Raw genomic sequence first — 72,089 nt, 5'->3', positions numbered from 1 at the left:
CTGCTGAGTCTGGGGGTCTGGGGGCCCTACTTCTTGGAGGCCATGTGGACCATGAGGTCCACCACCCTGTTGCTCTAGTCAAATTCATTGTGGTGCCAGGAAATGAGCTTGACAAAGTGGTCATTGAGGGCAATGCTAGCCTTAGCATCAAAGGTAGAAGAGTGAGTGTTGCTGTTGAAGTTGCAGGAGACAACCTGGTCCTCAGTGTAGCCTAGAATGCCCTTGAGGGGGGCCCTCTGATGCCTGCTTCACCACCTTCTTGATCTCATCATGCTTGGCAGGTTTCTCCAGGCGGCAGGTCAGATCCACAACAGACACTTTGGAAGTGGGGATGCAGAAGGCCATGCCAGTGAGCTTCCCGTTGTGCTCAGGGATGACCTTGCCCATAGCCTTGGCAGTGCCAGTAGAAGCAGGGATGATGTTCTGGGCAGCCCCTCAGCCATCAGGCCACAGCTTCCCAGAGGGGCCATCCATGGTCTTCTGGGTGGCAGTGATGGCGTGGACTGTGGTCATGAGTCCCTCCACAATGCCAAAGGGGTCATGGATGACCTTGGCCAGGGGGGCCAAGCAGCTGGTGGTGCAGGAGGCGTTGCTGGCAATCTTGAGGGTGTTATACTTCTCGTGGTTCATGCCCATCACAAACGTGGGCATGGGCAGAAGGCACAGAGATGATGACCCTCTTGGTGCCGCCCTTCAAGTGAGCCCCAGCCTTCTCCATGGTAGTGAAGACCCCAGTAGACTCTACCATGTATTCAACACCAGCATCACCTCACTTGATTTTGGTGGGATCTTGCTCCTGGAAGATGATGATGGCCTTTCCATTGATGATGAGCATCCCGTTCACCACCTTGACTGTGCTGTGGAAATTGCCGTGGGTGGAATCATACTGGAACATGTAGACCATGTAGTGAAGGTCAAAGAAGGGATCATTGATGGCAACAATGTCCACTTTGCCAGAATTAAAAGCAGCCCTGGTGACCAGGTGCCAGATGTGGCCGAATCCGTTCACTCTGGCCTTCACCATCTTGTCTCAGGGATGTGGCTGGCACAGCATGGAAGTTGCGGCTATCTGTTGAATGGGCAGGAGCAGAGAAATAGAGAATATTTTAAAATTGCAAGCTGGGCTCCAAACCGATTGAATCAGAATCTCTAGGGGTGGAGCCCATTTTTTCAACCTCTGCAGGTAATTAAAATGTACAGTCAGGATTAAGAAGCACTTCTGTTGGAAAGGCACCATCAAGAAAAGGAAAATATCAAAATCTCTCTCTTGACTGAAGCATGTTAAGATAACACCAAACTAACAAAAATCCCTGGACTTATCTCAGTCTTGAGCAGGTGAGGCCATCAACACATGCTGAAGAGTAGGAAATCTTGTTCTGTCCTAAGGAAGTACAAATGATCGAAACCAGAATTCTTGTCCTTTCTTTTATGACACTGCTATTTACAAGAAGCATTCATACATCAAGCACTTATAATTTCAGAAGTAGTAAATGATCTCTAAGAGTCAGAGCAAGACAGTAATGTAAACATGTAGAGGCAAGACAAAAGAAATTGCCCCACGGCTTTTGTTGTTCAGTCACTCAGTCCTGTCCAACTCTTTGCAACCCCATGGGCTGCTGCACACCAGGCTTCCCTGTTCTTCACCATCTCCCGGAGCTTGGTCAAACTCATGTCCATTGCGTCAGTGATGCCATCCAACCATCTCGTCCCCTGTCATCCTCATGACCTTATGAGAGGCTAATGGATGTGCAGACAGACATCAATATCTGTCAATGGGGATTTTATACAGCAACAGTCACCATTAATGATGTCACATTAGGAAAATCAGGAAGCTGAGAATTTTTTAAAATGTTCTACCCTATAGTCTTTTCATATTTATTAATCTTAACATAAGTAAGATTGTTTAAATAATCTTGTTTAATATTTAACATTGTGTAAAATATTAAGGATGCAAGACAATTTCTTTCTCTTTGTTTCTTGCTTCCTTTTTCTCTTCTTTTTTAAAAAATCCACCTTCTCACTTTTACCTTTACATTCCCTGGAAAACTAATAAAACTAATAAAGTTTCTGTTAAGGCCCAGGGATAGTCATTAACCAGGTGACATTTAAGTTCACCTCATAACTTCCCACTGAAACGATGCTAGTCATGATATTAAGTTGGTGCAAAAATAATTGCGGTTTTGCATTGTTGACATTTGCTGTTTGATATTGAGTTACATTCTTAAATAAATGTGGCTATATTATATATCATTTTAATGTGCATTTCTCATTTTATGTTTTTTTGTTAGCAGCTTATTACTTGCTTATTACCTGCTGTTTATTTTACATTTATTTTTGATTAGGGAAATGATGTTAGACAAAAAAGTAAATTTGAGAGATTTTCTTACCTGAGTTCAAAATGGATCTTAAAGAAGCAGAGACAACTCACAATATCAACGATACATTTGGCCCAGGAACTGCTAACAAACATATACTGCAGTGGTGGTTCAAGAAGTTTTCAAAGGAGACAAGAGCTTGCTGGCCATTGGAAGCTGACAATGACCAATTGAGAAGATTACTGAAGCTGATCCTCTTATGAGAAGTTGCCAAAGAACTCAATGTCGGCACTTCTGTGGCTGTGCAGCATTTGAAGCAAATTGGAAAGGTGAAAAAGCTCGATAAGTGGATACCTTATGAGCTGACTGAAAATCAAAAAAATCATTGTTTTGAAGTTTCATCTTCTCTATCTATCAGATTATGATGTGCGATGAAAAGGGGATTTTCTCCACAACTGGAGACAACCAGCTCAGTGTTTGGACTGAGAAGTTCCAAAGCGCTTCCCAAAGCCACACTTGCACTAAAAAAAGCCATGGTCACTGTTTGGTGATCTGCTGCCCGTTTGATCCACTACAGCTTTCTGAATCCCAGCAAAACCATTACATCTGAGAAGTATGCTCAGCAAATTGATGAGATGCACTGAAAACTGCAACGCCTGAAGCCAACATGGGTCAACAGAATGGGCCCAATTCTTCTTATGACAACACCCAACCGCATGTCACACAACCAGCACTTCAAAAGTTGAATGAATTGGGCTACAACGTTTTGCCTCATCCAGTATATTCACTTGACCTCTCACCAACCAACTACCAGTTCTTCAACATCTTGACACCTTTGTGCAAGGAAAACACTTCCACAACCAACAGCATGCAGAAAATGCTTTCCAAGAGTTCATCAAATCTGAGGTATGGATTTTTATGATACAGGAATAAACAAATTTATTTCTTATTGGCAAAAAGTGGTAATTGTAATGGTTCCTATTTTGTTTAATAAAGATGTATTTGAGCCTAGTTATGATTTAAAATTCATGGTCTGAAACCGCAATTACTTTATCACCAACCTTAATAGTATTAGTTGCTAATACCTCTTAGACACCAAAGGTTGAAGAAAGCAGCACCACTTACAGCCAGACCATTCATCAACATTTTCACCTTTGATCACCAAATAAGTTAATATTGACAGTTATGCCCTCCCTAGTTTCCAGAGACAGATAACCAAATTAATGGTCTCTGGTTCTTTCTTCATTTTCAGAAAGTGAAGTTTTACCTATACCGAGAAATATAAGGAGATGCTGGAAGCACTAGTCAAAAAAATTTCATAAAACTGAAAAGCAGAGAGAACTTAAGCCACACAGCTAAGCGCCAATCCCCTCAACTGGCCTCCCAGTGTTCTAATTATTTCCATCTTTCTTAAAATGTTATGCACTTAAAATAGATGAAATAATGAGGAACGAGCATCCACTAAGGATGTCTTTATTCTATTGCAAAGTGGAAGTTTATTGCTTATTGAATTGTTTCCCCATGGGCCCAGTCAGAAGAGTAGAAATCTAAGTCCTCTCGGCTCAACCACCATATCTTGCTTGAGGTAACGGAGTAGAAATCAAAATATTTCTCTAGCCAGTTTCTGCTGCTCAATACAATATTACTTCTGATTACTGATGGGTTTTAAATCAAAACATATTCACCAGTGAAACTATAAATATAGCTGAGTATAAATTTTGCTTTTCTTTTATTCCCTCTATTTTCCATGGGGCAGTTCTCATCCTTTGACTGAGACCTTTACTTTTTTCATCGAAGCTAACAGGCTAAATAAGCATGAACAGGATTTTAATAAATCAGTCATACAAAACACTCTTTCTAATGAACAGGAAGTCACTGTGCAACTGAGAGGTTTTAATTATAAGAAATGAGACAATGGAAACAGGAAACATGCCAAGTAAAATTTCTAATAGTTGTGCTTTAAGAAAGTGAGAGTTATACCTCTATCCACAACATATATGACCCTAAATGTTGTCTATAAGATAAATGTCTTTCTTATATTGAAAATGTCATTGACATTTCAATTTTGAGACAGTCTGCTACACTTAATTTTAGTCCCACAACCTGTTAAAAAAATGCACTTCATACATCAGAAACTAATAAAAGTCATTTTTAGAGGAATAAGAAACAGTAAAGCTCAAAATAAAGTATAAAATTTCAATTACAGTAGCTCAACATAATAATATAACTGAACTAAACTCTGAGCTCTATTTCAGTGCTCCTTTACAGGACAGTCTGCAACTCTTCAAATTCCTCAAAGACGTGTATCCTGCAACCCTCTGAAAGGTGTGAGATTGAGAAATTGAGTGATTTGGTCTGAAAGATAAATAGGCAAACACAGAACATATGACAGAACATACCAAATTATTCATTTCTTTGAAGAGTGAGCACTAACCAGAACAGATGGTTGAGGTGACCCTAAATTTCTCAAAACCCTACAATGCGTTCATTCATCAGTTCTCTGATTCATAAATTTCATAGTAGCAAGTTCTGGAACATGGTGTCCTTATGCACAGGTGTGCCAAATCTAATCAAGCCAAATGGATGGCACTCTGTTCATTTCCCCAGTGCCCAAACTGGAGTGATTTCCATTTCTAAATTGATGTCTGCATCTAGCAAACAGCCTCCTATCGTGTGAACACAGCTAATGGAGTTGGGGATCTACTTTAGGTTGAAAAGAGTCTAAGATTATGGTCCAAACAGAAGAAGAAATAATAAATGAAAAACAGGTTCATTTTCTTCAACAGAAGGTCCATACTTGGAACCCTTTAAATTAGAGTGTAATCTCTACCTCCTTGGGCATATGGGAAGTTTGGTTGGTCAGCGGAATCTTCATGCTTTAAGGCCATGCTTGCCAGACCTTGCTTTCTAATACTTTTTTCCTTCTCTTTGATCCTCTCATTGCCTCCTTCCTAAATCTTGAACATGTCTGAGTCCTCCTCATCAATTGAAACACATAAATAAATTACCCACTTATGTATATTTTTCCATATCTTTATTTCTTCTCCAAATTTCTCAAACAAATGGGTGTATTTACTATCACTTTCTCAAACTCCATTCAGTCATCAGCTCACTGTTGCCTGTTTTCTGGCCCCAACATACCACTGGAATTGCCCTCATTAAAGTCAATAATAGCCTCCAAATTTCGAAATCCATTGGTTGTCCCTGAGCTCATGGTGGTAACCTCTCTGTGGTATTGTCCGCCATTGACCATTTTCTTCTTCACAAACTATACTCCCTTCACTTCTGCACTTTCCAATCTCTTAGATTCCTTCCTACCTTTGTGGTCATACCTCCTTTGTGACCTTCATTAACTGGCTTTGATTCATGATAAATGCATCTGTTCATGTTATCAAAATCCTTTGGCGGTTGTCCACCTCATACAGAATGAAGTCTAGACTTCTTAGCATGGAATTCAAAGCTTTTTGAGGTCAGCCCCTATGCAGCCTGTAACAACCTGCACTGCTTCAGCTATATGCACCTCTTTGTTCTGCATGTGGGCTCAGTTGCTTCAGGTGTGTCTGACTCTTTGTGACCCCATGGATTGTAGCCCACCAGGCTTCTCTGTCCATAGGGATTCTCCAGGCAAGAATACTAGAGTGGGTTGCCATGCCCTCCTCCAGGACATCTTCCCGACCCAGGGGTCGAGCCCATGCCCCCTGAGTCTCCTACATTGGCAGGCAGGTTCTTTATCACTAGTACCACCCGGGAAACCCAGGTGAACCTCTTTACCATCTCCCAAATATGTCATGCTATTTCACACTTCTGTACCTTGGTGAAAAATGTCCTTTACTCCACCCCCATCCTCCACTGAGGAATTCCATCTCATCTTTTGAGACTCTGGAAAAAGTTGGGGAATTCTGGAAAGGCTTCCCTGCCCTCAAATAGAGGCAGCACTCCGTCCTGGGTCCCTGGCATCTGTGACGTCTTCACTGTGAACTCTGCAATTTGCTTCCTCACCTGTGAGGGCAATGAGTGCTTGCTCATCTCTGTATCCAGAGTTTGCACAGTGCCTGGTACCTAGTAGGTGCTACCACGTGAGTAAGATGCAAGAGCCATCACACTTCTTTTATTTCTCTGAAGTGAATTTAATTCGCTTTGAGCTCTTTACTCCCTCCACAGGGAATTTAATCTCAGTCATTAGATTCTTCCCAAGGTCAGGGGTAGGTCCCTGATGATTTGTACCATACAGGGTTTGTAAGGAGGGCCCTCCTGTCTATATTCATTACTATATCCAAGCTTATTTTCTAAGTCTATATGTAACTTCTGAGGCCTGTGGTTCTCAAGGCCACAGCCTATAATATTTGGTTGTTTTTACTCTCTCTCTCTCTCTCTCTCCCCTCCTGCCCTTCAGCAGTCCTTGCAACGGGTGCTGTAGGAGAGCAGGATCCAGGCATTTACATTTCATGAACACACTCAGAAATCTTGTTCTCTTTTTCCTTTTTGGGGAATTCCTTGACCTCCAGTCTGGATGTGTATGCTCAGAAACCCAAAATTGCTCTCCCAAAGAAAGATATTTCCACTTAGCAGCCCTCCTCACTTAGCCTAAACATCCTCATTCCTTCCCTGAGGATGGAGGCCTAAAATCTCTGGGATCTTCTCATCTATGGCTCAGGGACACCGCCCCCATGGTTGAGTTAATTAAAGCTGCTGACTTGGATTGCTGACATGGGCATTTGCAGCAGCTGCGTTAACCCACTTTCTCTCATGGTTGATTTTAATCTCTTTAAATTTTGCCCAGCCAGTGAGAAAACTGAAAGCATAATTGAGAGGGTGTGGGAGATAGAAGTCGCAGGTCACAGCTGAGTGGTATCTCAATCCTCTGGGACCAAGCAAATTCATGCATAATCCTTTCAGGAAAACAAGTATTACTGAAGAGGAGAAAGCTGCCAATGTAACTGTGTTCCAAGAATAAACAGTGTTTATTTTTCTTGATTTTTTCCCTCAGTGTTTGCTTTTCTCTCTTTGATCCCCTTGAAGCCCTCTGGAAATGCCTACCCAGGAATTTTTCTCCCTTCTGAGGCTGGAGAGAAGGAGCCACAAGCACTCTCTTGAGATTGAAGTTCAAATGGAGACATAAATAGGGGCTCCCCAGCAATGCTGGAGTCATGAGGCCTGAGGAAGACTAGGAGTCAAACATATTAGCGACTTCACTACAGATGTGCCCCAGTGGTTCCAAAAGTGCTGTCACGAGGCCCAGAAGCTGTTTAAAAGGGAGTAATAATGGAAAGGGTCTATGACCAAGTCCACTGAGAGTCATGGGAGTTTGAAAACAAAAAGAAAAAGCAGATCTCAAGTGGGTTAATGTTTAGCTTTAGTCCTAAGCACTAGTAAATGTCTGCAGGCAGATAAGCTGACTAGAGTATGCCCTCACCATAAGTTCATGGTTCAAATACTCTAGAAACCACAGTCCCTAATTACATAATTTCCCCCTATTTTTCCATACACTTTCATTTCAAAGGAGTTATAGGCAGGATGATACCAGTGAAAGATAAAGACCTTGGCCTCAAAGAGATTTACATTTGGTTCTAGTTTTTCCACTTACCAGTTGTGAAATAAAACGAATTAAGTACTGATTTCCTTGTCAGAGGGGAATAAAAATAGTCATTTTATAGAACGACCGTCAAGAACATATGAAATGATATGTATAAACATAGCATTGTGCTTGGCTCTGTGTTTAACAAATATCAAGTCCCTTCCACCATTGCCCCCTCCCCCCCAATGTGTGTTAGTCACTCAGTCATGTCCAACTCTTTGTGACCTCATGGTCTGTAACCCGCCAGGCTCCTCTGTCCGTGGAACTGTCCAGGCAAGAATACTGGAGTTGGTTGCCATGCCACTCTGCAGGGGATCTTCCCAACCCAGGGACTGAACCCAGGTTTCTTGCATTGGCAGGTGGATTCTTTACCGTCTGAGCCACAAGAGAAGGTCCCACAATATAGCACTCAAATTAGAAAATACTAAGCACTGATCAACGCTGAAAGCCATGACATATAAATCCCATTCAATGAGAAGTAAGTGAAAGTTGCTCAATCATGTCCGACACTTGGCGACCCCATGGACTATATAGTCCATTGAATTCTCCAGGCCAGAACACTGGAATAGGTAGCCATTCCCTTCTCCAGAGGATCTTCCCAATCCAGGGATCAAACCCAGGTCTCCCACATTGCAGGTGGATTCTTTACCAGCTGAGCCACAAGGGAAGCCCATTCAATGAGACACTACATATAAAATGAGTATTCAGATCTGGAAAGCATGAAGTAACAGGTAAATGTACACTCAGCATTCCCCATCCGCAGGTTCTAACGTCTGTGGATTCAACCAACTGCAGGTTGAAAATACTATTTAAAAAATTCAGGAAGTTCAGAAAAACAAAACTTGAATTTGCTGCACATTCCAGCAACCATTTACTTAGCATTTTTATTGTATTAGGTATTATAAGTAATCTAGAGATAAAGTCAGAGAAGGCAATGGCACCCCACTCCAATACTCTTGCCTGGAAAATCCCATGGACAGAGGAGCCTGGTAGGCTGTGGTCCATGGGGTCACTGAGAGTTGGACACAACTGAGCGACTTCACTTTCACCTTTCACTTTCATGGATTGGAGGAGGAAATGGCAACTCCAGTGTTCTTGCCTGGAGAATCCCAGGGATGGGGGAGCCTGGTGGGCTGCCGTCTCTGGGGTCGCACAGAGTTGGACACGACTGAAGTGACTTAGCAGTAGCAGAGCTAAAATACACAGGAGACTATGCAATGATCGTATGCAAACACTACACCTTTTTATATAAGGGACATATATCTGAATATTTTGATATCTGTGAGGTGTCCTGAAACCAACCTCTGGCAGATACCAATGGATGGCTGTATTGTCATGAAACTTCACAGGAGACATTGATCAATGGCCAGTCCTGACTGTCTAGAATCCCCCAGAGGGTAGAGGTATCTGAGGGCAAAATTTACAAAGAGGGATAGGTTTGCTCTAGACAGAGAGATGAGAAAGAACCAGACATATTTTGGAAATGCTAATAGACTTGCTTTGCTTCATAGGGTCTTCTTGAGTGATGTGGGAGATATTTGAAATGGAAATTGGGGAATGCGGTGGCTTAAAAGTGATGGCAAATTCTTTGTCAATTACCCTATCTAAAGGTAGATTTTCTACTCCTAATTTTGAGTCTGGACTGGTACTATGCCTGATTAACAAATAAAATGTAGCAGAAATAATGCCATGCCAGTTCTGGACCTAGCTTCTAAGAGAATAAGTAACTTTTACTTTCTGCTTCATGGATCACAGCATTGTCATGCAAAGGGACTTGTGTAACTCAATGAAGCTGTGAGCCATGCCATGCAAGGCCACCCAAAACAATGTTTCATAGTGGAGAGTTCTGACAAAGTGTGGTCTACTGAAGGAGGGAACGGCAAACCACTCCAGTATTCTTGCCCTGAGAATCCCATGAACAATATGAAAAGGCAAAAAGATATGACACCAGAAGATGAGCCCCTCGGGTTGGAAGGTGTCCAATACGCCACTGGGCAAGACTGGAGGGCAACTACTAAGAGCTCCACAAATAATGAAGTGACTAGGCCAAAGTGGAAATGACACACAGTTGTGAATGTGGATGGTGATAAAAGTGAAGTCCAAAGCTAAAGAACAATATTGCATGGGAATCTGAAATCTTGGGTCCATGAATTAGGTAGGATACATTGGACCTGGTCAAGCAGATGGTAAGAGTGGATATCAACATCTTAGGAATCAGTAAACTAAAATGAAAGGCAACGGGAGAATTTAATTCAGGTGACCATTATATTTACTATGGCAAGAATCCCTTAGAAGAAATGGAATAGCTCTCACAGTAAACAAAAGAGTCTGAAATGCAGTACTTGGGTGCAATCTCAAAAACAACTGAATAATATCGGTTCATTTCCAAGGAAGTAGCAATATCGGTTCGTTTCCAAGGCAAACCATTCAATACCACAGTAATCCAAGTCTACGCCTCAACCACTGATGCCAAAGAAGCCAAAGTTGAACAGTTCTATGAAGACCTGTAAGACCCTCCAGAACTAACAACAAAGAAAGATATGCTTTTCATCATAGGGGATTGGAATGTCAAAGTAGGAAGTCAAGAGATACCTGGAGTAACAAGCAAGTTTGGCCTTGAGTACAAAATGAAGCAGGGCAAAGACTAAGAGAGTTTTGTCAAGAGAAGACGTTGGTTATAGCAAACACCCTTTTCCACCAACACACAAGATGATTCTGCACATGATCATCATCATATGGTAATACAGAAACCAGACGGATTATAGTCTTTGCAGACAAAGATGGAGAAGCTCTCTGCAGTCAGCAAAAGTGAGACCTGGAGCTGACTACTGCTCATATCATCGGCTCCTTATTGCCAAATTCAGGCTTAAATTGAAGAAAGTAGGGAAGACCCGTAGGCCATTCAGGTCTGCCCTAAGTCCAATCCCTTATGATTATACAGTGGAGGTGACAGACAGATTCAAGGAATTAGATCTGCTAGACAGAGTGCCTGAAGAACTGTGGGCAGAGGTTCTAACATTGCACAGGAGGCAGAGACTAAAACGGTAAAGAGCCTGCCTGCAATGTGGGAGACCCGGGTTCGATTCCTGGGTCGGGAAGATCCCCTGGAGAAATGGCAATCCACCCCAGCACTCTTGCCTGGAAAATCCCATGGACCCAGGAGCCTGATAGGCTACAGTCCATGGGGTCGCAAAGAGTCAGACATGACTGAGCAACTTCACTTTCACTTAAAGAAAAAGAAATGCAAGAAGGTAAAGTGGTTGTCTGAGGAGGATTTATAAATAGCTGAGGAAAGAAGAGAAGTAAAAAGCAAGGGAGAAAGTAAGAGATATATCCAACTGAATGCAGAGATCCAGAGACTAGCAAGGAGAAATAAGAAGGCCTTCTTCAATGAACAATGCAAAGAAGTAGAGGAAAACAATAGAATGGGAAAGACAGAGATCTCTCTTCAGGAAAATTAGAGCTATCAAGGTAACATTTCATGCAATGATGGACACAATAAAGGATAGAAATGGTAAGGCTCTAACAGAAGCAGAAGAGATTAAGAAGAGGTTGCAAGAATACACAGAAGAACTATACAGAAAAGGTCTTAATGAGCCAGATAACTATGATGGTGTGGTCACTTATTTAGTGAGTAGAGTGTGAAATCAAGTAGGCATTAAGAAGCATAACTAAAAAAAAAAAAAAAAGAAAAGAAAAAAAAAAAAAAAGAAACATAACTAAAACAAAGCTAGTGGAGGTGATGGAATTCCAGGTGAGCTATTTCAACTCCTGAAAAATGATGCTATTAAAGTACTGTAGTCAATATACCAGCAAATTTGAAAAACTCAGCAGCAGCCACAGCACAGCATTGGAAAAGATCAGTTTGCATTCCAATCCCATATATGGGCAGTGCCAAAGAATTTTCAAACTATTGTACAATTGTGTTCATTTCTCATGCCAGTAAGGTTATGCTCAAAATTCTTCAAGCCAGACTTCAACAGTATGTGAATATAGAGTTTCCATATGTACAAGATGGATTTTGAAAAGGTAGAGGAACCAGAGATCAAATTGCCAACATCTTTGGCTCATAGAGAAAGCAAGGGAATTCAAGAAAAATGTCTATGTCTGCTTCATTGACTACGTGAAAGCCTTTAACTCTATGAATCACAACAAAGTGTGAAAAATTCTTGAAGAGATGAGAATATCAGACCACCTTACCTGCCTCCTGAGAAACCTGTATGTGGGTCAAAGAACAACAGTTAGAACCATATATAGAACAACTGACAGGTTCAAAACTGGGAATGGAGTACGTCAAGACTGTATACTGTCACCCTGCTTATTTAACTTATATGCAGAGTACATCATGCAAAATGCTGGGCTGGATGAAGCTGGAATAAAGACTGCAGGGAGAAATATCAACAACCTCAGATATGCAGATAATACCACTCTAATGGTAGAAAGTGAAGAACTAAACAGCCTCTTGATGAGGGTGAAAGAGAAGAGAGAAAAACCTAGCTTAAAACATTCATGAAACTAAGACCATGGCATCTGGTCCCATCACTTCATGGCAAATAGAAGGAGAAAAAGTAGAAGCAGTGACAATTTTATATCTTGGGCTCCAAAATCACTGCAGACGGTGACTGCAGCCATGCAATTAAAAGAAGTCGGCTCCTTGGAAGGAAGTGAAGTGAAAGTCGCTCAGTCATGTGACTCTTTGGGACCCAATGGACTGTATAGTCCATGGAATTCTCCAGACCAGAATGCTGAAGTGGGGAGCCTTTTCATTCTCCAGAGGATCTTCCCAACCCAGGGATCGAACCCAGGTCTTCTGCATTGCAGGTGGATTCTTTACAAGCTGAGCCACCAGGGAAGTCTCCTTGGAAGGAAAGCAATAACAAATATAGAAAGCATATTATAAGCAGAGACATCACTTTGCTGACAAAGATCCATATAGTCAAACTACAGTTTTTCCAGTAGTCATATATGGATGTTAAAGTTGGACCATAAAGAAAGCTGAGCACTAAAGAATTGATGCTTTTGAACTCTGGTATTGGAAAAGACTCCTGCCAGTCCCTTGGACTGCAAGGAGATCAAACCCGTCAATCCTAAAGGAAATCAGTTCTGAAAATTCATTGGAGGGACTGATGCTGACCACCTGATGCAAAGAGCTGACTCATTGGAAAAGATCCCAGTGCTGGGAAGTTTGAAGGCAAAAGGAGAAGAGGATGGCAGAAGATGTGATAGTTAGATAGCATTAGCGACTCAGTGGACATGAATTTGAGCAAATTCTGGGTGAGAGTGGAGGACAGAAGTGCCCGGCATGCCATGGGGTCGCAAATAGTCGGACATGACTTAGTGACTGAACATCAGCAAATCTTAATTGGTGGTTCCCAAAGCTGACTGATCATCAGAATCACCTGGGGAAGCTTTAAAAAATAGAAATGTCACACATTTAAGGATTATGATTCAATATATGACTGGGATGAGCCTCAATAATCTATATACTTAAGCCCCAGACGCCAGGGATTCTTATGATCCTTAGGTTTGGTGACTTTTGCTGAAGATCTGCAGTCATTCAGCAGTCCTCATACAGGGTAATAAATCGTTTTTCCAGCTTCACAGACCACTGAGACTGGTGAGTGGGCTGCATGACCCAAACGGAGGCCCCAGGCATTAGTGCACTAGAGTGAAATGAACACTGGTTGAGGGTCAGAACACCTTCTTCTGATTATCTACTGCTGCCCAGCAAACCATTCCAAAACTCAGTGCCTTAAAATAGCGCTTAATTTGCTTATAAATTGGCATTTGGGGGCAGGGCTACGCAGAAATGGCTGTTCTTGTTCCATAAGTTTTCAGCAGGAGGCACTTGACTCAAGCTAGAGGCTACATTTCAAATTAGCCACAACATCCTCACTGTCATCAAAGACTGTTGACTTCAGGGACCTCAATTCCTCTTTATATGTTTCTCTATGGGGCTATTTAGGCTTCTTCACAGCATGGCATTTGTATTTGAAGAATCCATGTTCACAGAGCAGGAAGTGGAAGCTGCTAGTCTCTTAAGGCCTGGGTCCAGAAACTGGCACAGTGTCACTTAGGCAGCTTTCTATCAGCTAAGCAGTCATAGAGACTCTCTAGATTCATGGGGAGGAACATAGTTCTCACTCACAGTAGGACAAGTGTCAAAGAATTTGTAGCCATCTTAAATCTGCCATGGGGCTTCCCTGGTGGTGCCAGTGGTAAAGAACTCACCTCCATAGTCCTTGCTCTGCATTTTGAACCTCAGGTTTCTCACCTGTGAAATCAGAGTCAAACTGGATTATCTTTAGGGGCCCTGTCAGTCCCCAGAGGCTATGAATCACTGGTTCTAATGAGTAATTCACTAATTGACAAAAGGGGCTCAGACTGTGAGTCCATGCCCTTTGTAGGCCTGTACAGCTGAACTCAGCCCAAAAGACATGTAGAGCTTACGAGGCAGTTATGACTCTTGACACCTAGGCTCCTTTGCATTTCTTATTAAATTCACCGCTATTTTTCTCCCCAAAGCCAAAGTTGTATTCTAATCCCTAGAACTTGACAGGAGCCTCCCTGAAGGCTTCCTAACTGTCCACGTCATTCTTGCCACATCTCTTGGGCTAAACTTGCTATGAGTATACAAGAAATTTCAATAAGAGATTGACAAAACTCATGTGTACAATGAAGGGCTTCAAGAAGGGGACTATATTTCCAGAGAGTCTGGGTTCAGACATACCTAACACCACATTCTAGGTATGAGAACTTGAATAAAGTCACTTCATCATTTTAAATTTCATTTTTGTTTTCAAATGGTGATATAATAACACCTGCACTTGGTTTCTTTGAATGATCACCAAGAAAGCAACCAACTCAGCCAGCTTTATTTGTGGAACAACAAAATAAAAGCTTACTTTTCTTCAAACAAACAAACGAAAAAGCACCTACTCCACTACCCCATAGAGTGTTGCAAGTGTTACTAGAGACAATACATATAAAGCACACAGTGCAGAGCCTGATCTGTAACAGGCTCTCAATATTAGTCATTATTTTTATTGTCAAAATGCAATCGTTTTCAGAGTCAGAGAAAATGAATCTTGCTGGAGCAAGGAAGATTTGGCTCAGGACTGCCAACCTGCAGTAAGCCTGAGCACTGATAACTGGCCTTCCCAGAAAGGAAAAGAAGAGTGCTGGAAGCATCTCACTCCTGCTCACTCAGTATGGAGGTGGGAGCTCCACTTTAGCTTAACAGTGCTGGGCAGCCATTTACTGATCCCAGTGTTGACAATCATCTCACATCCTGGGCCGTCCAGAGCCTGGAGGCATCTCTTGAGTATTTCAAGTATCTCCCATAAGCCTACCAGTTGCTAGCTATGGCAGTGAACAGTCAAGGACTCTGCCCTAACAGAAAGCACATACTACCACATTTGAAAGGAATGCTTTTCAAATGCCCTTGGCTGAGTTATTCTGGTCCTCTCTGACCTTCAGTCCTACTTTCTAGAATCTGCAACTTTCTCTGATAACTGAAATCTGGCTTTGCAGCCTCTTAGGAATAGAAGCTCATGAAAGGGAAAGACTAGATACACCCTGACAACTCTTTTATGGCCATATGGGAATATTTTGGTGATACAGTAAAGTGTAATTCCTCAGTTTTATTATAAAACTTTCAGCTTATTTCTGAAGGAATGCAAAATGCAAACAAGCTGCCCTTGTTTATTTTACCAATGCTGTACTGTGGTGCTGAGTTTAGCAAGGCAGTTGACCTGACAACATCACCACTGACACTTTTGGAAGGTGGCTGCAGGGTTCAAATGCTTCCTAAATAAGAGAGAAAAGCTATGTCAAGCAGGGGGAAGAGACTCGAGCATGAAAGAGCCAGGCTATAGGAAATAGTCCGGTGCTCTGGTGGGTGACAATTAGCAAAGGATGGACACATGCCTGCCCTGTCACAGCCGTATCCACAGGAGCCCCTGAAGATGTCCATCCTGTGGCCCTTCTCATTCATGTCTTACATGGGATCCTCTGGCCCTTGCAGCTCCATAACCTTCCCCAGGACTCCTTTTCCCAGGCCACTTATGTATTTGCTGTGATCACTTCTGCAGTCGCTTTGCTGGTGTGCGTGCTTAGTTGCTCAGTTATGTCCAACTCTTTGTGACCATATGGACTGCAGCCCACCAGGCTCCTCTGTCCATGTAATTCTCCAGGCGAGAATACTGGAGTGGGTTGCCATGCCCTCCTCCAAGGGATCTTCCCAACCCAGGGATGGAACTCAGGTCTCCCACATTGTGGGTAGATTCCTTACCATCTGAACCACCAGATTCTAATTAAAGATATGCAACCCAGGCCTCTGCCCTAAATCCTCTATCTAGAGGCCTCCTGGACACTGCCACCAAAAGTCCCACCACCCTTTAAACTCAGTGTAATGGGTTGAATGTCATCTCCCCCAAATATATGTTGAAATCCTAACTCCCCACATCTCTCTATGTGACCTTATTTGGAAATAGGGTCTTTGCAGGTGTAATCAGGTTAATACGAGGCTGGTAGGGTGGATCCTAATCACTATGGCCAGTCTTTATAATAAAAGAAAAGTGCTGTATGGAAATAGAGACACATAGGGAGAAGTTCATGGATGGCAGAGGCAGAGACTGGAGCTCATAGCCCAGTAACAGTGAAGATTGAGAGGAACCACCAGGAAGCTAGGAAGAGGCAAGAAAAGAAGAATTCTCTGCTATAGCCTTCAGAGGGAGCATGGCCCTGCTGACATCTTGATTTTTGGCCTCCCAGCCTCCAGAACTGTAAGAGAATAAATTCCTATTGATTTGATCCACACAGTTTTTAGAACTCAAGCCCTAGGAAATGAATACCCTCCTTGTAGGCAAGAATGAATTTGTTTTCTACTTTTCTTACATTTGCATATACTCTGATGTTTCTTATTGTAATATTTCTGACGTTGCCAAATCAGAAATTTGAGGCATCATTTGGACTTTTGGCTACTCCAGCCCATCAAGCACTTGACCCCCTTAGTACTTCACCAATCCCTCCTAGTTCAAGCCTAGTCTCTGCTATGGTTCAGCCCGATTACTTCTCTAGTAGAAGGTTGTAGTGGGCTTCTCTCATAGTTCAGTTGGTAAAGAATCTGCCTGCAATGCAAGAGGCCCCGGTTCAATTCCTAGGTTGAAAAGATCCCCCTGGGGAAGGGATAGGCTACCCACTCCAGTATTCTGGCCTGGAGAATTCCATGGACTGGTATAGTCCACAGGGTCACAAAGAGTTGGACATAACAACTCTGGTTATGCCTCGTATTAACACTGAGCGACTTTCACCTTCAGAAGGTTGTAATAACCTCCTTTCTGTTGCACTCTTGGCCAGTCTCCCTTTATCTGATAATCATCTCCTGCTCCAAACTTCAAATCTTATCAGTATGATCTAAAACTTCTCATATCATGCTGCTGTGGCTAAGTTGCTTCAGTCATGTCCAACTCTGTGTGACCCCATAGATGGCAGACCACCAGGCTCCCCTGTCCCTGGGATTCTCCAGACAAGAACACTGGAGTAGGGTTGCCATTTCCTCCTCCAAAGCATGAAAGTGAAAAGTGAAAGTGAAGTTGATCAGTCGTGTCCGACTCTTAGCAACCCCACGGACTGCAGCCTACCAGGGTCCTCCATCCAGGGGATTTTCCAGGCAAGAGTATTGGAGTGGGGTGCCATTGCCTTCTCTTCTCATATCATACCCCTTCTTAAAGTCTTTCTTGGTAGTTCCCCATGTAATCTCTAAAGTCATGGTCATGGCCAAGCAGGAACCTTCATTAATCATTTGGTTCCAATAAAACTGCCTCCATTTATGACCTTTCATATACTTCTTTTCTCAACCTTGAACTTTACACTCAAGCAATGCTAAATCTATTGAGGTTTTTCAGAATATGTTATGCTCTTTTATGCCCTTGCTGGAGCTTGTCCTTGTGCCAGAAAAATCACGCCATCCTCTTATTTTCCTAGTAAATGTCTGTTTATACTTTAGATCTCTAATTTAATGTTTCCTCACTGGTGAAATCTTCCAGATTTTCTCTGGGCAATTTTAGGTAGCTTATGGTCCTTCTGTCCTATAACAATAATCATTCTTTTCTATTATAACTGTGCTGTTTACATGCCTGTCTCTCCACCATGCAATTTTGAGGGCAGATTATGTTTTCTTCTTTGTATCTCTAATGCTTGACATTCATTCATTAATTTTGCTCTTCTTTCCTTTGTTCATTCAGCAAACTTTTATTGTATTTATTACCTACAATGAGCTGGGCAAGGCACAGAGGGCACCATGAAAAAAGCTATTTCTCCCTTTATGGTACCTGCCATCCAGTGGGAATAAAACTAAACCAACAGACAATTACAGCAATCCCATTAGGGACATAGGTGCAGGGAGCTGTAGGAACAGTTAGGTGGGTACTTAAGCCAGTCTCAGGGATTCCCATGGGAAGTGAGATCCAGGAACGCAGAGAGGGAAGAATACTGCTAAGAAGGCTCCTGGTCCTGCACAGTTGGGAAACAGAGGAGAAACAGCAAAATAAAAGGGGGAAAGGCTGTTATTGTATGCAGACATCAGATCCCACGGGCCTTGTGAGTCCATTAAAGGACTTTAACCTGAGAGCCCAGTGAGTCACAAAAATGTTTTAAGCACTTTGTCTCTTTTTTCCCCTTGAAAATTGCCTTTAACCAATTGCTTTTAATTAAAAAAGCAAAAACATGATTCTTCTAAAGAGCGGAACAACTCAAGGTATAGAAACGATAAGTCAAAAATCACTCCATTATTCCTGTTCCCTGAGGCAATTTATGCTGTTAAGCCATGCTTCTCCAAGATGTTATAAATATAAACACAGAATAGGCATGAGTATTGTGTTTTATTTGCTTATTAACTTTTCTACAAAAATGCAATTATGGTATGTACATTTGAAAACTTGCTTTTGCACTTAATATAGTAACATTTTTCCATGTGAATATGTTGATAAATCTAATTTACTTCTTTGTGATAGTTACATAACATCCTACAGAATGGAGGCACGGTGTTTATTTGGCCATTTTATCACTGACAGATTCTAGTGCATTGTCCAGTATTTTGCCACAGCAAACAGTGCTGCCACAAGTACCCCTGTTATACATTCTTAGGTACAAGTACTTTTATATCTCACTGGAAGAACAGCTTAAAGTGGGGCTGCTTGAAACCATGTGACCAACAAGAGATTAACTTCCAAAAGATAAACAGCTCATACAGCTCAATATAAAAAAGACCAACAACCCAGTCAAAAAAATGGGCAGATCTAAATAGACTTTCTTCAAAGAAGACTTACAGATAAACAGCAGGTTATGAAAAGATGCTCAACATTGCTAATTACTAGAGAAGTGCAAATCAAAACAACAATAAGTTCTCACCTCACACAGGTCAGAATGGCTATCATCAAAAAGTCTACAATAATAAATGCTAGAGAGAGTGTGAAGAAAAAGAAATCCTCTTACACTGTTGGTAGGAAAGTAAATTGGTTCAGTCACTATGAAGAACAGTATGGAGGTTCCTTAAAAAACTAAAAACATGTGTTTCTTTCAATTCTGGTTTCCTTGGTGTGTATGCCCAGCAGTGGGATTGCTGGGTCATAAGGCAGTTTTACTTGCAATTTTTTAAGGAATCTCCACACTGTTCTCCATAGTGGCTATACTAGTTTGCATTCCCACCAACAGTGTAGGAGGGTTCCCTTTTCTCCACACCCTCTCCAGCATTTATTGCTTGCAGACTATGGGGAGGGAGGTGGGAGGGCGGTTCATGTTTGGGAACGCATGTACACCCGTGGTGGATTCATGTCCATGTATGGCAAAACCAATACAGTATTGTAAAGTAAAATAAAGTAAAAATAAAAATTTAAAAAAAAAAACACCTAAAAACAGACTACCATGTGATCCTGCAATCACACTCCTTGGCATGTATCCAGAGGAAACCATAATAATTTGAAATTGCACCCCAATGTTCATTGAAGTACTATTTATAATGACCAAGACATGGAAGCAACCTAAAAGTCCATTGACAGATGAGTGGATAAAGAAGATATCATACACACCCACACATGCGTGTGCACACAGACACACACACACACACACACACACAATGGAATATTATTCAGCCATAAAAATGAAATAATGCTATTTGTAGCAACATAGATCAACCTAGAGATTATCATACTAAGTGAAGTAATCCAACAGAGAAAGAAAAATATATGATATTACTTGTATGTGGAAAAATTATGCAAATAAATTTATATAACAGAACAGAAATAGATCCACAGACATAGGAAACAAACTTACGGTTACCAAAGGGGAAAGTAGGGGGAGGGATAAATTAGAAGTCTGCTATTAACATATACACACTCCTATGTGTGTGTGTTTAGTTGCTCAGTCATGTCCAACTCTTTGCAACCCCATGAACTGTAGCCTACCAGGCTCCTCTGTCCATGGGGATTCTCCTGGCAAGAATACTGGAGTGGGTTGCCATTCTCTCCTCCAGAGGATCTTCCCAACATAGGGATAGAAACCAGGTCACCCACATTGCTGGTGGATTCTTTACTATCTAGGGCACCAGGGAAGCCCCTTCTTCTCCATGAGTGTTAGTCACTCGGTTGTGTCCAGCTGTTTGCGACCCCAAGGACTGTAGCCCACCAGGCTCCTCTATCCAAGGGATTTCCCAGGCAAGACTGCTAGAGTGGGTTGCCATTTTCTTCTCCAACATACTACTATATATATAATAAATAACCAACCAGGGCTTACTGTATAGCACAGAGAACTATGTTCAATATTTTGCGACAACCTATAAGGGAAAAGAATCTGAAAAATAATACATATATATACAAAACTGAATCACTTTCCTGTACACCTGAAACTAATGCAGCATTGTAAATCAACTATACTTCAATAAACAAATAAAAGTTACATAATGGATTTAATGGTATTAAATGATTAAAGCAAAAAACAGGGTTGCTGAGTCTGTGGGCTTTAATAAACATTACCAGATTAGTTTTCCCTGGAGGTTTCAACAGTTCACAGTCCTACCAGCAAGGTATAATAAGTGCTCATTTCCCTGCATTCCCTCTAGCACAAGATGTCACTGGTCTTTTTAATTTTTGCCAGTGTAATGAATAAATGATTAATTTTTTTGTTTTGGCCACACTGTGGCTTGTGGAACCTCAGCTCCTCAACCAGGGAACAAATCTGGGCCACAGCTGCGAAAGATCCAAACCCTAACCATTAGACCTCCAAGGAACTCTCTAAATAATTAAATTTGACTGTCTCTGGTTAATCCTTCTTACTTAGAGCCATTGAAAACTTTATTTCCTTTTCTGTGAGATGCCTGTTCATATTTTCCCCCATGTTCATCTGAGCCTACAGTTTGTCCTTTGACTTTATGATGGCTTTTTCCTTAAAATTTGAAAAAAAAAATATGTAAGCCCACATATCCTTTTCTTTCTCCCTTCGTAGTTTTTCAGATTTCAAAATTATTTTTTAATCCCTTTATTTTATTAATAAAATTATTAAATTATTAAAATTAATAAAAATATTTTTAAATACTGCAAAGTTATACAAATTTGGAAAATTAATTTCCCACTAAATTTTCTTCAAATATTTAATATATGTGTTTATCTGTTTACTTACAGTTAGCTCTTGAACCCAAACCCATCTGGATTTATTGCTGGATACAGCATGAGATGGTATCTACCTCACTTTTTCCCTTCAGATGGAGAATCAATTAGGTCAACATCATTTCTTGAATGAATCATAATCTTCCCTCTGAACTGAAATATCACCTTTATCAAATTTTAAGTATGTAAACATACTGTGTCCATCCCTGAAATCTAGTCTATTTCATTGAGAAATTCATTCATATGCAAAAACATATTATTTTGATGACAATTGTATCTTAAATTCTAGTATTCGGTAAGGCAAATGTCCCCTTTTTTCTTTTTACAAATTATCTGTCAAACTCTGCAAGTACTCTGTTGCAATGCTCCACTCTTATTACGCTTTTTAATTAAATGCACCTATATTTCAAAGAGGTGATTAAGAGAATCTCAGCAAATCCTGGATGGCAGCACGCATGAACACCAAGTCATTCACAGAACTCTGATCCTTGATCCCTATTCTCCCCTTTCCCTCAGGTCCCAGGGATTGCCTTCTCTGACTCCTAGGAGCAACCTGCACCCAGAGTTCCTCTGGTAACTCTATCCCATGCAGCTAAAGGGCTGCATGCTTGGGTTTTCTTTCCCTGCAGTTCCTGCTATTTCTGAGCACAAATGCATAGAGGACCAAATCCCAGGCACCCACTAACTGCTGTTTCTTGCTTCTGCAGCTGCCCATGAGACTTCTACAAGCCATACTGCTCTCCAGCACAAATCACTCTGGCTTCCTTTTTACAGGCACTGCTGATGGCAAGAAGAGGGTAAAGTCAGAAACAAGATGTTATGAGCAGAACTGTGTCTCCCTAAAATTTATGTACTAAAATCTAACCCCAGTACTGTAGAATGTGACCTTATTTGGAAATAGGGTCACTGTAGATATAATTAGTTAAGTCATTAAAGTCTATTCAATATGACTGGTACCCTTATTAAAAAGGAAAGTTTAGACCCAGAGACACACACAGGGAGAATGCCATGTGAAAATGAAGACAGAGATTTGCTTAGTCATGTGTGACTCTTTGTAACCCCACACACTGTAGCCTCCCAGGTTCCTCTGCCCATAGAATTCTCTAGGCAAGAATACTGGAGCGGGTTGCCATGCCCTTCTCCAGGGGATCTTCTCAACCCAGAGACTGAACCTGGGTCTCCTGCATTGCAGGCAGATTCTTTACCATCTGAGCCACCAGGGAAGCCCATCTAAAAGCCAAGAGCAGCCAAAGATTATCAGCTAACCACCAGAAACCAGATGAAAAATGGAACAGATTTCATATGAATCTGGAACAGATTCTCTCTCACAATCCTCAGAAGGGATTAATCCTACTGACACTTTCATCTTGGATTTCTAGCCTCCAGAACTATGAAATAATAATGTTGATGTATGGCAAAACCAATACAATACTGTAAAGCAATTAGCCTCCAATTAAAATAAATAAATTTAAATTTAAAAAATAAAAAATAAATAAATTTCTATTGTTTAAGCCACCCAGGTTGTGGTGCTCTGTTACAGCAGCCCTAGCAAACTATATGTCCTCAGTTGTGTCGAGCTCTTTACAACCCTATGGATTATAGCCTGCCAGGCTCCTCTGTCCATGGGATTTTTCCAGGCAAGGATACTGAAATGGGTTGCCATTTTCTCCTCCACAGGATCTTCCTGACCCAGGGATCAAACCCTAGTCTCCTGCACCTCCTGCATTGGCAGGTGAATTCTTTACCACTAAGCCACCTGAGATGGAGAAGGCAATGGCACCCCACTCCAGTACTCTCGCCTGGAAAATCCCATGGATGAAGGAGCCTGGTAGGCTGCAGTCCATGGGGTCACTAAGAGTCAGACATGACTGAGTGACTTCACTTTCACTTTTCCTTTCATGCATTGGAGAAGGAAATGGCAACCCACTCCAGTGTTCTTGCCTGGAGAATCCCAGGGATAGGGGAGCCTGGTGGGCTGCCATCTATGGGGTCGTACAGAGTCGGACACAACTGAAGCGACTTAGCAGCAGCAGAGCCACCTGGGAAGCCCAGCAATGGCACACAGATGAAGGCAGACTGCCTCCCCACCTGAACTTGTCTCTCTAATCTCACCTGAGATGGAAGCACCTCAGACTCCCTAATGCTACCCACTGCCTAGACCCCATGTAGAAGCAGGATGAAAGCTGTGACTTCACAGGAGGGAGCAGAGGTTGAGGAGGCAGTGTTGTGCCCAAGCTTTAGAGATTCAGCAGGGGACAGGGAGTTAACAACCACTCTGTGAACTACCCAGGCATGGCATGCTGAGGTTTCTGTGAATTATTCTCTATCGCCTCCCCACTGTCTTTTGGCCTCTACCACACAAGAATCCTTACAGTGAAATGTGCAAAGATGACCTGTAGTTTTGCACTGGTGCCGTGTCTAATCGTTCCTCCTGCCACCCTAGTACCTAGGCCAGTGCCTGCCTCACAGGAAGTGGTCAGCCTTCATTTATTGGATGGATAGATAGAGGATAGCTAGAAGATCAGTGGATGGAAGATCAAAGGATGGTGGGCAAACACATAAGGAGATTGTGCGGAGAGAGCAAATTAGCCAAGACAGTGTGTTCAGGCTCTCTCGCCCTACGTTTTGTAAATAATGACCATAGAACAGCTGAGCTCGTTTATAGCGCTGTGCATGCACATCATGAGGTTTATATAACAGCTGAGATCACGTATAGCGCTGCACATGCGTGTCATGAGGTTCGTGCTTGGTCACGGGTTGTGTGCTGTACGTACATGTGAGATCCACCTAAAAAGTGTCAGCATCAAAAAAAAAAAAGTGTCAGCATCACGGCTACATCAGGGCTGTGTCTGTGTGGTCAGCCATGAGAGGAGAGAACATTGTGAACAGTGTGAACATTGCTACGGCTGCTGTGCCAGCCAGAAGAGAATAAACGTTGTCTGCAGTTTGGCTCCTCGAGTCTCCTTTCAGCCTCTTAGCTCGCACCTTGCCTACCATGGGTTCAGCAAACAGTGCAAACAGTGTGAATAGCAAGACAATTGACGTCACAAACAGAATCAACGATACAGAGATCCTATGGGTTAAACTTTCTGTGGTTCATGATTCCATAAAGCAGCTGGGATGTCATTACCACAAGGAGCTACTGGGAACAGAGTCAGCCGTTGAGTCACTGTAGATTCCTGTTATTGCCACACAGATCCCATACTCATTCGCTCTAGGCTGAAAATTTCCCAGGTGCCAACCACCAAGCAAGGCTTCTAAGTTCCCTTTCATTAGTGTTCCCTCCTGGCAGCTCTTTATAACAGCTTCACCCGAAGAATGTTGAAACAGCCTCTGGCAAATCTCTCTGGGATTCATAACCAACCCCCACCCCAAAATCTACCAAAAGTTTCAGACAAATCCCAGATAAGAAACTACGTTTAAAAGTAAATCTCTCTCCCTGACACTTCAACACAGATTTCTTTTAAAAAAGAATAAGCTCATCTTGAAACAACTGTCCAAGGGAAGATAGGTGAATAAACAAAACAAAACCTGAGGCCTATATGTCATTGTACTGCAGCAATTTCCACAGATTGGAACTGTACTAAGGAAGGCAATTTCCAGAGTTGAGGAGAGACTGAAAGAGACACTGGGGACTTGAAAGCTGGAAATAACAAGAAAAATGTCTGAGTTTGGCCCACTTGGGCAGTTAAAGAGAACCCTACCACTCATTAACCAGCCCTAAAACCTGCTAACTGAAAAATAAATGAATCCATTAAATGCAGAAATAGGGAAGACCTGGAGGCTTAACCGAAGAAATCCCAACTTCCAGAAAAACAAAACGGGTGTTGGGCACAATTAGATTTATGACCAGGAGTAAGGGCTGGCTCCCAAAGGAGGCAGCTGAGTTATACTGAACTGTCATTTTGGTTCGGCTATTTCCAGCTGTGCATGCAGGCACCTAGAGAGGGAAGTGTTTCTCAGAGTGTGGCTGGCCAGGATGGTTGGTGTGGCTTATCAATTCAAGTGGTCCAAACCTGTGGGGAAGTCATTCGGGAAACACAGGGGGAAGTTTCAAGAATATGATGAGTTCTTGGGAGAATTATGACTCCAGTTTCACTTTAGCAGCTGCCTGTGACAAATACAGCCTCAGATTTGACTTAAGAAAGGCTGTTCATCATGTTTTATTAGTTCCTCTCCAGTTTATCACCTGCTTACTGAGGACCAGCCATTTACAGGCAGGGCCCTCACTAGATACTGCATCTTCCAGCTTCACTTGCTAGTGCTTGTTTCTCTAATCCTCTCCAGGTTCCAGGTTCCCGGCTCCAGCTTCATCGCCTAACATAACTGCCTTTGGGCCATGTAGACTCCCTGCAGATCTCCCTGTTCTTGAATGGTTGGGGCTCTGAACATTCCTGGCATCTGCTATTGTCTTGTGTAAAAAATAACTCCCCTGCCATTGCATTCAGCCCCAGGCCTAAACAACGATTGTGCTTTGAATAACGCATGCTGTTCTAGGGCCTGCACAAGAACAATGGAGACACAGATGAGAGAGTGCCTAACTCCACCTGCATATTAGAGGACCCATGAGGAAAGGTCTTCTTGCTCAGAGGAGATGGTCAGCCTTTCTCTAAGGGGAGCAGAGTTGGGGCTGAAGTTAACTCCAAGGAGGGAAGCAGCAGAGGCAACACTACAGAGACATGAAAGAGGATGTCAAATTAACAAGAAGCCCACCCACTACCAAGGAAGTGAAGTGGTCACATTTATTCTGTGCCTTTGGCTTCCACCACTCTTTCTGTAAGGGACTGTTCAGTTCAGATCAGTCACTCAGTCATGTCTGACTCTTTGTGACCCCATGAATCACAACATGCCAGGCCTCCCTATCCATCACCAACTGCCGGAGTCTATCCAAACTCATGTGCATCGAGTCGGTGATGCCATCCTGCCATCTCATCCTCTGTCGTCCCCTTCTCCTCCTGCCTCCAATCCCTCCCAGCATCAGGGTCTTTTCCAATGAGTCAACTCTCCACATGAGGTGGCCAAAGTATTGGAGTTTCAGCCTCAGCCTCAGTCCTTCCAATGAACACCCAGGACTGGTCTCCTTTAGGATGGACTGGTTGGATCTCCTTGCAGTCCAAGGGACTCTCAAGAGTCTTCTCCAACACCACAGTTCAAAACCATCAATTCTTTCGTGCTCAGCTTTCTTCACAGTCCAACTCTCACATCTGTACATGACCACTGGAAAAACCATAGCCTTGACTAGATGGACCTTTGTTGGCAAAGTAATGTCTCTGCTTTTTGAATATGCTATCTAAGTCGGTCATAACTTTCCTTCCAAGGAGTAAGCGTCTTTTAATTTCATGGCTGCAGTCACCATCTGCAGTGATTTTGGAGCCCAAAAAAATGAACTCTGACATTGTTTCCCCATCTATTTTCCATGAAGTGATGGGACCAGATGCCATGATCTTCGTTTTCTAAATGTTGAGCTTTAAGCCAACTTTTTCACTCTCTTCTTTCACTTCCATCAAGAGAGTTTTTAGTTCCTCTTCACTTTTTGCCATAAGGGTGGTGTCATAGCATATCTGAGGTTATTGATATTTCTCCTGGCAATCTTGATTCCAGCTTGTGCTTCTTCCAGCCCAGCATTTCACATGATGTGCTCTGCATAGAAGTTAAATAAGCAGGGTGACAATATACAGCCTTGATGTACTCCTTTTGCTATTTGGAACCAGTCTGTTGTTTCATGTCCAGTTCTAACTGTTGCTTCCTGACCTGCATATAGGTTTCTCAAGAGGCAGGTCAGGTGGTCTGGTATTCCCATCTCTTTCAGAATCTTCCACAGTTGATTGTGATCCACACAGTCAAAGGCTTTGGCATAGTCAATAAAGCAGAAATAGATGTTTTTCTGAAACTCTCTTACTTATTCGATGATCCAGCAGATGTTGGCAATTTGATCTCTGGTTCCTCTGCCTTTTCTAAAACCAGCTTGAACATCAGGGAGTTCACAGTTCACATATTGCTGAAGCCTGGCTTGGAGAATTTTGAGCATTACATTACCAGCATGTGAGATGAGTACAATTGTGCAGTAGTTTAAGCATTCTTTGACATTGCCTTTCTTTGGGATTGGAATGAAAACTGACCTTTTCCAGTCCTGTGTCCACTGCTGAGTTTTCCAAATGTGCTGGCATATTGAGTGCAGCACTTTCACAGCATCATTTTTCAGGACTTGAAATAGCTCCACTGGAATTCCATCACCTTCACTAGCTTTGTTCATAGTGATGCTTCCTAAGGCCCACTTGACTTCACATTCCAGGATGTCTGGCTCTAGGTGCGTGATCACACCATCGTGATTATCTGGGTCATGTAGATCTTTTTTGTAGAGTTCTTCCATGTATTCTTGCCACCTGTTCTTCTGCTTCTATTAGGTCCGTACCATTTCTGTCCTTTATCGAGCCCATTTTTGCATGAACTCTTCCCTTGGTATCTATAATTTTCTTGAAGACATTTCTAGTCTTTCCCATTCTTTCGTTTTCCTTTAGTTCTTTGCACTGATCACTGAGGAAGGCTTTCTTTTCTCTCCTTGCTATTCTTTGGAACTCTGCATTCAGATGCTTATATCTTTCCTTTTCTCCTTTTGCTTTTGGCTTCTCTTCTTGTCACAGCTATTTGTAAGTCCTCCTCAGACAGCCATTTTGCTTTTTTGCATTTCTTTTCCATGGGGATGGTCTTGATCCCTGTCTCCTGTACAATGTCACGAACCTCCATCCATAGTTCATCAGGCACTCTGTCTATCAGATTTAGTCCCTTAAATCTATTTCTCACTTCCACTGTATAATCATAAGGGATTTGATTTAGGTCATACCTGAATGGTCTAGTGGTTTCCCCTACTTTCTTCAATTTAAGTCTGAATTTGGTATAAGGAGTTCATGATCTGAGTCACAGTCATCTCCTGGTCTTGTTTTTGCTGACTGTATAGAGCTTCTCCATCTTTGGCTGCAAAGAATATAATCAGTCTGATTCGGTGTTGACCATCTGGTGATGTCCATGTGTAGAGTCTTGAGAATAATTTTCATTGTTGCCTTATTGGCAAGCCTATCATTTTTCTAAACTTCAGATCTCACTAGGAACCCTGCAAGATCCATTCCCAGCTGCCTTCTCCTTGTCATCCATCTTCCAAGATGGATACTATTCTTGAGAGGCCACATAGGACAATGGGAAAAGAATGAGTTGTAGAGTCCTGAAAAGTGGGTTTAAATCCCAACTCCACTGATAGTTGTGTGACACTGGACTGCTCACTTCTCTGAGATCCTTTCCTCATCTGTAAAATGGGGTGATGAACATCTACCAAGTGGAGTGATCGTGAAAATAAGAAATAACATGTGCAAAGTAAGCCCAAAGATGTTTGGCATATAGCCCATGTTCAAAGACGTTAACTGTTGTTATCCCAGAATGTAAGATGTACTGTCTCATCCTCACCCTGTGAGCCCTCTGGTCCCCTCAGTGCCTGGCTCCTACTGAGTAAAGGTAAGAAGTGGCTTAGTCACTGACGCAACATCCAGCACTGCATGACCTGCAGCCCTGCCACAAAAACACTGGGTTCCCCATTCTGCATCTCCATGGGGACTAACCTTTACTCCATGAAGCTTTGAAAACTAATTGCCATGCATGAACAAGCCTTTGGAATCTAAAATCAATGTCTTAAGTCAGAGAGGTCAGACTGTGGCACTATGTTCCTTTCCTTTTCGCCAGTTCGTTGTTTCATTGCCCCCTGGATGCTCAGATGTGTACTTCCGGAGTAGGTACAGCCACTCCTTCCTCTCTGTTTCTTGGTCTTTCAGGTTCTCTTCATGCTTGTTGAGTCAGCAGCACACGGGACATGTTTTCTTGGGCCGCAGATCCAGGAGCTTGTACTTCTTGCCCTTATAGAATTTTTATTTCTGAGTCTGGTTAATGATGGCAATGGATTTATGAACAACTCAGATCTTGGAGATTTTGGAAGCCATGCCACCTGTCACTTCAGCCACAGGCAGCTGAGACACCTCCACCTTCAGGTCCCCCAGCTGTTTCAGCAGCTCCTCCTTCTTCTTGCCGCAAAGGTCCTGAACCTTAATCTTTGCCATGGCTGTAGATCTTGTGGCACTGTTTTCAAATGCACTTCCAGAGGTCTGCTCTAAAGATCAGGGCCATAGACAGTTCCAGATCTTAAAGCATGTGAGACAGGCTTTTACTTTCAGGCAGAGTGAATTTGAGGCACTTCTTACTTTGAGGGATGTCTAAGGAAAATCTAAAAATTACATTTGCAGTCCCTTTCTTAAGTGAGTAAAGTGCCAACTGCTTATTGGTCTGTAGATTCTGACAGAAAACCAATTTGAACTCCATGAGCTGCTAACTTGAAGTGGAGGGAAGGGGAAGGGAAGAGATAGGCATGCTGAAATTCCCTAGTGAGTTACTGAGGTTACTTTTTCCCAGAATTCTAGATGATTGGCAAGTATCTTGGTGGTCCAGGAAGAGGAGATGGTAACAGGACAGAGACGGTAACTGTGTTTTGAGTTGCAAACAAACACTTGTTGGGATTCCTGGGAGCCTGTGCTGCCCTGAGGATCCTGGGACCAACTGGCTCCCAAACAGGGGCTGTGAAAGAAAACTGGCAGCAGAACTCAGCTAAGCTACAACGTTGTGACCTCCAGGGGGAGGGTCACCCCTGACTGAGGTTACTGCTGAGGAAATGAGTTCATCCTCCTTCAGAGAACCTGAGTGGCTCTGTGGAGACACAGCAAAAGCCCTCTTGTGGAAGGCTGCAGGACCTTCAACAGCTGCCACCATGTGGCAGCATTGGGAGGACAATGGATCCCACTGCTCTCTCCCTCGTACATCCTGGACCTTCTCAGATCATCTTAGGTGAGGAATGCGACCTCAAGGAAAGGCAGAGTGGTTAGAGATTACTTGCTATGCCAGTGGAAAAATGAGAGAGAGTTGCTCACATTTGTACCCCAAGTTTGTGGAGCCATCTTGACCGCTTCCATATGCTGCTGAATTTAGTCCCAGTCAATTGTTGTTATTTAGTCACTCAGTCATGTCTGATTCTTTTGCAACCCCATGGACTGTAGCCCACCAGGCTTCTCTGTCCATGGTTTTTCCCAGGCAAGAATACTGAGTGGGTTGCCATTTCCCTCTCCAGGAGATCTTCCCGACTCAGGGATCAAACCCATGTCTCCAGCATTAGCAGGCATATTCTTTACCACCGAGCCACCAGGGAAGCCCCAGTCCCAGTGAGTAGCTGCACCTAAAAACTGATGAAGCAATCCAAATTGAATGCAGTAAAGGCTGCTTGACTGTCCAGTTAAGGTGGACAGTCTCTGGGGTGTTTCCAGGTGTCTGACTCAAAGAACAGGTGCTGTGTGAGTGATGAGGGAGCAAACGAGTATATTGAGAATCTCTGAATTGACATCTTATCCTACTAGAGCTTTACGTCAAATCATGTTAGATGGGGTTTTTCCTGACTCAGTCTCAACTGAGACCTGAGCAAGGTTGGGTATAGGCCAGCTCACAGTTTGCAGAATTCACAAAGGAAATTTCCAGATTTGGTTCTATGGTCCTCAAGCACTGTTGCCTACTTGAGAATATAGAAGAGCCAGTATCTAGAGAGGAGAGAGGAAGAAGAGTTTCGGAAAGATTTATCTGGAGGTTGCTGTTGCCAAGTCCCTACTCCCTTTCAGGGAGGGTCTAGAAGCAGCCTCTTTCCCCTCAGGCTTAAAGAGGGGACTTCTATGGTTGCAGTAGGAGACCTTGGACTGTGTTTCCAAAGGCCAGAGAGGGGACAGGAAATTTTGAAATAGCTAATGAGCTTCCCTGGTGGCTCAGTGGTAAAGAATATGGCTGCAATGCAGGAGATGCCAGTTTGATCCCTGAGTTGGGAAGATCCTCTGGAGAAGGAAATGGCAACCCACTCCAATATTCTTGCCTGGGAAATCCATGGACAGAGGAGCTTAGCAGGCTACAATCCGTGGGGTCACAAAGAGTCAGACATGACTTAGTGACTTAACAACAAGGGAGCCTGGACAGCAGGACAGAATATGTTGCCCCAAAACTGAACTGGACTCCCAGAATTTGTCAGAGTAAGGATGTGTGAATGTTTCACAGACCATGAAGAGGCAGAACAACCTAATTAAAGAGGTTTTAAGGCCTGCTGAGAGCTGAGTCTTGGAGGTTGAAGGGACCCCAACAGTGAGATTTGATGCAGGATGGGCCATGAGCACACTAGGGACCCAGGGGGATGACATCCAAAGGGATAGAAAGAACTGCCCATATCACAGGGCCTATGGTCAGAGGGATGGGCAGGAAATCTCTGAAGAACCCACAAGCATATCACAAGTAAAAGACTCAGTTTCAGTTATTCACTTCTCAAGGAGGCTTTGTCAGAGACAAGTGCCATGTCAGGAGACTGTCTTTGTCCCCTAATTACTCATGTCCAGTTCCATCGCCAACCTTCTAGAGTGGGTTGGGGAAACTTGAGTTAAGAAAGCAAGAATCGGACTACACAGGGCTCTAAAAACAGCAGATTTTCACCTACCTTCTGCTGCAGCTAGGAGGAAGGGAAAATTGAATGCTAACTTCATTTTTGCTATTTTAATTAATTTACTGTTGAACTATAGTTCATTTACAATAGAATGTTTCTTCTGTACAGCAAAGTGACTCAGTCATATGTGTACATATATCCACTCTCTTTTAGATTCCATTCCCATATAGGTCATTGATGTTGCTGTTTGGTCACTAAGTTGTGTCCAACTTTTTTGCAATCTCATAGCTATAAACTGCCAGGCCTCTCTGAATATGGAATTTCCTAGGCAAGAATACTGGAGTAGGTTGTCATTTCCTTCTCAGGGGGATCATCCCGGCCCAGGGATTGAACCCATGTCTCCTGCATTTGCAGGCAGTCTATACCATTGAGCCACCAGGGACACTCCAATATAGGTCATTCAGCTCAGTACAGTTCAGTCACTCAGTCATGTCTGACTCTTTGCAACCCCATGAACCACAGCACGCCAGGCCTCCCTGTCCATCACCAACTCCCGGAGTCCACCCAAACCCATGTCCATCAAGTCGATGATGCCATCCAACCATCTCATCCTCTGTTGTCTTCTTCTCCTCCTGCCTTCAGTCCTTCCCAGAATCAGGAACTTTTCCAATGAGTCAACTCTTCACATGAGGTGGCCAAAGTATTGGAGTTTCAGCTTCAACATCAGTCCTTCCAAAGAAATCCCAGAACTGATCTCCTTTAGGATGGACTGGTTGGATCTCCTTGCAGTCCAAGGGACTCTCAAGAGTCTTCTCCAACACCACAGTTCAAAAGCATCAGTTCTTCGGCGCTCAGCTTTCTTTAGAGTCCAACTCTCATATCCATACATGACCACTGGAAAACCATAGCCTTGACTAGACGGACCTTTGTTGGCAAGGTAATGTCCCTGCTTTTTAATATGCTGTCTAGGTTGGTCATAACTTTCCTTCCAAGGAGTAAGCGTCTTTTAATTTCATGGCTGCAATCACCATCTGCAGTGATTTTGGAACCCAGAAAAATAAAGTCAGCCACTGTTTCCACTGTTTCCCCATCTATTTCCCATGAAGTGATGGGACTGGATGCCATGATCTTAGTTTTCTGAATGTTGAACTTTAAGCCAACTTTTTCACCCTCCTCTTTCACTTTCATCAAGAGGCTTTTTAGTTCCTCTTCACTTTCTGACATAAGGGTGGTGTTATCTGCATATTTGAGGTTATTGGAATCTTGATTCCAGCTTGAGTACAAGTCTTTTGCCTCCTGAGGTAGGTTTATTCCTAGGTAATTTATTCTTTTTGTTGTTATAGTAAATGGAATTGTTTCCTTAATTTCTCTTTTTGATCTTTTGTTGTTGGTGTATAGGTATGCAAGAGAGTTCCATGTATAGATTTTGTATCTGGCATCTTTACCAAATTCATTGATGAGCTCTAGTAGTTTTCTGACAGCATTTTTAGGATGTTCTTTGTATAGTATCATGTTATCTGCAAACAGTGACAATTTTACTTTTTCTTTTCCGGTTTAGATTATTTTCATTGCTTTTTCTTCTCTGATTGCTATGACTAGGACTTCCAAAACAATCTTGAATAACAGTGGTGAGAGTGGACATCTTTGTCTTGTTCCTAGTCTTAGAAGAGATGCTGTTTTTCACCATTGAGAATGATGTTTGCTGTGGGTTTTTCATATTGCCTTTATTATATTGAGGTAAGTTCCCTCTGTGCCCACTTTCTGGAGAGTAATTTTTTTTTATCATAAATGAGTGTTGAATTTCAAAAGCTTTTTCTGCATCTACTGAAATGATCTTGTGGTATTTATTCTATAGGTTGTTAATGTGGTGTATCACATTGATTGATTTACACATGTTTAAGAATCTTTGCATCTCTGGGGAAAATCATACTTGACAATGGACTATGACTATGGGCTTCCCTTGTGGCTCAGCTGGTAAAGAATCTGCCTGCAATGTGGGAGACCTGGGTTCGATCCTTGGCTTGTGAGGATCCCTTGGAGAAGGGAGAGGCTACCCACTCCAGTATTCTGGCCTGGAGAATTCCATGCACTGTATAGTTCATGGGGTCACAAAGAGTTGGACACGACTGAGTGACTTTCACTTTCACTATGGACTATGATCCCTTTAATGTGTTTTTGGTTTCAGTTTGCTAATAATTTGTTGACGATTTTTGTGTCTATGTTCATCAGTGATATTGGCCTGTAATTTTATTCTTTGTGATAATTTTCTCTGGTTTTGATATCTGGGTGATGGTCATCTCATAGAGTCAGCATCAGAGTGTTCCTTCCTCTGCAATATTTTGGAATATTTTCAAAAGGATAGGTGTTAACTCTTCTCTAAATGTTTGATCAAATTTGTTTTTGAAGCCATCTGGTCCTGGGTTTTTGTTTTTTAATCACAGTTTCAATTTCAGTACTTGTGGTTGTCTGCTCATATTTTCTATTTCATCCTGGTTCAGTCTTAGAAAATCATACTTTTCTGAGTATTTGTTCAATCTCCTAGGTTGTCCATTTTATTAGCATATAGTTGCTTGAGGTAATCTCTTATGATTCTTGGTATTTCTGTAATGTCTTTTGCAATTTCTCCTTTTTTATTTCTAATTTTATTTATTTGCATCTTTTGCCTTTTTTCCTTGATGAGACTTGATAAATATTTATCACTTTTTTAAGATTTGTTTTTATTTTTTATTTTACTTTATTTTACTTTACAATACTGTATTGGTTTTGCCATACATCAACATGAATCTGCCATGGGTGCACATGTGTTCCCAATCTTGTACCCCCCTCCCACATCCCTCTCCATACCATCTCTCTGGGTCTCAAAGAACCACCTTTTATTTTCATTGATCTTTACTATTGTTTTCTTTGTCTCTATTTCATTTTTTTCTGCCTTGATTTTTATGATTTCTTTCCCCCTGTTAACTTGGGGTTTTGTTTGTTCTTTCTCTGATTGCTTTAGGTATAAGGTTTAGGTTGTCTATTTGAGATTTTTCTTGTTTCTTGAGGTAAGATTCTATTGCTATAAACTTCCCTCTTAGAACTGTTTTTGCTCTATCTCATAGGTTTTGGGTAATTTTCTATTGTCATTTGTCTCTAGGTATTTTTATTTTTATTTTTACTTTATTTTACTTTACAATACTGTATTGGTTTTGCCATACACTGACATGAATCCACCACGGGTGTACATGCGTTCCCAAACATGAACCCCCCTCCCACCTCCCTCCCCATAACATCTCTCTGGGTCATCACCGTGCACCAGCCACAAGCATGCTGTATCCTGCATCGGACATAGACTGGCGATTCAATTCTTACATGATAGTATACATGTTTCAATGCCATTCTCCCAAATCATCCCACCCTCTCCCTCTCCCTCTGAGTCCAAAAGTCCGTTATACACATCTGTGTCTTTTTTGCTGTCTTGCATACAGGGTCGTCATTGCCATCTTTCTAAATTCCATATATATGTGTTAGTATACTGTATTGGTGTTTTTCTTTCTGGCTTACTTCACTCTGTATAATCGGCTCCAGTTTCGTCCATCTCATCAGAACTGATTCAAATGTATTCTTTTTAACAGCTGAGTAATACTCCATTGTGTATATGTACCACAGATTTCTTATCCATTCATCTGCTGATGGACATCTAGGTTGTTTCCATGTCCTGGCTATTATAAACAGTGCTGCGATGAACATTGGGGTACATGTGTCTCTTTCAATTCTGGTTTCCTCGGTGTGTATGCCCAGCAGTGGGATTGCTGGGTCATAAGGTAGTTCTATTTGCAATTTTTTAAGGAATCTCCACACTGTTCTCCAAAGTGGCTGTACTAGTTTGCATTCCCACCAACAGTGTAGGAGGGTTCCCTTTTCTCCACACCCTCTCCAGCATTTATTGCTTGCAGATTTTTGGATCGCAGACATTCTGACTGGTGTGAAGTGGTACCTCATTGTGGCTTTGATTTACATTTCTCTAATAATAAGTGATGTTGAGCATCTTTTCATGTTTGTTAGCCATCCATATGTCTTCTTTGGAGAAATGTCTGTTTAGTTCTTTGGCCCATTTTTTGATTGGGTCATTTATTTTTCTGGAATTGAGCTGCATAAGTTGCTTGTATATTTTTGAGATTAGTTGTTTGTCAGTTGCTTCATTTGCTATTATTTTCTCCCATTCAGAAGGCTGTCTTTTCACCTTGCTTATATTTTCCTTTGTTGTGCAGAAGCTTTTAATTTTAATTAGATCCCATTTGTTTATTTTTGCTTTTATTTCCAGTATTCTGGGAGGTGGATCATAGAGGATCCTGCTGTGATTTATGTCAGAGAGTGTTTTGCCTATATTCTCCTCTAGGAGTTTTATAGTTTCTGGTCTTACATTTAGATCTTTAATCCATTTCGAGTTTATTTTTATGTATGGTGTTAGAAAGTGATCTAGTTTCATTCTTTTACAAGTGGTTGACCAGTTTTCCCAGCACCACTTGTTAAAGAGATTGTCTTTACTTCCTTGTATATTCTTGCCTCCTTTGTCAAAGATAAGGTGTCCATATGTGTGTGGATTTATCTCTGGGCTTTCTATTTTGTTCCAGTGATCTATATTTCTGTCTTTGTGCCAGTACCATACTGTCTTGATGACTGTGGCTTTGTAGTAGAGCCTGAAGTCAGGCAAGTTGATTCCTCCAGTTCCATTCTTCTTTCTCAAGATTGCTTTGGCTATTTGAGGTTTTTTGTATTTCCATGCAAATCTTGAAATTATTTGTTCTAGTTCTGTGAAAAATATGGCTGGTAGCTTAATAGGGATTGCATTGAATTTGTAAATTGCTTTGGGTAGTATACTCATTTTCACTATATTGATTCTTCCGATCCATGAACACGGTATATTTCTCCATCTATTAGTGTCCTCTTTGATTTCTTTCACCAGTGTTTTATAGTTTTCTATGTATAGGTCTTTAGTTTGTTTAGGTAGATATATTCCTAAGTATTTTATTCTTTTCATTGCAATGGTGAATGGAATTGTTTCCTTCATTTCTTTTTCTACTTTCTCATTATTAGTGTATAGGAATGCAAGGGATTTATGTGTGTTGATTTTATATCCTGCAACTTTACTATATTCATTGATTAGCTCTAGTAATTTTCTGGTGGAGTCTTTAGGGTTTTCTATGTAGAGGATCATGTCATCTGCAAACAGTGAAAGTTTTACTTCTTCTTTTCCAATTTGGATTCCTTTTATTTCTTTTTCTGCTCTGATTGCTGTGGCCAAAACTTCCAATGTTGAATAGTAGTGGTGAAAGTGGGCACCCTTGTCTTGTTCCTGACTTTAGGGGAAATGCTTTCAATTTTTCACCATTGAGGATAATGTTTGCTGTGGGTTTGTCATATATAGCTTTTTATTATGTTGAGGTATGTTCCTTCTATTCCTGCTTTCTGGAGAGTTTTTATCATAAATGGATGTTGAATTTTGTCAAAGGCCTTCTCTGCATCTATTGAGATAATCATATGATTTTTATTTTTCAATTTGTTAATGTGGTGAATTACATTGATTGATTTGCAGATATTGAAGAATCCTTGCATCCCTGGGATAAAGCCCACTTGGTCATGGTGTATGATCTTTTTAATGTGTTGTTGGATTCTGATTGCTAGAATTTTGTTGAGGATTTTTGCATCTATGTTCATCAGTGATATTGGCCTGTAGTTTTCTTTTTTTGTAGTATCTTTGTCAGGTTTTGGTATTAGGGTGATGGTGGCCTCATAGAATGAGTTTGGAAGTTTACCTTCCTCTGCAATTTTCTGGAAGAGTTTGAGTAGTATAGGTGTTAGCTCTTCTCTAAATTTTTGGTAGAATTCAGCTGTGAAGCCGTCTGGACCTGGGCTTTTGTTTGCTGGAAGATTTCTGATTACAGTTTCAATTTCCGTGCTTGTGATGGGTCTGTTAAGATTTTCTATTTCTTCCTGGTTCAGTTTCGGGAAATTGTACTTTTCTAGGAATTTGTCCATTTCTTCCACGTTGTCCATTTTATTGGCATATAACTGCTGATAGTAGTCTCTTATGATCCTTTGTATTTCTGTGTTGTCTGTTGTGATCTCTCCATTTCTGTTTCTAATTTTATTGATTTGATTTTTCTTTCTTTGCTTCTTGATGAGTCTGGCTAATGGTTTGTCAGTTTTATTTATCCTTTCAAAGAACCAGCTTTTGGCTTTGTTGATTTTTGCTATGGTCTCTTTTGTTTCTTTTGCATTTATTTCTGCCCTAATTTTTAAGATTTCTTTCCTTCTACTAACTCTGGGGTTCTCCAATTCTTCCTTTTCTAGTTGCTTTAGGTGTAGAGTTAGGTTATTCATTTGACTTTTTTCTTGTTTCTTGAGGTATGCCTGTATTGCTATGAACTTTCCTCTTAGCTGTCTCTAGGTATTTTAAAATTTCCTCTTTGATTTTCTTAGTGATCCATTGGTTATTTAGAACATATTGTTTAGCCTCCATGTGAATGTGTTGTTTTTTTTTTTTAACAGTTTTCCCCCTTTAAAAGATTTCTAATTTCATATCATGATGGTTGGAATAGATGCATGATATGTTTTCAATTTTCCTAAATTTACCAGGGCTTGTTTTGTGATCCAAGATGTGATCTGTCTTGGAGATAGTTCCATGTACACCTGGGAAGACAGTGGATTCTGCTGCTTTTGGATGGAATGCTCCAATAAACATCAATTAAGTCTATCTTGTCTAATGTGTCATTTAAGGCTAGTGTTTTCTTATTCATTTTCTGACTGGATTAAGTGTCCATTGACTAAGTGGGGTGCTAAAGTCACCTACTATTAAGGCATTACTACTGATTTCCCCTTATATGGTTATTTGCATGTGCCTTATATAGTGAGGCGCTTCTTTGTTGGGTGCATATATATTTACGAAGATATGTCTTCTTCTTGAATTGAACCCTTGATCATTAGGTAGTGCCTTTCCTTGTCTCCTGTAGCAGTCTTTATTTAAAGTCTACTTTCTGATAAAACTATTGCTATTCCAGTTTTCTTTCGATTTCCATGTGCATGAAATATGCTTTTCCAACTTTCAGTCTGTTTTTGTATCCATTCAGCCAATCTATGTCTTTTGGTTGGAGCATTTAATCCATTTACATTTAAAGTAATCTTTGAGATGTGTATTTCTACTGCCATTTCTTAAATTATTTTTGGTTTGTTTTTGTAGGTCTTTTCTTCTTTCCTTCCTCTTTCCTTCTCCTCTCTTGTGGTTTGATGACGATGTTTAGTGTTGTGGTTGGGTTGCCTTCTTATTTTTGTGTGTATCTATCATAGCTTTTAATTTCATTTCCCCTGAGATTTTGATATAGCAGTCTCTCTCTCCCTCTCTCTTTCTCTCTCTCTCTCTCAGTTCAGTTCAGTTCAATTCAGTCACTCAGTCCTGTCCGACTCTTTGTGACCCCATGAATCGCAGCACTCCAGGCCTCCCTGTCCATCAACAACTCCCAGAGTTCACTCAGACTCACGTCCATCGAGTCTGTGATGCCAACCAGCCATTTCATCCTCGGTTGTCCCCTTCTCCTCCTGCACCCAATCCCTCCCAGCATCAGAGTCTTTTCCAGTGAGTCAACTCTTCGCATGAGGTGGCCAGAGTACTGGAGTTTCAGCTTTAGCATCATTCCTTCCAAAGAAATCCCAGGGTTGATCTCCTTCAGAATGGACTGACTGGTTGGTTCTCCTTGCAGTCCAAGGGACTCTCAAGAGTCTTCTCCAACACCACAGTTCAAAAGCATCAATTCTTCAGCGCCCAGCCTTCTTCACAGTCCAACTCTCACATCCATACATGACCACTGGGAAAACCATAGCTTTGACTAGCCAGAACTTAGTCGGCAAAGTAATGTCTCTGCTTTTGAATATGCTATCTAGGTTGGTCATAACTTTTCTTCCAAGGAGTAAGCATCTTAATTTCATGGCTGCAGTCACCATCTGCAGTGATTTTGGAGCCCCCCAAAATAAAGTCTGACACTGTTTCCACTGTTTCCCCATCTATTTCTCATGAAGTGATAGGACTGGATACCATGATCTTCGTTTTCTGAATGTTGAGCTTTAAGCCAACTTTTCACTCTCCTCTTTCACTTTCATCAAGAGGCTTTTTAGTTCCTCTTCACTTTCTGTCATAAGGGTGGTGTCATCTGCATATCTGAGGTTATTGATATTTCTCCTAGCAATCTTGATTCCAGCTTGTGTTTCTTCCAGTCCAGCATTTCTCATGATGTACTCTGCATATAAGTTAAATAAGCAGGGTGACAATATACAGCCTTGACGTACTGCTTTTCCTATTTGGAACCAGTCTGTTGTTCTATGTCCAGTTCTAACTGTTGCTTCCTGACCTGCATACAGATTTCTCAAGAGGCAGGTCAGGTGGTCTGGTATTCCCATCTCTTTCAGAATTTTCCACAGTTGATTGTGATCCACACAGTCAAAGGCTTTGGCATAATCAAAAAACAGAAATAGATGTTTTTATGGAACTCTCTTGCTTTTTCCATGATCCAGCATATGTTGGCAATTTGATCTCTGGTTCCTCTGCCTTTTCTAAAACCAGCTTGAACATCAGGGAGTTCACAGTTCACGTATTGCTGAAACCTGGCTTGGAGAATTTTGAGCATTACTTTACTAGCATGTGAGATGAGTGCAATTGTGCAGTAGTTTGAGCATTCTATGGCATTGCCTTTCTTTGGGATTGGAATGAAACTGACCTTTTCCAGTCCTGTGTCCACTGATGAGTTTTCCAAATTTGCTGGCATATTGAGTGCAGCACTTTCACAGCATCATCTTTCAGGATTTGAAAGAGCTCAACTGGAATTCCATCACCTCCACTAGCTTTGTTCGTAGAGGTGCTTTCTAAGGCCCACTTGACTTCACATTCCAAGATGTCTGGCTCTAGATTAGTGATCACATCATCATGATTATCTGGGTCGTGGAGATCCTTTTTCTACAGTTCTTCTGTGTATTCTTGCCACCTCTTCCTAATATCTTCTGGTTCTGTTAGGTCCATACCATTTCTGTCCTTTATCGAGCCCATTTTTGCATGAACTCTTCCCTTGGTATCTATAATTTTCTTGAAGAGATCTCTAGTCTTTCCCATTCTGTTCTTTTCCTCTATTTCTTTGCATAGATCGCTAAGGAAGGCTTTTTTAATCTCTTCTTGCTATTCTTTGGAACTCTGCATTCAGATGCTTATATCTTTCCTTTTCTCCTTTGCTTTTCACCTCTCTTCTTTTCACAGCTATTTGTAAGGCCTCCCCAGACAGCCATTTTGCTTTTTTGCATTTCTTTTCCATGGGGATGGTCTTGCTCCCTGTCTCCAGTACAATGTCACAAACCTCATTCCATAGTTCATCAGGCACTCTGTCTATCAGATCTAGGCCCTTAAATCTATTTCTCACCTCCACTGTATAATCATAAGGGATTCGATTTAGGTCATACCTGAATGGTCTAGTGGTTTCCCCTACTTTCTTCAATTTAAGTCTGAATTTGGCAATAAGGAGTTCATGATCTGAGCCACAGTCAGCTCCTGGTCTTGTTTTTGTTGACTGTATAGAGCTTCTCCATCTTTGGCTGCAGAGAATATAATCAATCTGATTTTGGTTTTGACCATCTGGTGATGCCCATGTATAGAGTCTTCTCTTGTGTTGTTGGAAGAGGGTGTTTGCTATGACCAGTGCATTTTCTTGGCAAAACTCTATTAGTCCATGCCCTGCTTCATTCCACATTCCAAGGCCAAATTTGCCTGTTCTTCCAGGTGTTTCTTGACTTCCTACTTTTGCATTCCAGTCCCCTATAATGAAAAGGACATCTTTTTTGGGTGTTAGTTCTAAAAGGTCTTGTCGGTCTTCATAAAACCATTCAACTTCAGCTTCTTCAGCATTACTGGTTGGGGCATAGACTTGGATAACTGTGATATTGAATGGTTTGCCTTGGAGACGAACAGAGATCATTTGTCGTTTTTGAGATTGCATCCAAGTACTGCATTTCGGACTCTTTTGTTGACCATGATGGCTACTCCATTTCTTCTGAGGGATTCCTGCCCGTAGTAGTAGATATAATGGTCATCTGAGTTAAATTCACCCATTCTAGTCCATTTTAGTTTGCTGATTCCTAGAAAGTCGACGTTCACCCTTGCCATCTCTTGTTTGACCACTTCCAATTTGCCTTGATTCATGGACCTGACATTCCAGGTTCCTATGCAATATTGCTCTTTACAGCATTGGATCTTGCTTCTATCACTAGTCACATCCACAACTAGATATTGTTTTTGCTTATATGTACATATATGGTGTCATTGTTGTTGTTTAGCCACTAAGTCATGTCCGACTCTTTGTGACCCATGGACTATAGCCCACCAGGCTCTTCTTTCCATAGGATTTCCCAGGCAAGAATACTGGAGGAGGTTGCCATTTCCTTCTCCAGGGGACCTTCCTGACTCAGGGATTGAACCTGAATCTTCTGCATTGGTAGGCAGATTCTTTGCCACTAAGCCACCAGGGAAACCACTATATATATATGAAAGTTTAAATTGTTGGCCTCTCAATTTCCCATTTCCTGCATTTGTGTTCTCCTCTTCTTATGGTTGCTAGTTTTGATGTCATATTTGTGTATGGATGATTTCCTGCTTTTACTTTAGGTTTTGTTTTACCAGTGAGGTTCCCATTTGTGATTTTCTTGTTTCTAGTTGTGATCTATTTTTCTTCCTCTGCCTAGAGAAGTTCCTGTAGCATTTGTTGTAAAGCTGGTTTGATGGTGCTGAATTCTAGCTTTTGGTTTTCTGTAAAGCTTTTGATTTCTTTGTCAAATCTTTGCTGATAGAGCATTCTTGATTGTAACTTTATCCCTTTCATCAAGTTAAACATATCATGTTACTCTCTTCTGACCCACAGACTTCCTGCTGAAAACTCAGCTGATAACCTTTTGGGGAGTCCCATATGCCAGCAAATATGGAAAACTCAGCAGTGGCCAAAGGACTGAAAAACGTCAGTTTTCGTTCCAATCCCGAAGAAAGGCAATGCCAAAGAATGCTCAAACTACTGCACAATTGCATTCATCTCACATGCTAGTAAAGTAATGCTTAAAAGTCTCCAAGCCAGTCTTCAGCAATACGTGAACCATAAATTTCCAGATGTTCAAGCTGGTTTTAGAAAAGGCAGAGGAACCAGAGATCAAATTGCCAACATCCGCTGGATCATCAAATAAGCAAGAGAGTTCCAGAAAAACATCTATTTCTGCTTTATTGACTATGCCAAAGCCTTTGACTGTGTGGATCACAATCAACTGTGGAAAATTCTGAAAGAGATGGGAATACCAGACCACCTGACCTGCCTCTTGGGAAATCTGTATGCAGGCCAGGAAGCAACAGTTAGAACTGGACATAGAACAACAGACTGGTTCCAAATAGGAAAAGGAGTACGTCAAGGCTGTATATTGTCACCCTGCTTATTTAACTTATATGCAGAGTACATCATGAGAAACACTGGGCTGGAGGAAGCACAAGCTGGAATCAAGATTGCCAGGAGAAATATCAATAACCTCAGATATGCAGATGACACCACCCTTATGGTGAAGAAGAACTAAAAAGCCTCTTGATGAAAGTGAAAGAGGAGAGTGGAAAAGTTAGTTTAAAGCTCAACATTCAGAAAACTAAGATCATGGCATCCAGTCCCATCACTTCATGGGAAATAGATGGGGAAACAGTGGAAACAGTGGCTGACTTTATTTTTCTGGGCTCCAAAATCACTGCAGATGGTGATTGCAGCCATGAAATTAAAAGATGCTTACTCTTTGGAAGGAAAGTTATGACCAATCTAGACAGCATATTAAAAAGCAGGGACATTACTTTGCCAACAAAGTTCTGTCTAGTCAAGGCTTTGGTTTTCCCAGTGGTCATGTATGGATGTGAGAGTTGGACTCTAAAGAAAGCTGGGTGCTGAAGAATTGATGCTTTTGAACTGTGATGTTGGAGAAGACTCTTGAGAGTCCCTTGGACTGCAAGCAGATCCAACCAGCCCATTCTAAAGGAGATCAGTTCTGGGTGTTCATTGGAAGGACTGATGTTGAAGCTGAAACTCCAATACTTTGGCCACCTCATGTGGAGAGCTGACTCACTGAAAAAGACCCTGATTCTGGGAAAGATTGGAGGCAGGCAGAGAAGGAGACAACAGAGGATGAGATGGTTGGATGGCATCATCAACTCAATGGACGTGGGTTTGGGTGGACTCCGGGAGTTGGTGATGGACGGGAGGCCTGGAGTGCTGCAATTCATGGGGTTGCAAAGAGTCGGACATGACTGAGCGACTGAACTGAACTGAACTGTACATTGTTTGATGCTTTTTTCTTTTTGCTTTTAATATTTTCCTTTGTATTCAGTTTTAACAGTTTGATTAATACGTGCCTGGGCATAATCCTCCTTAGGTTTATCGTGTACAGGACTCTCCACACTTTCTGTATTTGGGTGGCTAATTCCTTTCCCATATTAGGGACACTTTCAACTATCATTTCTTCAGATATTTTCTCAGACCCTTTCTCTTTATCTACCTCTTCTGAGACTCCTATAATTCAATGTTGGTGTGTTTAATGTTTTCCCAGATACTCTGAAATTTATTTTAATTCTATTTTCTTATTCTGTTCCATGGTAGTAATTTTCACCATTCTGTCTTCTAGCTCACTTATTCATTCTTCTGCCTCAGTTATTCTTCTATTGATTCCTTTTAGTTTATTTTTCATTTCAGTTATTGTATGTGTTTGTTCTTTAGTTCTTCAGTTCTCCTAGGTATTTTTAAAATTTTATTGTTAGTTGGAGGATAATTGCTTTTCTTCTGATTCTTTGTTAAACATTTCTTGTATCTTCTCATTCTGTGCCTCCATTCTTTTTCCAAAATCTAGGATCATTTTCACTCTCATTATTCTGAATTATTGTCTAGATAGATTGTGTATCCCCTCTTCATTTATGTGTTCTTATAGGTTTTTTCTTGCTCCTTCATCTGCAATATATTTCTTTATTTCACTTTGTCTAACTTACTGTATTTCACTTTGTCTAACTTACTGTCTAACTTACTGTGTTTGTGGTCAGCTCTCTACAGGTTGCAGGATCGTAGTTCCTCTTGCTTCTGGTGTCTGCCCACTGGTGGATGACATTGGTCCAGAGGCTTGTGTCATTATCCTCTTGACAGAGGGTTTGACCAGTGTCATAACCAGAGACTGCCCTACATATTGAGCAGGGCCTCCCCTTTGCTCTGTGTTTGGCACTGTCTTATCAGAGGTGGAGTCTGCTCCCTATTTGTTGGAGTAGAGGCCCCCAGGTCTGTTTCTTCACTGTGTTTCTGATCCATAGTGCAAGATAGGTGGTATTGAGCACTCCCACTGGGATGGAAGTGACTGAGTATTCCTCCTCTGGAGTTGTTCACATGTGGCGTACTCTATTGTGTCACCTTTCACCCTTTGTGTGAGCTCTCAGATTCCACTGTTGTTGGCACTGCTCTTGGCCCCAACTTAACTGTGCGTATGACCGCACTGGCCTAGTGTCTCAGACATTGCTTTCACCAGGCCACCAGCATAGATTCACTGGATTCAGGTCCCAGGATTGCAGTAATAACGTATTTAGACACACTGTGGGTGCTACAGAGGCAGCTTAGATTCTACCCTGGTCTAACCCCCCATGTGTATATACCTACAAAGTATACAGCTACTAAAGCCAGACTCATCTTGGCTATAGGAGCACTTGTCCATATAGATGATCTATAGGTACTGAGCTTACAAAGTCAGTCACAAGACTCTCAATTCGCTGTTTATGCAGTTGCAAGGAGAGATTTGAGCTTTCCTTCTTTAGTTGCATGGCTGCCTCAAGTTCAGTGGTTTTACATAGAGTTCATCTCTTTAGACAAATGCACCGAGAATACATCTATAAATGGTCCTCTGTGTGTGGACCACCCACAGCAGGTCTGCTTCTGTGGTTTCCCTGGAGCACACAAGTCCATGCATTCAAGGAGGGAGTATGGAGGTGGTTATGTGGATGGGGTCATTAAAGCCCGGCAATGACAGGCACATATGGGAGCTGGTGGCCCCAGGTGCAAGAAGATCAGCCCCAATGGGGTCTTTCCCAGTGCTTGGCCACGGGCATAAGAGAGCTGGCCCTAGTGCTGACAAGACATGTAGGGATGTTAGCAGCTATGGGTGAGAGAAAATCAGCCCAAGCAGGGGTCTTTCCTAGTGCCCAGCCATCGGTGCAAAAGAGCCAGCCCTGGTGTTTTGAGGTGTGCAGGGAAGCCAGGAGCCACAGGCATGAGAGGGCTGGTCCTATTGACAACAAGTCATGTGAGGGAGCCAGAGACTGTGGGCCTGAGAGAGCCAGACCTGGGAGGGGACCCTGCCAGTGCCATTGAGGCTGGGCTACCATGTGGGGAGAGAGGCTGCAGTGGCAACCCTGCCCCTCATGCATCACTTAACAGTGGTGCTGGCCACCCACATTAGTATTCTTGCCTGGAGAATTCTATGGACAGAGGAGCCTGGCAGGCTACAGTCCCTGGGGTCGCAAAGAATTGGATACAACTGAGCAATAGCACACAGCACGCACAGTCATAATTCTACGCTAGACAAGATAATCCCCAGGGTCAACTTATTTAGAAGATAATCTGGTCTAGATCTTGTGCCAAGTGGCTCTGAAGTTGTCAATTAATAAGCGTGTTGGTTGATGTATTTTCTTGAGAACTTGGTTGATGTGATCTGTTCTCCCAGAGCCTATTCACTTCTGGTCATGGGACATTGAAATGCTGGCCCAGGGCTTGGACCTGTGGTGTCCTGATAAAGGCCTGGAGAATTCCATGGACAACGGAGCCTGGCAGGCTATAGTCCATGAGGACACAAAGAGTCAGGCATGACTGAGTTACACTTCAATTTTTGCTTCTATGGCAGTCCAAGTTTTCTCCAGAAACAGTCCTAGTTGCAAACTTCCTCACTCCTGCTTCCTCAGGCTGTCTCCTCACAGCCCTTCCCAGGTTTGCTCTCCAAACCCCAGGTTCCAGCACCCAATCCCCATTCACAGTGGCAGACACGTGCCTCAGGGTGGAGTGCACAGGGCTGTGACAGGCTGTGTCAGTGTGAGTCTGACTCTGTCTTGCATGCCACAGATCGCTCACTGAACTCTCCTCTGAGAGCCCCCTAAGTTCTCCTTCTGTCCCAACTGATCTCCCTGCTGGTGACGGGAGTTCCTGAGATGTGGGAACCTCTCCTTCAGATCCCCCCACCCCTGGAAACCAGCCTCACCCTGCTTCCTCTCTTCTTTCCCCCTTCTTTCTTGCATACTACCCAGTCACTTGGGGATCTTTCCTGCCCTTTGAGGCCTCTCAGGTCCTCTGCTAGTGTTCAGCTGGTACTTTGTGAGAATTATTCCATTTGTAGATGTATTCTTGGTGCATTTGTCTAAAGAGATGAACTCTACGTCCTACTGCCCTGCTATCACGACCTCCTCTAAATATCATTTTTGATAGCAGTTTCCCTTTGATGAATCATTACTAAGGTGCAGCAATGTCTCAGGATGGTCCACAAATAGATGATTAAGGTCAGCCCCTGTCTTCAAGGCCATGCTTTACATGAGAAAAGTGTTAGTCACTCACTTGTGTCTGACTCTGTGAATCCATGGACTGTAGCTCACCAGGCTCCTCTATCTGTGGGATTTCCCAGGCAAGAATACTGGAGCAGGTTGCCATTTCCTTCTCCAGGAGGTATTTCCAACCCAGGGATCAAACCCAGGTCTCCTGCATTGCAGGCAGATTCTGTACCATCTGAGTCACCAGTGAAGCTCACCACCTTTTCTCTACTTTCTGTGACAGCCCCTCTGTCCTGAATTTTTATTATTATGCAAACTATCCTTTCTAACTATTTGAGTGAGACCTGAATCTTTACCCAGCACTGTTTCCTTGCCATGCCTTGCAGGGGCTTTGGAACACAGAGGAGGTGGAAGAATAAGAACTCTTACCCTCAAAGACCTGCCAGTTACTTTGGAGAAAAGTCTAGTGACTCCACTGTGACATTTAGCCAGAAAAAGAAATAGTCCAGGGCCAGACTGGGTGCCCTTTAGCTCAGAGATCATTGAAGCCAATTATCTCCTCTCTTTCTCTTTTCCTGTCTACACTGAGGACCCTGTGGTGAAGGCCTGCCTTGTGAGTCCTGTGCCCATCTCTCAAAGAATACTGCCATCCTGGGGCTGCCCTAAGTCTGATAATGCTCCCCAGGGGGCAGGGAGGGGGCTGATGTGGTGGTCTCAGACCTGAATCACCCTGATTTTCCTAGGTCATAGATGATCTCTGAACTCCCTCCCCCACAACTATCCCCCAACCATCTGCAAGGCACCAACCCCTCACCCACGTCTCATGTCTCTCTTGCCTCTGTCCTTCTGCAGCATCCAGTCCTCTCTGGGCACTGATCTGGCTCCATACCGATCCTGCATGCTGCTGCCATGCTTCTGAGGACAGATCAATCAGTAGTAACCATCATCTGAAGTCCCCTTGCCTCCCTCCTCATCACTGCCCCTACTTAGAAATGGGGCTGTTATAAGAAAGAGAATGGGGCATGAGGAAATGGTCACATCCCAGGTCACATCAGAGTCCCTGGGACAGCCGCCAAGTGCGGGTTCTTGGCTGCACACAGGAAAAAATTCAAGAGCACGCCATAGTAAAGTGAAAGAAGGTTTATTCAGGGAGGAAATGCACTCCAGAGACAGAATGTAGACCATTTAGGAAGGCAAGAGAGGCAACAGGGTATGGAATTGTTAGTTTTTACAAGGGTGAGTAATTTCACAGGCTAATGAGTGGGAAGAATATTCTAGCTATTTTGAGAAAAGGTTGGGGATTTCCAGAAATTGGGCCACCATCCATTTTCTTACCTTATGTTCAATCTTAGAACTGTCATGACACCTGTGGATATATCACTTAGCTTGCTGATGTGTTACAGTGAGCATACATGGAGTCTCCAGGTCTAGCGGACTTGTACACCATCTTGGACCTAGTTGGTTCTAATCAGCTTATGTGTTGTCCTTTGGACAATGTCATTCTTTTAAATGTTGTGCCCTGCCCCTTTCTTGTCTTGAGACCACACTACGATCCTCATTTTACAGGTGATGGAGATCTAATGAAGATGAGCCATAATGTGGATATGAAGCAATAGTGTCAAATGGAAGGAATGTCTCTGGCTCTGATCTATTCACTTAGAGAGAATTTTTAAAATTTCATTTTAAAGATTTCCTTCATGTCTAATGTTCTCCATCAACTGTTGTTTTTCCCCCCTGTTAGCCTCTCCTCAGTTATCAACTCTAGCCCACAGCATTCTAACGGGTCTTTGTGAAATTGGTGGGGCCCAGTGGTGTGCAGCATCATCCCTGCTTCATAAAGATGAGCAGGAGAGAGAATTAGGCGCCTTCACTCAGTCTCCCAGGCTCACATAGCCTCTCTTGTTCATGTGTTCCAAGCCCTAGTAAATGACCCCAACTTTTACCACCAAAGCCCCAAGCAAGAAACCTGGGGCTCATCATAGATGCCACTTCCTTCTTCCCCCCAGCCCTGGTCCTGCCTCCCCCGTGCATCAGTCTGGTCATTAAGACTGTTCTCCCTCACTGGTGTCTCAAGATTTTCTCTCCTCCTCCCTGTATTACTGGGTAGTGTTTATTTCTGCATTACTGTGTAGATTTGATAAAAACAAGATGTTATCTGTGTTTCAGGGAGGACTCTCAGATTCATATAAAAGAAATATAACTTCATCTAGATTTACTTCAATTTCTATTTGGGGCCCCCCCACCACCAGCAAAGCCACTGTTCCATAGGAAGGGTGGAAATCAATCCCAATATGTTTTAGTTCATCCCTGCCCCACCTCACATCTGTCTGCATCCTCTGTGCCATCTCTGTGACACCACTGCCTATTCACTGGATTGGGTCCCCTAAGATCTCTCTGAAGTCTTACTGCCCTTTCCTTTCCCCACTCACTCAAGAACTCTGCCCAGATAGCATCATCAGCAGACCCTCTTCAGGACCTACCCAATGCTCTGGGCCTTGGACTTGGGGACCAACACTAGGAGGCTATGACCATTCCCTTCTGGAACCTTCCTAACTCTTCACGCTCCCATCTTCCTCCCAGCCCCACCCCACCCAAAGGAACTTTTAATTATGATTTTAGACTAAAAGGCATTCCCTCTATTGTGGTGTTTACCCTCAGAGGCATCTCACTTAATCTTCTTAGTGAGTTTGAGTTTTAGCCAGAGACTATCAGGGTGTTTTCTGCTATTGCTCTCCTTCCCTGAGAAAATTAAACTGGACCAACTTCTGGGATGGAGATGGCTAAGGGAAAGTTCTGAAAATAAATAAATAAATAAAGGAAAATACACAGAAGAGAAAAACATCAGTATCTCAAAATATTACTTTAATCTTGTGTTTTATTTTCTCAGAAGAGGGCTGTTGGAGGATGGAGGGAACAAAAAGTGCTCACCAAAGTGAGAGGGCATCTTGAGATTGAAAAATGAGGAAGGCAGCTCCATATAACCAATGGATCAGTTTATTATAGGGTAACACACTCACAGGGTGGATCAGGGTGGGATAATAGGAAAGCATTCATGAATGCATTCCACACCAATTAGAAGCCATTGGGACTGTTTTATAGTTAACCTAGGGTATAAGAGTACAAGCTTGGAAATAAGATATGCATTCCTATGTCAAGATTTATGAATGAGTAACTAGTCTCATGGGTGCCAGAATTATGTTGGCAAAGGCCTTCATCATTGTTTGGATACTAACAGAACAAAGAAGTCAGCTGGTCCTGTGCAGTGTGTGCTATGCTCAGTCACCTGATTATTAAACAATATGTATTAACTACAAAGCCCTTGATAACAGATAAGTAGTCTGCCACATAGTAGAGTCCTGAGTAGGGTCAGTGGAAGAACTGGAGGAACTCTATGGGCCCAGGATGGCATCAATTATACTAACAGCCATATAAAGACCCTATCTCTAGCTCAGATCATTTTATTGTGCTTAACACTCAAACTACCAACTCACCAACTTCACTTAGATATCTAAGAAGCACAGTGATACAACATAATTATTACTGTTTTGAGCATTAAAAATCTCCATTGACACTTAATCCCTGACACAAAGCAGAATTTAAAATAACCTCAAATCTATACTTAAGTCATATGCGGTTCATTCCAGTTGAGGTAGCATCAACTTGCTTGTATCATAATCACAGAGAAGAGCCCCACCAACTGGGGAGCTGGTTCTTGTATGTTAGAGTAGCTACAGAATTAGGGGCCTGTTATCAGTTGGATGATAATGGCTTCTGATTGGGTAGTTAAGTGAAGTAAAGAAGAAGTGAAGTCGCTCAGTCATGTCTGACTCTTTGTGACCCCATGGACTGTAGCCTGCCAGGCTCCTCCATCCATGGGATTTTCCAGGCAAGAATACTGGAGTGGGTTGCCGTTAGTGGGGTGGTACTAATTAGGAGGTTTGTAGCTTAAGCTTTCTCTAAGAAATATTACTTAATGGATTCCAAAGTGCTCTGTTAAACTTGTAGAATGTAATTATAAGAAATACATTCTTCTGAAAATAAATACATAAATTAAAAAAAATTTTTTTAAAGGAAATATATCCTTCTGAGGGACTGTTGGGTGAAGAGTGGGAGAAATCTCTCCATCAGTGAGACAGGAATAAACTTCCTAGTTTCAACAAAGGTAAAGGGCAGAGGCTTGAGACTACACTTTCAGAGACCATTTCTATTGAATGTTACCAAAGAAGTGTTTCAAAATAGTGTCAGGCTTCAAAAACCATGATGAGTTGTAGTCCTTTCTTCTGAGTGTGAAACTGGCCAGTAGAACCACTTGGTGGGCCTAGTGTTTGCAGTTGATTGCTTTTCTCTGCATTGGAGAAGGAAATGGCAACCCACTCCAGTGTTCTTGCCTGGAGAATCCCAGGGACGGCGGAGCCTAGTGGGCTGCCATCTATGGGGTCGCACAGAGTCGGACACGACTGAAGCGACTTAGCAGCAGCAGCAGCAGCTCTTCTCTGCCTTTGGGAAGGATAAAAGGGAAAGAATGCTAGGTGAAGGGTTCCTTTCTGATGTAATTGCTTATGTTTTGTTCTTCATTCTCATGGTTTGCTTCCTTTCCTGAAGAAGAAAGGGAAGGGTTAATATCGGATATATTCTATTATTTTAATTTTTTGTATTGAGGGCGTGCATTGTAACAAAACTTTCAGTAAAATCTCTCAAAAAGTTAAAAGTGGGAATTCCCTTGCAGTTCAGTGGTTAGGACTCTACACTTTCAAAAAACGTTACAGGTTTAACTCCTTCATGACTACTCACCCTTTGCCAAATGTTACCAAAAATTTCCTTTCCTTTATAAGGCAAGTAGTTCTTTTAGCTCTGCTTATTTTTATATATATTGAGAATTCCCTGGTGGTTCAGTGCCTTGGACTCTGCACTTTCACTGCTGAGGGGCCAGATTCAATCCCTCGTCAGGGAACTAAGATCTCCCCACTACTTTTTGCTTTTTCTTTCTTTCTTTCTTTCTCTTTTCTTTTCTTTTTTTTTTTTTTTTTTGTGTGTGTGTGGAGATCTTAGTGCCAGGAATTCCCAGTATTGCCTTACTTTTGAACCTACATTTTCCTCATTGAATGCCCACATCTGTCCATATGTAAGTAAGTTTATAATCTATTTTGTAATGTCTTAAGATAGAACAAACCACAGGATATTTAGCCATTGATATGTCACACTATACTTAACCATCAAGTTTCTTTCCACTCTTTGCTATAAGAAGCGTTTCTGCAATGAACATTCTTGTGTGTACATATGTGTGAATTTTCCTTGGGATAGATAAGATGTGTATTTACTGAGTCCAACTGTAGCTGGGTGGGTGGGTGGGAGAAAGGGGTGAGATGGGTCAAAGATCTCAGACTTTAGTTTTCAAAGCTAGATGTTTTGGGGGCTTATCACTCTGGTGCAGGTCTTAAAAAGTGGGGTGCCCAATATAGGGTTCAAACCCTTCACTCTTCAGGGAGAAGCTCCAGGATTTGAATTTCTTCTTGATTGTGAGTTATAAACTGGGGATGGGGTTTATAATTAGACTGTATGCCAACCTCTCCTACTCACTTCGATGTGGTTTTTCTTCTCATTTGCCAGTGTGTAGTTGTTACTTAATCAAGCTTTAGGTTTTTCCCAGAGGAAATTGTTCCACATGTAGCTATAGACTCAGTGTGTCTGTGGGAAGAGGTGAATTCAGGATCTTCCTATGTCACCATCAAACTGGAATCTTCAAATACCTTTAAGTTTATTCTATAATTTCATAATTTTTATATTAATTTCTTTAACCATCAGGAACATATTTCCATAATTGGTTAAGGATCTATCTCAATTTCCTTCTGTATGTATGGATACAATTTGTTGACTAGTTTACCTTTCTGAACTGATTTGAATAGCCACTTTTGTATATATACTAAATTTCAATATATACAAAATTTCAAGGCCAAAAGAGGTATCTTGGCAAGAGTTGTGTGTCTGGTAGAAATTGGCATTTCCATGACACTTGGATCTTGAAAGTGAAAACAATCTCTAGGATAATGTGTAGAGTAAGAAGAAGAAAATCTGAAAGGCAAAGACAAAGAAGGACGAGGCATCGGGTAGAGATGCAGGGTCTGCTACATCTAAAACCCCTAAGGGGCACTGCATTCCTACCCTAGGATCCCCATCAAGGTTCCCACCTGTAGATTTGGCTCAGATCAGCCTTGATGGTTCCTGTGGCTCTATTTTGCCCTTGGTATTCTTGAGTCTCTGATCAGCATTAACTCCTTTCTATCACCACTTGTGGGAGGAGAGATTGGTTCTTACAACTAGACGGCACCACTGACATTCCATGCATGCAACTATTAGATGCTGGAACCATCTTGCACAAATGAACACCTATATTTCCCAAAATGCCAATAGCATCTCCCCTGAGAAACTCTGGAAGAGAGATTAGTAAGGAAGTTTTTGCAAATCTACTGAGGAAATAATGAAGAGCTGAGTCAGAGAAACGACAAAGAATTCAGGGGTAGAACAGATATAGGAATATTTATGCAGTAAAATCAATAAGAGTTGGTCTTGGATGGATGATCCAGGGTAAGCTAGATGGAAGTGTCAACCAGGATTCTTAAAGTTGTAGTTTGGGAAGTGGAGTGGTTCAGTATTTCATCCATCAAGACAGAACTACAGGGGCAAGAGCAGATCTGGATAGGTAAAGAATGATGAAGTCAATTTGGAACATGTTGAATTTGAGATCCCTGTGAGAGATTCTATGGGAATACCCAGCAACCCAGGAAACAAGTACAGAGAAAAATCCAATACAAAAGACTGGGAGGGAACAGCAGATTTGGGGGCCACTCATGGCCTACATACCAGTAAGTATTAGCAGCATTCCCTGGTGGCTCAGATGGTAAAGAATCTGCCTGCAGTGCAGGAGACATGGGTTTGATCCCTGGGTTGGGAAGATCCTCTGGAGAAGGGAATGGCAACCTACTCCAGTATTCTTACCTGGAGAATTCTATGGACAGAGGAGCCTGGCGGGCAATAGTCTGTGGAGTGGCAAAGAGTCAGACACAACTGAGCGACCAACACTTTCAGTTTCACTTAAATGTTTGGGCTTCCCTGGTGGCTCAGAAGGTAAAGAATCCACCTGCAATGTGGGAGAACTGGGTTTGATCCATGGGTTGGGAAGATCCCCGGGAGAAGGGCATGGCAACCCACTCCAGTATTCTTGCCTGGAGAATCCACATGGACAGAGGAGCCTGGCAGGCTACAGTCCATGGGGTGAGAAAGAGACAGACAGGATTGAGTGACTAAGCACAAACAGTGGGAAACATCCCACTAACATATACAGACCACTGTGTTACATGTTTTTGCAGCCAAGGCTGCCTGTGGCCTTAGTCTGGATGCTCTGCTGTGGATATCTGTTCTATTCCAAGCTTTTTTTGTGACTTGTTCTTGTTTGACAGTGTACTGAGGAAGAGGCAAGGGCTTAGAAGTGGACAGACTCTGTGAGGAAACTCTCACCATGTTCAAAGACAGAAGACGTTCACTCCATCACTGGGAAACCTGAAGGACTGTCCTTGAGAATTTGGGAAATGGAGGCCCCTGGGTGACCCCACCTGAGAGAGTAATTGCAATCCCAAATTATGAGGTTGACAATGTATAAGAAGCTTTAGCTGTCACTAACAGGAGTATTTTTGTGAGTTTCAAAAATATTATCACCCGAACTTTAAATGTGGTTCCAGTGGCTGCCCATACACCTTTCTCAATTTTAGACAGATCTAGTTTGTAGAACTACATTAACAATGAAGTTGCTGGGATATGTAAGTAGAGGGTAGATTTTCCTTGTTTTTTTTTTTTCCCCCCACATTAGGAAATGTAAGTAAGTATTGGGGTTTCCCCAGAGGCTCAGCGGTAAAGAATCCACCTGCAATGCAGGAGATGCAGGTCGATCCCTGGGTCAGGAAGATCCCCTGGAGGAGGCATGGCAACCCACCCCAGAATTCTTGTCCAGGGGATTCCATGGACAGAGGAGCCTAGCAGGCTACAGTCCACAGGGTGACAAAGGGTCAGACACGGCTGAAGAGACTGCACACACACACACACATACACAGAGTAAGTATTGTTTGAAGAGCATTTTCTGTGGGTCTCTTGAGCTCATATGTGTCTCATTGCTGCTGCTGCTGCTGCTAAGTTGCTTCAGTCGTGTCCGACTCTGTGCGACCCCATAGACATCAGTCCACCAGGCTCCCCCATCCCTGGGATTCTCCAGGCAAGAACACTGGAGTGGGTTGCCATTTCCTTCTCCAATGCATGAAAGTGAAACGTGAAAGTGAAGTTGCTCAGTCGTGTTCGACTCTTAGCGATCCCATGGACTGCAGCCTACCAGGCCTCTCCATCCATGGGATTTTCCAGGCAAGAGTACTGGAGTGGGGTGCCGTTGCCTTCTCCGGTGTCTCATTGGGTATGCCATTCAGACCATTTCTCAAGACTGAGTTTACATGAGCAACCTCAAGGGATAAAAGCATGTCTCACCAGGACACAGGCTTGTTTACTGTTGCTATAAAAGCAAAGGATTTACTGAGTTCAGTGTTCCTCAGCTGTAAAGCAAACCCACTGCATGTGCCCTATCCGTGTCCATTGAGACTCCTGCGCAGAGTTTAGCGGCAAAGGAAACCCTTGCGAACATGCTGAAGCTCAGCATTCTTCTTGTGCCATGAGTAATAAAGTCTGTTGTCTCAGGAGTCCCATGTCTTTTACCACTGTTGAGACAAAAACAATATATTCACTGTAAGCAGGGGAAAATCAAACCACAGTTCCTTCAAGTATGTGTTACCTCTGTGACAGCAAACTAATCGACATTATTATACAATTAGAAATAATTCTTTACTCCTGCAGGCCACACGCTAAGTCTCTCCAGTCGTGTCCGACTCTTTGAGACCCGGTGGACTGTAGCCCATCAGGCTCCTCTGTCCATGGGATTCTCCAGGCAAGAATACTGGAGAGTGAAGGAAAGTTACATGGCTCAAAATAGCCTGGAGTTAAAACTCCCCTCCAGGTCTTCCCCACCATTCTATGCAAAACAAAGTACTCTCTCACCCGAAGGGAAAAAAAATGGACATTAAGATTGATTACACCCAACTCCCAGCTGGTCCAGCCTCTGGCCAATCCCCAGAATTCCTTGCCCCAGCCGTTTAGGAGATAACTACTCTGAACAACCTTGGAGAAGAATAGGCCCCCTTAAGACAGTCGATTTTCACATATATGCCTATATATACTTACTCTTTTCTTGGGTTAGTGCAGCAGCTCACTAATCTGACTGCTGCCCCTTCTCACTTTATTAAAGGTGATCTGTTCCTGTAAAAGGCTGGTCTGGTTCTTTTTCTGAACCACGCCTTCTCTAACTCCCTTACCCTACACAGAATACTGGAGTGGTTAGCCATTCCCTTCTCCAGGGGATCTTTCTGACCCAGGGATCAAACCTGGGTCTCCTGCATTGCAGGCAGATTCTTTACCATCTGATATTAGGGAAGCTGTCCTAATATAAGGGTGGACTGATTAGGTGGGAATACTTTCAGGAGCAGGAAGAGCTAGGTTTGGAGCAGGAAAAGCTCAGTTCCCACTCCCACTACCCACCCCCCCACCCGCCGCCAACCCCGGAAGAGCTTAGAAGGGGATCAACCAAAATGTCGGGAAAATCTTTTGGTTTTACATTATGAAAGCCATACAGGGTGGGATTTTGGACCATGTGAGGACCACGGAAACCTGAACATAGGGAATCTCGCTTCACTTTTTTCATTCTGTGGCAATAAAGATCTAATTGCATAATGGTACTATAATTCAGAGACCCATTTTCAGACCATTTTTCTCCATTCCCCAACTTACAAAAAGGCCAGGCACTGCTACAGTAGAACTTGAGTTTCTCCTTTTTTAACCCTTCGATTTTAAAGAACTACCAGTTCTTAAGGATACACTCCAGAAGTGTTTCTTCTGGCTTGTAGAGGGATCCTCCCATGTTGAGTAACCTGAAACCAAGAACAAGACAGCACTCTTAGAATGGAATGTAGTGTCCCAGATACATTTACCGAAGACTTTAACCTGAAGGGGTTCAGGGTGTCCCTCAAATTCCCTTCAAACCTGATGGGGTTTCAAGAATCCTCTACTCTTCCATCGATTTCTGACCAGACGTCCCTGGCCCCTGTGATACCCTGTGCAGGGTGCCCAACCCACTACAGCCAGAGAAGGGCTTTCTAGTGTAGACAGGTTGTCAGGACTTTTCTTAGAAGGGATTCCTTGTCTATAGAGCTTATGTTCTATGATAGGTCTTCCTGTGCTGGGGTGTATTCCTCAAGACTGAGCATCTACAAAGTTTATAATTTGGGCTTCTGGGTAGCAGCTGGTCCAATAGGCTATCTGTAACAGTGTGGAGGCTGCCAAGGCCTGGAGTGAAGGGGTCCAACAGATGCAAAGAGGACCCCTTGGAGAAATTAGAGTTGGGTGCTATGGAAGATGGCACATGGTTCAAGGCTTGAGGGCTGGGAGGCAGAGAATTCTCATAGTAGATTTCTGGACATAGAGTGAGATGAGAGACTAGACAGCAGAAGAACCCAAAATCCTTTGCCCTGTCTTCCTCGCAGCTAAGGTAGAATTGAGACTCATCTGACAATTTTGTCCGTCACGGCACCAAGTGTGACAGTGGCGAGGATGCACTTTAGGAATGATATCTGGGAAATCATTCTGTAGAAGGGTGCGGAGATAAGAAGTGAGAAAGAGACCTTGCTGTGCGAGTGAGAGAGGAAGAGTGAGAGTGAGAGGGCAAGAGGAAGCGAGAGGCAGAGGCCCCTTGGATCCCTGCACAGTCAGAAATCACGCTTCTACTACGTCCCAGAGGTCGGCATCAGCTGTGTCACCCACGCATTACTTGAGTCTGCACTGCCTGGGGAATTCCCCGGCCACCCCCTATGTTGGGGGAGCCATAATGCTGTGAACTGACAGAGATTATGCCCTGCGGGTCTTGAAAGCAAAGGGGAGAGTGAGAGAAAGAAGGCAGGAGCAAAAGTCAGGGGCCTCAAGCCGCAGCTGGGCGAGGCCAGCAATTTACCTTGACTTTCTGAATTCCCAGGTTTCAGCAGCAGATATGATCTCAGGTGGCCTCACTTGCAATGGCTTGGAGCAGGGCTTGGGTTCCCAGCCAGAGATTCAGGCTGGGTTGTGTAAGCGAAAGCACCAGATCCTAGCCACTAGACCAGTGGTCAGTGACAAGGGCCCTGGCCCTTCGGCTTTGCATAAAAGGAAAGTAGTGAAGCAAGTAAACTATTTATTAAGCGGAAAAGAGTTCAGTATGTGTGTATAGGCACAAGGGCACATTCAGAGGGAGAGTCCCTGGGTTGCGCCCTCTGGCAGTTTGAATTACTGTTATAGGGTATTTCTTCTGGGTTTCCTTTGGCCGATCATTTTGATTTGCCTGGTTCACACTTCATATTTGGTATTTCTCAGGATCCTCCCATGAGTATGCACGCATCTCTTAGCAAAGATGAATTTTACTAATAATGCGTCTCAGCAGGGTACATCCCTTGACATAACACCCTTGTGGCCTCCAAGGAGCCTTTTCTGTGCATGTGTGGTCAGAAAAGAGAATTCTCTACTGGCTGAGAATGAGAAATATGTGATCCGGGCAGGGCCCAGCCTTCTCCCTTGCTGCTGCTGCTAAATCGCTTTAGGCTGGTCCAACTCTGTGGGATCCCATAGATGGCAGCCCACCAGGCTGCTCTATCCCTGGGATTCTCCAGACAAGAATACTGGAGTGGGTTGCCATTTCCTTCTCCAATGCATGCATGCATGCTAAGTTGCTTCAGTCATGTCCGACTCTGTGCGACCCTATGGACAGTAGCCCACCAGGCTCCCCTGTCCCTGGGATTCTCCAGGCAAGAACACTGGAGTGGGTTGCCATTTCCTTCTCCAATGCATGAAAGTGAAAGGTGAAAGTGAAGTCGCTCAGTCCTGCCTGACCCCTAGCGACCCCATGGACTGCAGCCCACCAGGCTCCTCTGTCCATGATTGTCCTGCTATTCTTAGAGTTTCAGTCTAAGGGGAATGAATCTCTAATCACTTTACCCTAGGGGGAACCATCTACCTCCTGCCTCAAGGTGCACCCAGTTTTCAGGGTAATATTGTGACTACATACAGTTGTCCAATCCAAACTCAAGTTTAGCTCCTTAGGGAAGTAATGCTCTGTGCAGTCTCAGACTTGTGCCACTCCTTCTGTCAACAACTATTTTCTTTTCGTTTCCTTGCATTCAACAAAGAGTGAGGACCAGCTAGATGCTGAGAGAAAATGGTGAGAAAAAGACAACTTCCACACCCTCAGGAGCCTGCAGTATAAGGGTGGAGTTAGAATCTAATCCAATAAATACACAAATAATTAAAAATTAAATTAATAATTAAAATTGTAAATGACATCAGAGTTGCTAATGGAACGATGAGAGTCTATAATGAGAATTTTGACAAGCTGAAGTCTTGCCTGAGAAACTGAAGATAAATAATTGAGGATTCAAAGAGGAAGGAATGCTTTCTAGGCTGAGAGAACACCCCAGTGGACGGATATAACTTGGCACATTATGGAAAACTAGAGAAATATAGTTCAGTTTAGTCACTCAGTCGTGTCCAACTCTTTGCGACCCCATGGACTTCAGCCCGCCAGACCTCTCTGTTCATCACCAACTCCCGGAGCTTACTCAAACTCATATCCATTGAGTCAGTGATGCCTTCCAACCAGCTCATCCTCTGTCGTCCCCTTCTCCTTCTGCCTTCAATCTTTCCCAGCATCAGGGTCTTTTCAAATGAGTCAGCTCTTAGCATCATGTGGCCAAAGTATTGGAGTCTCAGATTCAACATAAGTCCTTCCAATGAATATTCAGGACTGATTTCCTTTAGTATAGACTGGTTGGATCTCCTTGCAGAGAAATACAGGGCACTTTCCCTGAGATAGTCAGGCCCTTGTGGGTAGTGGGGCTGGGGGAGGGTAGAGAAAGACTTGACTATTTTGTCCCTTAGAAGCTGCCATCTGACCGTAGGCGGCCGCTTCCTTGTCGCACTGATCACTGGGAGTTGTAGTCTCAACAGAGAGCGCAAGCATGGCGGCCTCCATCGCAAGGGGCTGCCAGGCTGCAAAGGGTCTGGGCCCGAGCTTTCGATCCTCCAGGGCTCTACTCCCTGTGTCAACCTCTGTCGCCAGCCGTAAGTGCAGCGGAGCTTGCTAGCCGGGGGCAGAAGGAGTTTCGGGTCAGGCTAGGGGAGAGGCGAGTCTGAAGTCAAGGGCTACCTGAGAGGAGCCTCTCGTGGGACCGGGAGTTGGCGGAGAGTGCGAGGTTTCAGGGGCTCTGGGCTGCGGGAAGCAGTTTTGACCTCTGTGGTGTGCCTGCAGGGGTCCTGGCGGGGCCCGGCCGGCGGCAGATCACTGGACCTTCTGAGCCTGGCGTGTTCCAGCCACCGCCGAAACCGGTTATAGTGGACAAGCGCGGCCCCCAGCGCCGGGAAAGCAGGTGAGGCCACTAGACCTGGAAGCGATTCTTGCGTATTGGGGTCTGTGCGTTCTCAAACCTATAGTTGGTTCCGAAGTCTGAAGCGGGTCTTATCCTAGGATCTGGAACTCCCAGTATAAGAGCTTGTGTGCAGAATTCATGAATCTGGGAAGCACACCGAGCTCAGGTTTGTCTTCCTACCTCTCCCAAGCCAGCACTTTCTGCAGTCATACTAGATCAGAACTTCAAGTAGAGATTCCCCAAGACTGGAAGCTCTTTGGCCTGTACCAAGAATTTTTCTGTGAAGTACGTCGTATTTTTCCTGTTGATGTTAAGGAACGGATCTTACTTCCCTAAGTGGAAACGGATTGGCCCAAACAACCTGTTGTAGTTTCCCAACTTATCGTATTTTAGTGTCCCTGCAAAAGCGATACAGTGGTAGAAATTTCCGCTAATTTGTGCCTGAAATTTGCTCTTTAAAACAGTGTGCTTAAAATCCTGGTTAAGGGACTTCCCTGGTGGTCCAATGGCTAAGACTGGGTGCTCCCAATGTAAAGAGCCTGGTTCGGATCCCTGGTGGGGGAACTAGATCCCACATGGCAACTAAAGATCCACAGGCTGCAAGATGGAAGATCCTGCCTGCAGCGATTAAGACCCAGCTGCTGCTGCTAAGTCGCTTCAGTCGTGTCCGACTCCGTGCGACCCCATAGACGGCAGCCCACCAGGCTCCCCCATCCCTGGGATTCTCTAGGCAAGAATACCAAACAATTAATTAAAAGTAAATATTTTCTAAAAACCTGGTTCACTTAAGTGTACAGTGGTAACTTTGGAGTACATGTAAATTTAGATGATCTAGGATTTGCAGAAACTGTTTCTGTAAACTTGTGTAACAACCTTATTAAAAAGCAAATATTAGGGGGGAAAATTAGTGTGATTTAGGCTATATGAAGGGCTTCCCTAGTAGCTCAGATGGTAAAGCATCTGCCTGCAATGCAGAAATCTGGGTTCAATACCTCGGTTGGGAAGATTCCCTGAAGAAGGAAATGGCAACCCACTCCAGTATTCTTGCCTGGAGAATTCCATGGACAGAGGAGCGTGGTATGGGGTCGCAAAAAGTCAGACAGGACTGAGCGACCAACACCTACAGGCTATATGAAAGAGTTCTATATTGTCGATTGGATTATCTCTGTGTGTGTATTTGTGTTTAACATTTTAAATATCCTGTGATTGTAAGTTGAAATAAACTTTAATTTATGGAACCAAGAGACTCAGAAAATATTTCTCTGTACTTTTTTTTAAGGTGGAAAAGGAATATTTCTCTTAAATGGCAACACTTAATATAATTCAGTTAAATGGGAATAACTACTTTGATAAATAATTTGACAAGATTTAGTAAATTTGAGGTTATACCTTTCCACCTAGGTAGTATACAATTTAAGGAAAGTAAGATGTACTGAGAGGCATGTAATACGTACAAGAAGACATGTACAAAAATGAACACAAAAGTAATGTTTGTAATAAAAATTTAGAAGTAGCCTAGATATCCTTCAGGAGGTGAATGGCCAAATACATTCACATAATGCACTATTATACAGCAATGGAACATAAGTAAACTGTAAACTATAGTTAACATGCTTGAACTTCACAAAAACGATGTGTAAAAAAGCAATCTGCAGATGAATTGACAAGTATTGTAGCATTTTTATATTGCCCATACATTCATACATATGTAAAGTTTAAAAAATGTACAGGGGAAATTCTTGGTTTTCACAGAGCAATCAAATCTGGTTTTCCAAATAGTGGTACAAGCTGACATTATGTGTCTCCCGATGTGACAGAATAAGAAGATCACATCATCACCTTGGTAATATTTTTACCAAAATGTTTAACCTCAGTCTAGGCATGTGGAAACAATAAACAAATCCAGAATCCAGCAGTGGTCTATAATACGATAGGCTTTGACTCTTCAAAGAAAAAAATCATTACAAATTGCAGATATGGGAAGAGTACTAGTTTAAGACAATAAAAACCAGATATAATGTGTGAAGCTTGATTATAGTTTGAAATGGGCAACAGAAGCTATAAAAGACCTTTTTCAGGACCAATTAGGCACATTTAAATATGAACTATATTAGATTATACTATTGAATTAATGCTGAAGTTCTTAGGTGTCATAAAGGTATTGTGATAAATGTAAAAAAATTCTTATCTTAGTGGAAACCTTCTAAAGTATTGAAGGAATGAAATGCCTTACTATTTGACATTTTCAAATGGTTCAGGAAAAAATTAAAGCAAATCTGGCAAAATGTTGGTAGTTGGTGAAATTACATGAAATATATATGAGCGTTCATTGTATTACTATTTCATTTTTTTGGTAAGTTTGAAGCATTTTAAAGTAGGAAATTGAGGAAAAGGAAGAAATTCTTAGGAATAATCATCACCAAATTAGTTATCCCATAGTAATTAACTGTGGAGCTTTCCTGGTGACTCAGTGGTAAAGAATCCACCTGCCGATGCAGGAGACACAGTTTTGATCCCTGGGTCAGGAAGATCCACTGGAGAAGGAAATGGCAGAAGATCTGGGTTCAGTACCTCAGTTGGGAAGATCCCCTGGAGAACGAAATGGCAACCCACTCCAGTATTCTTGCCTGGGAAATCCCATGGACAGAGGAGTCTAGTGGGCTACAGTCCATGGGATCACTGAAGAGTTAGACACAACTTAGCAACTAACACACAACAACAACAAAATTAACTGTGGGGTTAGGGAGGGGTACACTGGAGCTTCAACTGTATTGATAATTTATTTCTTGAGATGGGTGACAGGGATAGGTATGCTCATTATAATGTCATTTATACTCTTCTATAAATTAAATACTTTACAATTAGTTTAAAATCAGTTTGAGAATAGGGAGATTATTTTTAAAGTTAGTTTGCAGTTGATGATTTATGTTTATATCTTTTCCAACATAATTTACTGTAACGTGAAAGCCTATGGGTTACAGACCTTGGAATCTGACAGACATGCCTACATTTAATGATATATTTATAGCTAGTATAATAATAAATCTGTTATTTACTGTCTCCAAGCTTCATTTTCTTCATCTGTGAAAAGGAGATGATGACACCAAAATCATGTTTAATAAAACTTAACACAATTCTTGGTGAGTACTCAGGAATTGTTAGCTATTTTTATGAGAATTGACAACAATTATAGAAATAGATGGACTTTTCTTATTTAGAGAAGAAAGAATAAAACATGTCGGCATCCTAATCTTTCACTGTTTTTGGTAAAACAATGGTTTCTGCTTTAATGGTCTTTAAGTTTGCTTTTAATTTATTTTACTTTATATTTTTCATAGGTTCTTGAGTCCTGAATTCATTCCTCCAAGGGGAAGAACAAATCCTCTGAAATTTCAAATAGAAAGAAAAGATATGTTAGAAAGGAGAAAAATACTCCACATTCCAGAGTTCTACGTTGGTCAGTAAGAGCTGGATGCTTTTATCTTTAGTGGTAGTAGGGTTAGTTTTCATGATGCATGAAATTGTTTTTCAAACAAGTTTTGCCCATATGAGGTACTTATTTCTAATATTATATTAATACATTTTGGAAGTTTTGGAGTTATGTGGAAATGCTGTTGTTCGACTCTGCATCTCATGTAAAAGTTCACTTCTCATTTGAATTTGTAGGAAGCGTTCTTCGTGTTACTACTGCTGACCCATATGCCAGTGGAAAAACCAGCCAGTTTCTGGGGATTTGCATCCAGAGATCGGGAAAAGGACTTGGAGCTACTTTTATCCTTAGGAATACTATTGAAGGACAAGGTAGGTTTCATTTCATTATTTTCATTTTCTGGAAAATGTTATCTCAGGAGTCTTTTCTGTTTTCTTCATTCTGGAATAAGACATCTGGAACCTGAAAGTGAAAGAGAACTCTGAGGGATGACATGGAGCCTGTGGCCTAAAAACATGAGAACTGAGGTTGCTTCCAGAGGCTTCTTTTGCTACAGAGACAACAGCCATTAGAAGTGGACTTTCCAAATCATAGCAACATCAAAAGATGAGACAAGTGACTATAAAACAGTGCAGGGACATTTATTTTTTGGACCAAATAACTCTTGAAAACATTAAGACAAACATAATAATGTCCTTATAAGTTACTTTCCCCTGAAATGAATGGCCACCATTTTGCTTTATATTACAACAGTCACCACAATTAATAAGAACTGGAGGAATTTTTTAAAGGCAAAATTATTTTTGCTATGCCAATAAGATAGGAGAATATGTGGTAAAATTCTAGAAAAATTATGACTCAAAATGGCAGGAATATGGATGGACTTGGAGAGTATTGAAAGTGTGAAAGTGTTAATCCCTCAGTCTTGTCTGACTCTTTGTGACCCCCTGGACTTCAGCCCTCCAGGCTCCTCTGTCCATGGAATTCTCCAGGCCAGAATACTGAAGTGGGTTGCCATTTTCTCCTCCAAAGAATCTTCCCAACCCAGGAATTGAACCCGGGTTTCCTGCCTTGCAGGCAGATTCTTTATTGTCTGAACCATCAGGGAAGTCCTATTTCACTAAGTGAAATAAGTCAGATAGAGAAGGACAAGTTATCATTTCTATATGAAATCTAAAAACTACAGCTAGTGAATATAACAAAAAAGAAGCAAACTCACAGATACAGAGAACAAACCAGTGGTAGCTAGTGGGGAGAGAAAAAGGGGAGGGGCAATATAGGGATGGCAGATTTAAGAAGTACAAACTACTATGTATAAAATAAGCTACAAGATATGTTGTACAACATGGGAAATATGGTTAATATTGTACTGGTTTGAGCAAACTCTGGGAAATGGTGAAGGACAGGGAAGCCTGGCATGCTCCAGTCCATGGGGCTGCAAAGAGTCAGACACAACTTAGCAACTGAGCAACAACAGCAACACTGTACAGTAACTACAAATGGAGTATAACTTTTAAAAGTTGTGAATGACTTTATTATACACATATAACTTCCATAACGTTGTATAGCTACTATACTTCAATAAAATAAACATGAATAAAACTAAAAAAGTTTTTTTTTTAAGAAATAAAAGGCAAAAAAAAATGGTAAGGACAGTAAACTTTTCGTACTTAAAGTTGTATGCTTCATGGTCCCCAGCAGGCAAGTACTATATTGAAAGAAATTGAACATATGAAAATGGTTTGTCTCCCTTATCCTATGGTGCTGTGCATGTAGGACCTCAGCAGAAATGATCATAGAAACTTGTGACTCTAATCACGTTGTGTTCTTGGAGAAATGTTATCATAGAAAGACACGAGCAAAGGTGTGATAGACCTCAGTAGATTTTTTTTTTTTTTTTTGTAAAATTGTGATAATAGTTTCTATCTCCCAGTAGTTTGTTGTTCAGTCACTAAGTCATGTCTGCCTCTTTGCAACCCCATGGACTGCGGCATGCCAGGCTTCCCTGTCCCTCACTATCTCTGGGAGTTTACTCAAACTCATGCCCATGAGTCAGTGATGCCATCCAACCATCTGTCTCCGGCACCCGCTTCTGCCCTCATTCTTTCCCAGCACCAGGGTCTTTTTCAGTGAGTCAGCTCTTGCCATTAGGTGGCCAAAATATCGGAGCTTCAGATTCACCATCAGTCCTTCCAATGAATATACAGGGTTAATTTCCTTTAGGATTGACTGGTTTGATCTCCTTGCTATCCAAGGGACTTTCAAGAGTCTTCTCCAGCACCACAGTCTGAAAGCATCAATTCTTCAGCACTCAGCCTTCTTTATGGTTCAACTCACACATCTGTACATGACTACTGGAAAAACCATAGCTTTTACTATATGGACTTTGGTCAGCAAAGTGCTATCTCTGCTTTTTAATAGGCTTTCTAGATTTGTCATAGCTTTCCTTCCAAGGAGCAAGCATCTAACTTCATGACTGCAGTCACTGTCCACAGTGATTTTGGAGCCCAAGAAAATAAAATCTGCCACTGTTTCCATTTTTTCCCCATCTATTTATCATGAAGTGATGAGACTGGTCACCATGATCTTAATTGTTTGAATGTTGAGGTATGTTTGTTTGTTTGTTTCCAATTTATTTTATTTATTTGGCTGCACTGGGTCTTAGTTGTGGCATGTGGAATCTAGCTCCCTGACCAGGGATCAAACTGGGACCCCCTTCTTTGGGAGTTCAGAGTCTTAGCCACTGGACCACCAGGCATGCATGCTGAGTAGCTTCAGTCATGTCTTTGCAACCCTATGAACTGTAGCCTGTTAGGTCCTCTGTCCATGGGATTCTCCAGGCAAGAATACTGGAGTGGGTTGCTGTACCCCCATCCAAGGGATCTTCCTGACCCAGGGATCAAACCTGGGTCTCTTGCATTGCAGGCAGATTATTTACCACTGAGCCACGTGGGAAGCTCTCCTGGGCCACCAGGGAAGTCCCAAATGCTGAGTTTGAAGTCAGCTATTTCACTCTCCCCTTTCATTCTCAAGAGGCTCTTTAGTTCCTCTTCACTTTCTGCCATGAGGATGGTGTCATCTGCATATGTGAGGTTGTTGATATTTCTTCTAGTAGTCTTGATTCCAGCTTGTGTTTCATCCAGCCTGGCATTTCACATGATGTCCTCTGCATATAAGTTAAATAAGCAGGATAACAATATACAGCCTTGACATACTCCTTTCCCAATTTGGAACCAGTTCATTGTTCTATATCTGGTTCTAACTGTTACTTCTTAACCTGCATACAGGTTTCTCAAGAGGCAGGTCAGGTGGTCTGGTATTCCCATCTCTTTCAGAATTTTCCAGTTTATTGTGATTCACACAATCAAAGGCTTTAGCATAGTCAGTGAAGCAGAAGTAGATGTTTTCCTGGAATTCTCTTGCTTTTTTCTCTGATTCAGTGGATGTTGGCAATTTGATCTCTGGTTCCTCTGCCTTTTTAAAATCCAGCTTGTACATCTAGAAGTTCTTGGTTCAGGTACTGTTGAAGCCTAGCTTGAAGGATTTTGAGCATTACCGTGCTAGCATGTGAAATGAGCATGGTTGTACAGTAGTTTGAACATCCTTTGGCACTGCCTTTGGAATTGGAATGAAAATTGACTTTTTCCAGTTCTGTATCCATTGCTGAGTTTTCCAAATTTGCTGGCATATTGAATGCAGCACTTTAACAGCATCATCTCTTAAGATTGTAATAGCTCATCTGGACTTCATCACCTCCACTAGCTTTGTTCATCATAATGCTTCCTAAGGCCCACTTGGCTTCACACTCCAGGATGTCAGGCTCAAGGTGAGTGACCACACCATCATGGTTATCTGGGTCATGAAAATCTTTTTGTACAGTTAGTTCTGTGTATTCTTGCCACCTCTTCTTAATCGCTTCTGCTTCTTTTATGGTCCTTGCCATTTCCGTTCTTTATTGTGCCCGTTTTTGTATGGAATATTTCCCTGTCACCCTAGTCCTTCCCATCCTATTGTTTTTGTCTGTTTCTTTGCGTTGTTCACTTAAGAAGGCTTTCTTATCTCTCCTTGCTGTTCTGTGGAACTCTGCATTGAGTTCCCTTTCTGTTTTGCCTTTTGCTTCTCTTCTTTTCTCAAATATTTGTAAGGCCTACTCAGACAACCATTTTGTCTTTTTTATTTCTCTGGGATAGTTTTGGTCACTACCTCCATCCATAGTTCTTCAGGCACTCTGTCCATCAGATCTACCTCCCTGGGTTGTGGTCAGTTAATTTTCATGTTGTATGTGAAGTACTTGACACAGAATTCTCAAAAGTATTAGCTCTGTCTTGCCATTTTCTACTATCAACATTTTGACTGTGACTTGCTTGTACCTTCCACATTGATACTTCCTACTTTGATGATTCTTCCTAGTCCCTTGGCTTTAAATACCATTCATGTGGCATTAATTCCCAGATTTATGTTGATGACTGACCCTTTCCTTATTCCAGATACTCACATACAGTTACCTGTTTGACATCTCCATTTGGGTATCTTGTTAAAGCAAGTTCAAAGCAGAACTCCATTTCCTTCATAATGTGTTCTTTTCACAGGTTTGTTTTTTGTTTTTTGTATTTCCATAAGTTGTATTACTCCATACCCATTTACTTAAACCCAAAACTTAGGAGCTTTTTTAGTTGTTCATTTTCACACATCCAGTCAGCAAGTTTTCATGGCTTAATCTCCAGAAACTTTATCCCAGCTTTGTCTGTGTCTCCACCTCCACTGCTGCCTCTCTTGTCCTTGCCACCATCATCTGCCTGCAGCTGTGCAGTACCCTTGGCTTACCTTCCTGATGCACCAAGTTACTATACTTGAGCCAAATGGACCTTTTTCTGGTTTTTCCAACATGGTAGGTTTGTTAAGACCCCAGAGCCTTTGTATTTGCTGTTCTTTCTGCCTGGAGCATTCTTGGCCCTTTGTAGTATCAGTTGAAATGCTATCTTTTCTAAGAAGCTTTTCTTGACGATACTGTTTAAAGTTGCTCCTGGGAATTCCCTGGTGGTCCAGGGGTTAGTACTTGATGCTTTGCTGTCAATCCCTGGTTTGGGAACTAAGATCCCACAGGCTGCATGGTTCAGGATAAATAAAGTTGCCCCTCTCTCAGTCACAATGTAATCACCCTGTGTTGTCTTCACTATATGAAATTACCTTGCTGTTTTTTTAATTTATTGTTTGCCATCTCTTTATTGTTGTCATCTACCAACTCAATGAACATGGGTTTGGGTAGACTCCGGCAGTTGGTGATGGATAGGGAGGCCTGGCGTGCTGCGGTTCATGGGGTCGCAAAGAGTTGGACATGACTGAGTGACTGAACTGAATTAGAACATAAGCTTTATGAGAAGAGAAGGGTTTTACCCATTTTGATTTTGCTGTAGGCACAGCTCCTAAATCAGTATCTATAACAGAATAGATGTAGAGTGAAACTTGATTAAATCCTGATATTAACACTAGATGTTAATGTTGATCCTATGTTTTACTATCTATATTTCTCTTGGGTCAGAATACACTTCCCTTTAAATGTTCCTGATACAGATTATATATATTAACCTTTTATATCAGCATCTTGGAAACACTCAAAGCTGTTCCTCCTATAGAGGGCATAGAATATTTACAAACCTAGGCCATCTTACGAGGACTTCTGAATCAAAATTAGAACTTAAAAATTATACTTACTCTTTTGAATCATTAATTCTGTTGCTTTAAATGTAGAAGATCCAGTTTTATTAAAGTAATTGGGAAATAAACAAGAATATGAGTGAAGAATTTATTCAGACTTCCAATTAATACTGGCAAAATCAAAGAGATAAATGGCTCATTATATTTATAGAAGACATTTTCCTTTAGACTTTATCATTCTAACTCAGGTTTTCTCATTTTTTTAATCTAGTGGATTTATTTCTATTTCTTTCAATAATATTCATTTTAAAGGTTACAAATTTATATCACATTTCCTACATGTAAAAACCCTGAGCTAATTCCTTCATGAAATTGTCTTTATTGTAGTATGAGGTATATGCAGGTATCTGAATTTAGATTGTAAGAATATGTTTTCTCTTTTTAGGTGTTGAGATTTGCTTTGAACTTTATAATCCTCGAATCCAGGAGATCCAAGTTGTCAAATTAGAGAAACGGCTCGACGATAGTTTGCTATACTTGCGAGATGCCCTTCCTGAATACAGCACTTTTGATATGAACATGAAGCCAGTAGCACAAGAACCTAACCAAGAAGTTCCTATTAATCAGGTATAAGTTGTACATTTGGAACTATAAGTTCAAGAAGAGCTTTTCTTGGCAATTATCAGCCTAATTTGTTCCTTTTCGTATATCTTCCTTAGCTAAAAGTAAAAATGAAGCCAAAACCCTGGTCCAAACGCTGGGAACGTCCAAAATTTAATGTTAAAGGGATCAGATTTGACCTTTGTTTAACCGAAGAGCAAATGAAAGAAGCCCAGAAGTGGAGTCAGCCATGGCTTGAGTTTGATATGATGAGGGAATATGACACGTCAAAGATTGAAGCTGCAATATGGAATGAAATTGAAGCATCGAAAAATTCCTGATCTGAGAATGGGTTTGGTTACTGGCAGAGGATATACTGACTCTCAGAGGATTTATTTAGAAACCAATTTAATCTCATATATAAAGACATAGTCATTAAATCAATTAAGCGTTATTTTATGAATTCTATTTAAAAAATCATCACACCCGTTTATTATTTTAAAAAGAAAAATGTGCGTGCCAAGTGGTCTGATGTCCATTCTTTTAATGAAAGCAAAGCGATAATAGCATAAAACTGTTACTGGAATGCTCTTCATTGAGCTTGGGATCTGAACAAGGAAGTCAGTAGGATGATTTTTTGAAGTTGTGAAATAAATTATAAATACAAAAAAGTGTATGATTGAAAGAGTAATAGTAAAATGAGCATTCATATACCCACCACCAGATTAAGAAGTAGAACATTTGCAATATCGAAGGAGGTTAGGAAATAGAGCATTTAGTAGAATCTAAGAAGACTCTTGTGTGTCTGTAATTGCATCTGTCCCCTCTCCCACATGTAGGCAGTATCCCAACTTTGTGTTAATCATTCCCTTGCATTTCTTTTAGTTTATTACATAACGTACATTCTTAAACAGTACACTTACTTTTGAAAAATCTGTTTGCAGATGTAAAAGAACAAGATTGCCTTTTTTTGTTGTGCTGGGTGTCAGAGCATGAGAGGGCTTCTCTGCTTGCGGCACAGACTTTTCTTGTTGCTGTGCGTGGGCTCTTGAGTTGTGGCGTGAGGGCTTAGTTGCTCTTTGGCATGTGGGATCCTGGTTCCCCAACCAGGGATTGAACCCTGGTTTGATCCAGTGTCCCCTGCATTGGAAGGTGGTTTCTTAACCACTGGACCACTAGGGAAGTCCCAACATTGTCATTATTACATGAAGGCTTCAGGGAGAGCATAATGAAGTTCTTTGGA

The 72,089-nt window shown here is 42.1% G+C and overlaps 1 protein-coding gene and 2 pseudogenes across 1 annotated transcript; 2 read left to right on the top strand and 1 right to left on the bottom strand.

The window, feature by feature from the left end:
* Positions 1 to 26: 26 nt before the first annotated feature.
* LOC128056571 (glyceraldehyde-3-phosphate dehydrogenase-like) lies at positions 27 to 1,024 on the bottom strand (annotated as a pseudogene).
* Positions 1,025 to 51,811: 50,787 nt separating this feature from the next.
* LOC128057115 (uncharacterized) lies at positions 51,812 to 51,999 on the top strand (annotated as a pseudogene).
* Positions 52,000 to 60,747: 8,748 nt separating this feature from the next.
* Positions 60,748 to 71,683, top strand: MRPL19 (mitochondrial ribosomal protein L19). Its single transcript, XM_052649248.1, has 6 exons — positions 60,748 to 60,856; positions 61,044 to 61,161; positions 64,500 to 64,618; positions 64,828 to 64,962; positions 70,692 to 70,873; positions 70,966 to 71,683. Exons 1-6 carry the CDS (start codon positions 60,754 to 60,756, stop codon positions 71,185 to 71,187), a joined length of 879 nt encoding a protein of 292 aa, XP_052505208.1. The 5' UTR covers positions 60,748 to 60,753; the 3' UTR covers positions 71,188 to 71,683.
* Positions 71,684 to 72,089: the final 406 nt, after the last annotated feature.

The sequence above is a fragment of the Budorcas taxicolor genome, chromosome 11, assembly GCF_023091745.1.
Source record: "Budorcas taxicolor isolate Tak-1 chromosome 11, Takin1.1, whole genome shotgun sequence".
In the NCBI taxonomy this organism is placed as follows: domain Eukaryota; kingdom Metazoa; phylum Chordata; class Mammalia; order Artiodactyla; family Bovidae; genus Budorcas; species Budorcas taxicolor.
The sequence above is the reverse complement of the archived record's forward strand: the minus strand, read 5'-3'. Positions and strand labels throughout refer to the sequence as shown.

What these genes read in the sequence shown, in the direction of transcription:
- MRPL19 (XM_052649248.1), top strand. Translation starts at nt 60,754, where the DNA reads ATGGCGGCCTCCATCGCAAGGGGCTGCCAGGCTGCAAAGGGTCTGGGC. An exon ending in GTCAACCTCTGTCGCCAGCC is followed by an intron (nt 60,857 to 61,043) that starts GTAAGTGCAGCG and finishes GTGTGCCTGCAG; the next exon opens with GGGTCCTGGCGGGGCCCGGC. An exon ending in CCCCAGCGCCGGGAAAGCAG is followed by an intron (nt 61,162 to 64,499) that starts GTGAGGCCACTA and finishes TATTTTTCATAG; the next exon opens with GTTCTTGAGTCCTGAATTCA.